General features: G+C 33.6%; 1 protein-coding gene across 4 annotated transcripts; it reads left to right on the top strand.

Moving 5' to 3' along the window:
* The first annotated feature begins 33753 nt into the window (after positions 1 to 33753).
* Positions 33754 to 37279, top strand: LOC127150769 (uncharacterized). 4 transcript variants are annotated; one of them, XM_051089405.1, is made up of 5 exons: positions 33754 to 34564; positions 35451 to 35514; positions 36608 to 36676; positions 36803 to 36919; positions 37146 to 37279. In XM_051089405.1, exons 1-4 carry the CDS (start codon positions 34437 to 34439, stop codon positions 36884 to 36886), a joined length of 345 nt encoding a protein of 114 aa, XP_050945362.1. In that variant the 5' UTR covers positions 33754 to 34436; the 3' UTR covers positions 36887 to 36919; positions 37146 to 37279. The 4 variants fall into 4 exon arrangements, with proteins under 4 accessions (XP_050945362.1, XP_050945363.1, XP_050945361.1 ...); XM_051089406.1 differs by lacking the exon at positions 37146 to 37279 and having other exon boundaries at positions 33754 to 33983; positions 34369 to 34564; positions 36803 to 37119; XM_051089404.1 differs by lacking the exon at positions 37146 to 37279 and having other exon boundaries at positions 33754 to 33994; positions 34369 to 34564; positions 36803 to 37119.
* Positions 37280 to 72089: the final 34810 nt, after the last annotated feature.

Below are 72089 nucleotides of genomic sequence, written 5' to 3'. Positions count from 1 at the left end.
CAATAATATTCTTTTATTCTTCGACTTCGTTTTGTAAATGTTCCATGTGTTGGTTAGTCCATGATGAAGTTATCTTAACCTCTATGACTTCATTGAACAATTATTATATACATTGGTCGATCGTTGTTGTCGACGCTCGTGTCGCCATGCATGTATATTTGTCCTCACTTAGCGATCCTCACCTAGGTTGATCGACATTGTTAGTTCCTAGTGGATCATGTATGAACTTCTTCTCATTGTTAGGTCCATTTACACCTGCAACTTCATCAAAACAATTAGCAAGAGGATTATGATGGTATCACAACCTTCCTCGACGAGTACTAGGTCGTTGTAGAGATTGCACGTGCAATCATCTATCTTATATTCAGATAGATGCATATGGACGCTTCTAAGATTTTCAGAGCCATGTTCACAACAGTCTGTACAAAATTTCATGATAAGTGTGAATGAGTATCGGTATGAAAAATGTGAAAAATATGTGTAATTTATGAAGACATACGAATTAAGAATGAATAAATTTCTTTTGCATTATAATTAACGGAGCTGATCGCACATAACTCCAATTCAACATTTTAGGTATTTCAGTTCCATTTAATTTTGTTACACCTGATAACTTGTTGAAATACAAGTTATTATAGCCTTTTAGGTAGAACAATGGAACAAAAACATACGATAATGTATCAAAATAGCCAAGAAAATTCATAATTATAAGAGAATACATCTTGCATAAGACCTCATGCTTGTTTTACCCTGTTTTCTAGTGTTTTATTGCAGGATTATAAAAAAAAAAAATCTGGTCTTACAAAATAAGCTTCCCACCAAAAGTAACCTATATAAAGCCTCCACCTCAACCAAGGAAAAAAAGGCCAAACGTCTGAATGGACTGGACAAAATCTGGTCTAAATGAACAAGAACCTAGAGAGCTCTATTAGAGTTGATAGAAAGGACTAGCCGCTCAACTTCTATAAAAGTTCTTCCCTATTCTTCAGTCACTTGTAAATACGAGATTAAAGAAAACTAGAGAGAGATTTATCATCTTCTTTTCCCTTAACTTGTAAAATAGCCAAGGAATGCTTAGGCATTCTGTGGCTTGCCCCATTTTTTGTATTTTGATTTTCCACTTTCACTGTAATGTAAATGTTCTTATTATATATGGTCGAGAACTCTACATTCTTCAATAAATTGCACATAAGACTTTTTTAAGTAGTTTAGGTTTGTGATAAGTTCTTGATAAGAAACCTAATTTATAAAATTATCGCGTTAGCTGAGCTATTGTAAACACAATTTCCATTCTCCTTTTATATTAATATTTCCTTAGTTGTGAAAAACAAGTTAAATTTAATTGCCAAGTAATTAAAGTTGATTTGTTTTAATAAGAAAATTGAAACAATTTTAGTTTTGGGAGAAAACTTAGAACGGGGTGTGACAATTTTGGTATCAGAGCATGGTTTTGGGAAACCTAAGGGTTATGAGCAAGAGTTTGGAAAATCAAGAGCCTTTACATTAGAGACTTAGCAAGAGTTTGAATCGCATAAGCAAGTTGCATTGAAATATACACAACTGTGGCATACGATCTAGGCAACCTACTAAGGAAACTCGTGATGCTCTTGATAGTTTAGACATGGAGTTGAGGAAGTTAAAGCGACACTAGTTACCCTTGTAACGCCCCAAAAATTAAGATAATTTATTGGGCGTTATTTTGAATCCATTTAATGAGAATTATTTGTTTTAGGTGGGAATTGAAATTAATTAAATATTTCTTGGATGAATATTTAATTAATTAGAGGTTTTGGCACGTGGTGTTTGTTAAGTTTTTGTTTAAATGGTAGGTTAAGAGAATTAAGTAAAGTTGTGGATTTTTAGTGTTGTTGAAGTTGAATTTAATTAAATAATTATGGATGTTATTTAATTAAATTGTGGGGTGGAAAGTTTGTTGGAGATTGAATAATTATATGTATATGTGGAAATATATATATAATTATTATGTTAAAGGAAAAGATAATTATATTTGTTGAAATATAATTATTTAAGGAAAAGATAGTTGTTTTTTGGGGAAAGGATATTTATTAAAGGAGAAAAAGTAAAATAATTATATTTTGGGAAAATATAATTATTTGTAAAAGGATAATTACTTTGGAGAAAGATAAACAATAATTAATTATTGTGGAAGATAATTAATTATTTTGGAAGAAAGGTAAACAATAATTAACTATTGTGGAAGATAATTAATTACTTTGAAGAAAGATAAACAATAATTAATTATTGTGGAAGATAATTAATTATTTTGGAGAAAGATAAATAATAATTAATTATTGTAGAAGATAATTAATTATTTTGGAGAAAGATAAATAATAATTAATTATTGTGGGAAATAATTAATTATTCTGCAGAAAGATAAATCTTGATTATGGAGTGGAGTTGCTATGGTTGGGTTAAGATAATTCATGTTGGAAGTTATAAGTGATTTATTGGAAAAGATTTGATTGATTAAATTAATTGAGGATTTAAGTTAATTTGAGATTTTGGAGGGAAAAGTTAGTTTTGGTGGAATTGTAATTAATTGAGTATATATATGTGGATATATATATTTAATTAATAATATGGAAAAGTGAAGTTAATTATATGATGGAATATAATTATATTTGTTTGAAAAAGAAGATAATCCATGAGGAGAGAGATGGTTGATTTGATTGGACGAAAAAGATATATATATATATATATATTTATAAGAGAGATTAATGGTTTAAATAAATATATATTTATTGTAGATTTTGGTGAGAGAAAAATAATAATAATAAATAAGTATTATTATTATTAATAATGGTTATAAATGCCTAAGATTAAGGCATTTATTTAGGAAAGATAATGAGAATAAAGATATATTTATATTTTTGGTATTATATATATATATATATCCTAAAAGGAAAAGGAAAAGGAAATAATAATAATAATTATTATTGTTATTATGTGAGTCTATAAATAGCATTGGAATGCTTAAGATGGAATTAAAGGAAAAAGAAAAAGGTTCTTTATCTTCTTCTCTAAGATAACCCTTTGCTGTCGCCGCCTCAGTTGAAGTTAAGATTGGGCTCTTTGGAAGCTTGAGGATTTAAAGTGATGAATTTTTCCATCAAGGATAAGAGAATTTTTCAACCTTCATTTGAGTAACCTTGGTAAGCCAAAGAAATTAAATTAATATTTTATTAATTTATTTTGGATCTATTTTGGGTTTCTGTAAAGGTTCAATTGGCTAAACTTTTAAGATCTAAATCTTGGATTTTTCCCAATCAAGGTTGAATTGGTTTCAACCCCAATTTTTAGAAAGTTAATTAATTTGGGAGAATTTTTGGGTGTTAGCCAATTGCCAATTTCATTAATTAAGATACTAAGTGTTCCTTTTATGATTAGGATCAAGTTAATTGGAGAATTTTACTGTCAACTAGGGAGTACCTTGTTTGGCTAAAATCTCCAGGTAAGAGATTCTCCTACTAGACCTTCGAACTGAATTTAAGAGACCGCATGTAATTATGATTATGCATTGATGGTAGCTAAAATGCATAACTTGATGCTACTGATAATGACTGTCATTGTATTGATGTTGATGATGATGACTGAGATTATTATGTTGATGATTGATGATGACTGATGTTATGTTAATGACCGGTAGTATGTTGTTGATGACTGTTGATGATTGTTAATGCATGATATATTAATCACATGATTAAGGACGTTAAGATTAATACTCATGCCATGTTATGATGTTATGTTATGCTACATGCTATGGATAGGGTGTTCTGTTAACTTTGTCTATTAGAGTCGTACCTGCATGGGTGTCCTTCGGGATCACCACCTATTTAGGACTGTGTGGTTCGACGGGACGCCAGTCTAGCATGGATATAGATATGATTCGAGTGATTCGACAGGGTCCTCGCATCCCGATTGTCTTAGTGTTACCTCCGGGTTTACTACAGACCAGCATGTCCTAGGTGCTCCCTCGGGACACCGAAGACCAGATTTTCGTTCCTACGGGAGCGCATGTTGCACGTGTTCGGGAACGTGCCAAAGATTGGGTACCATTTTCAGGACTCTAATGGGAAGTTAACAGACACCTAGCGGGACTAGTAGTAGGTCCCTTACTGAGTATATGTTTATACTCACTCTTTCTATGTTTAACATTTCAGGCGAAGGTAAGGGTAGAGGAAAGCTGGCGAGCGACAGAGAAGGATCCGTGACATGCCATATGGGGACTCAGTTTTGCTTCCGCGTTTATGTTTCAGTGTTTTAATATTCCGTTTTTAATGAAAATTTATTCTTCCCTCGTTTCAAAAAGTGTCTCTTGTCATTGTTCCGTTTTAGTAACGACCTCAGCTTAGTATAAAGAGTTGGGTCGTTACAACCCTTAGGCGGAAAAAGAATTTTGGTGAGCTAATGATGTCTCATTTGACTCAAAATATCAGTTGGTAGGAGAATTTTATGAGCCGATCCTAAAAAAAAAAATTGAGGATTTGAACTTTTAAAAGCTCTAGGAACAACAACATTTGATATAAGATAGGCAAGTGGGATTTGCCATTCTCTTGTTATAGAAAAGGGCAAAGTATTGATGGCGTTATACTAAGTTATGCCTTAGCAGCATGCTAGTTTGTTGGAAAGAACATGGAAGAGTTATTCAAGATAACTTATCTGAAGTCATCCCGAGATGTGAAACAAAAGGAATTTCTGAAGCTTGTATGAGAAGTTATGTTTGGGGTAGGATATTAAAAAGTATTACAAATGATTGTAGGTATGTCATCCTAGTGCCCCAAGATGAGGTAATCAATTGCACAAGAATCAAGGATAGTTTAAGTGGAGAAATTTATACCCATGATACTCCTAGTGCTGAATGAACTTCATTCCTAAACTTGTTGCTATTACTAAACAAGTTGAGAGAGCTCCTATTGGATCTGAAGGCTTAGAAATAAATCTTACAGGGTGCTCAAATAGCCACCTTCTGCGCTTACCATCTGAAAGGTCTAATGGCTGGTTTAACCTTGGAGTTTGATGAGGTTATCAGATTAGATTTGTTGTCAACATATCACACCACTATAGATTTATATCATAAAAGATCAAGTGTTTAAGTAACAAGGTGATGTTGAAATGAGTTCAAGGGCAATGGAAAGATTTTTCGCGTATGTCATTTTGTGGTAAGAGCGAGGTAGTCTAACAAAGGATTGTAATGCCTACCTGGCTTATGTAATAAATACCCAAGTCAAGAACTAAAACTTGAAGACATTCCTATGATACAAAGGTTTTCAAAATGTATTTCCAAATGGAATTCAAGGATTTTTATTAGAGAAATTGAGCTCTTTATGAATTCAATATTGGTATAACACCAATCCCTTCGCACCATACAAAAGAACTCTAACGAAACTAAGAAAGTTGAAGGCTCATTGTAGAAATTTGTGAGTAAAGGTTTTTTGTAGCCTAGTATTTCTCTTTGGATGCACTAGTTTTGAGTTGATAAGAAGAAGATGACATCCTAATGGTAAGTATTAATAAGTGATAGCTGGACAAGGTAATAGTCCTTAATAAGCATCTTTTGCCACGTATTGACAATTTGTTTGATTAGTTAAAGGATGCCTTAGTGTTCTTTAAAATAGTTGAGGCTAGGATGTTTTCAATTAAAGTGTAAGGAGCCAAGTGTAACAAAGATGATGTTTAGAATGAGATATGACCTTTATGAGTTTCTTGTAATGTTGTTGATTTGACTAATGCACCAACTGCCTTTAAAGCCGTATAGAACCTAGTATTTCAAGCTAGAACAAATTTTCATTGTGCTCATGGTAGATGTATTGCTTATTCTAAAAGGAAAGAAAATATGGTGATATATCTTAGAATATTGTCATTGACGTTACAAGACAATAAAGAGTACGTTAAGTTTAGTGTATGTGAATTCTAGCATAGAGAAGTGACACTCCTTGGTCATGTTGCTACAACCGAAGGTGTCCTAGTGGATCTTCGGGAAGCTAAAGTAATATATAAGTGGAAGCAACCCATAACAATTACTAAAGTATTTGGTTTTCTTGGTTTAATTGGGCGTTACCAACATTCTATAGAAAGATTTTCAAAGTTGGCTCTATCATTAATTAGTTGACCAGGAAGAACTTAGAAACTATGTGGATGAATATTGCGAACAAGTTTTCAGAAAAAAAAAAAAAAGAAAGAAAAAGACTTGTTGCAGCACCTGGTTTAACAATTTGGATGTTTGGTTGGTACTCTAAATTTATAATGATGCATCTCGTTAGGGTTTAGGTTGTTTTCTCAAAGAGAGAAGTAAGGTACTATACTACCAGGCAGTTGAAGATTGAGTTTAATTATCCTACTCATGATTTGACTTTATCTATAGTATAGTGTTGACGTTAATTTTATGGTAACATTGTTTATGTGTAGAAAAGTGTCGTATCTTGAAGATCACAAGAGTTTAAAGTACCTTTAGATCAAAAGGATTCAAGTATAAGACAATGGAGATAGTTAAGTTTATCGAAGATTATGGACTGCGCACTTGATTACCATCGGGAAAATATTGTAGTAACATATGCTTTAAGTTGAAAGGTAGTTCATTGCAAGCTTCTTTGAATGTCATTGACTTTTTATTGCGTGAAATAAATAATATAATGTGTTGTTGAGTGTGGACTCTTAGGGAGTTTTCTTGCATAGTTTTCGATAAGGCTTACTCTTGTTGGCAAAACTATTGAAGGTAAACAAAAGATGAAGGTTTAAAGTTGAGAGTACCAATAAAGCAAGGCTTTCAAGAAAACTATGATCTAAAAGGTGATGGAGTAGTAACAAGATACAATCAATTGTGCATTCTGAACATTTTGGAGTTAAAAGAATGAAATGATATAGGAAGTTGAAGTCACACTTTATACTATGACTTCAAGAAGTACCAAGGTGTATCGAACTTTGAAACAACATTATTGGTGGCCCCAAAAGAAGCGAAAAATAGTTGAGTGTGCATCGAGATGTTTGATTTACCAACAGGATGAACTGTTTAGACAAAAGCAACATAACTATTGAATCCAATTCAACTACTAAAGTGGAACTAGAAACACTTTATGATGAAGTTTCTTTTGGACTTCCTTGAGCATGGAGAAAACACAGTGGTGTTTGGGTGATAGTCAACAGACTGACAATGATAACATGATTTTGTTTTTACCTTTACATGCTGCTAAGTACTTGGATGAATTTGGCTAAGCCTATAGCAAGCTTTAGGTACTAAACTAAGGTTAGTACAACCCTTTTATCCTTAAACTAATGGAAAGTCAAAGAGAACCACTTCGACATTATAGGATATGTTACAAACCTATGTTCCCCAGTTTAAGGGTAACTGGGACTCACATCTCTCATTGATGGAATTTGTTGTAGTGATAGTTACAATTCCAACGTTGAAATGGCTTCCTTTGAAATTGCTTGTAACAAAATTTTTATGGGATGAAGTGAGGTTGAGGAAGTGACTTGGCCAAGTGGTATAAGTCATCCATGAGACAATAAAGATTATTAGAGACATACTAAACACAACCCATTATTGCCAGAGGAGTTATTTATATAAACTTGAAGTCGGTGTTAAAGTTTTCTCTTAATCTTCTTTGGGAAGTTTTGCTTGGTAGAAAAAGGTCTTGGATCTTGTGAGGTATTGGAATGTGTTGGACCATTCACATAGTGTTTAGCACTGCTTATGGAACTTTCAAGGATCCATGATGTGTTTCATGGTCAATGTGGCGTAAGTACGTTCCTAATCCATGTTATATTCTTGAGGCACAACTGGTCTAATTAAAAAAGAACTTGTCCTACGAAGATGAATCAATAGAAATTCTCGACAAGAAAGAACAGGTGCTAACGAACAAGGTCATACCATTAGTCAAAGTTCTTTGGAGGAACCATACTTCTAAAGAAGCAACATGGGAGGCTGAGCAGGTAATGAAAGCTCAATACCCACACCTTTTCACATCATCACTTTGATCGAATTTCGAGGACGAAATTCTTTAAAAGGAGGTAGTAATTTGTAAACACCATTTCCATTCTCCTTTTATATTAATATTTCCTTAGTTGTGAAAAACAAGTTAAATTTAATTGCCAAGTAATTAAAGTTGATTTGTTTTAATAAGAAAATTGAAACAATTTTAGTTTTGGGAGAAAACTTAGAACGGGGTGTGACAGCTATACTCCATTACTTGGCCAACATTTATCTCTAACTTCTCGAGAGAATAAGTAGCAAGAACGTACCTAACTTGCGCAAGAAGAAGTTTCAAGACAAACCGCATCTTGGCTATTTAACCTCCATCATTTGTGTCCTGAAAAGAGAATAAGTGTGGTAATTAGGCGTCAAGAGGTTGCCAACTTTAAAAGAGAGGTAATGTAAGTCTTATAAGTAACCACTTCTAGATAGCTATTGCTTAACTAAGCTTTATCATTTCCATCCCGAGAGGTGAGCAAGTATGACGTGTAAAGCACCAAGAGGTGTTAGCCTTAATTAGAAGATAGTTAACTAATTCTATTGCATTAGGTGCTGCCGCATGACTTAATCACCTAACAGCACGGAGACAATCCTTTACAATTTCTTAGTACAAGTTAGTTCATTCTCTATCTTTTCATAATTCTATGCCACCTTTTATACAATCCTTACTGTAGATATTAGAATTAACACATAGATATACTTTAGCATTATACTGTATAGTTATTGTATACCGCCTCGATGAAAAGTAAACATTATAACTAATGATTTGATAGAAGTTCTCTGTATTCGACCTTGGACTTCCTAGGAAACCTATCGTTTCGCTTACACTTGGGCAAGTGATAGGAAAACTTGTACTACATGTTTATTATCAGAAAATTAGCAACACCCAGGTAGAAAGCACCTTTTAAAGCATATTCCTATTCTAGTCGCCTACTAAGTTAATAAAATAAACAAGCAAGTTTTTGGCACCGTTGCTAGGAAATTTCTTTTTCCAAAATTGGAGATGAAGTTTTTACTTTGGTTTTAGGCAAACACTTGATTGTGGTGAATCACACATTCAGCTAAAGATTGTGTGAACAAGTCTGTGGTACCAGAGAAATCTGTGACATATGAATTTGACCTAGAGATTGAGTGCATCTTTTGGTAGTAATAAGAGGAATCTTAGTCGATATGATTAAAAACAAATGAAATTGAGTACCTCAAAAGCTTAGAGTCAGATCATCTAACCTCTTTCATATAGAAATTTTGTTTATTAAGGTGTCAAAGAAAGCGTCCAAGCGATAAGCTTAGTAAAATTCTTTGTCTTAACTGACTACGCGATGAAAGGACTAAAAGATCAATTGCAACATTGCGATGAGCGATTGTAGCAAGGACTTATTTCGATGAACAATCGTATTGCAGAGAGTCATGTAGCAGATGATCAAACTCATTTAGCAAGAGACATCACGATTATGTGCAACACTGATCGCAATGAGACCAAGTTTTCTACAATCGAGAATCTGAACGCCTGAATGTTTTTTTAACATACAACAATTTTGTATATATTATTTATGTGTATAGCTCTCTTTCTTGTAATTATTTATTTTGCCACTTTTCTTTAGTGCTTTGCAGTTTAGAAATTTTTGACAAGTTAGAAAAGTTGCGAGTTCTATCGCATAACAATTAGGCAATAAGATTAAGGTCTTCACGATAAAACCATTATGCGAGCTAGGTCTAATTTCCAAATGCATTATGCGATAAGAGTTCCTTGCTATGTTTATCGCGTGAAACGAAAAACAATTGCTGATTAGGGTTTTAAAGGAGGTGAAATGTCAATTTCAAATTCAAATCAAAAGGAATGATTACGTGTCGCCTAGGAAAACCAAACGACGGTGTTAGAACGCCAATTCGCATTTAAAGCGCATAACACTAACCACAGTGGCAACCAAACCCTAATCATGGTTAAGCTAATATTTGAGAACTCGTTTAAAACTCTAAATCCAACTTTCTCGCCGCTTACACTATCTGAAGCTCTGAAGCTCTCACGATTACTCTGATCATCCTTTCTTACAAGTTCAAAGTATTATTTCCTTTCCCAATATTTTATATTTCGTCCATATACTTTCTCTTTGATACAAATGGCTAAAAAGAGAATCTTGGCCCAAGATCTTAAGAAGAAATATATGTCGTCCAAGCAAAGTAAATCCCAAAAGGATACAGAGGAAGTTCATTTCGATGGACTTGTGTCGGAGTAAGCTGAAATCGACCCCATGACAAAGGAATCTGAATGAACTAGTAGCATATTAACACAAGGGGTTGAGGAGGAGAGGGAAGAAAAGGAAACCTTGAAGCCATTGATAATCAATAGAGTTGAGGTAAGACTGCATGAAGACAAGCCAATTACTCTGTTAGCAATGGTTTAAGTGATGCATATAAAAAGGGAAAAGAAAGAGAAAGAAAGGAAGAAAAAGGAAGAGGTAAGAAGAGAGAAAGAAGAAGAAGAAGAAAATAAGGAGGATGAAGAATAGTAAGGCAAGGAGGAAGCCAGGGAACTAGGAGAACAAGATGAAGGGACTCCCTCCTTGCTAATTTCTCCTATAGAATTTGAGAGGACTGCAAAGAAAGCCCAAGAGAAATAAGAGAAAGTCAAATTTGGGCTATTGAAAATCAAATTAAAGGTGCAAAGCGTTAAAGCCCTGGTGGAAGAATGGAGAGAGATAAAATTGAGGAAGCAGGAAGAGTTCCTTAATAAATTTGAGAAGGTTGCCCTCTCCTTGAAGAAGGGTAAGGCAGGAAAAACCAACGAAGAATATCGCGAGGAATTAGAAAAAGAGCTAGATGAAGAAAGTCCACTTGAAGAGGAAGTGGTGACACCTTCAAAGAAAAGGAAGGTCATAATGAAAAAGGAGGTTTTAGGGGAACAATTCGCTAAAAAGTGTGAAGAAAAAGGAACCAAGAAAAGTTTGATTGGCGAAATGGACCTAAATGTAGATGAGGATGTGGGATTAGGCGATGAGAATGTGATCCTCTCCATCAAGCATATAAACATAAACTTTAAAATCGAGAAGGGACTCTTGCCCTTTAAAGGTGGATTACTAAGTTTCTTGAGGGACCAAATTCGTGCATTCAAAAGGGAAAAAGTGTTTCGAAGGAGTATTTGAAATTAAGGAAGGTATAGTTAATATGTTCTATAAAGGTTTTATAAATGACGAAGAAAACAACGTAGTGGTCAAACAAGTGAGAGTATATTTTAGGGCAGAACACATTCATGCATTCTTCGGCTTGGATGGAAACGAGGTTGAGCAAGTTATTTTGAAGAACCCAACACTAGAGGATATGCAAGATGCATTAAAAACTACTTCATGGGAAGGCACAAATTGGGACAAGACGACAACCAGAAAGCATCAACTCTTCCTACATAATCTCAATATAGAAGTCAGTGTTTGGCTGTTTTTTATGAAGAAGAAGCTGATGTGAATGTGACATAACAGTATGATCTCTTGGAACAAAGCAATGTTGCTCTACTGCATAATACAAGAGAACCCAATAAACATAGGCAAAGTTATTTGCGAACACATTCATGCATGGACGAAGCATCCACGCGGTGCCAGACCGTTCCCCTATTTGATAGAACAATTGTGTTTGTGAGTAGTCCCTGCATTGAAAAGATCTACTAAGACAAGGGGGAATGATGGGACTTGCACAATGATATGCCTCAACCGCATTCTCAACGTCCACAAAACAAGGAGGAAGAAAAGCGCCTTAAGACTTGAAATAAGGAAATCGAAGGAATGAGGGTTGAGGATGAAACAAAAGAAAAAGTTGAGGAACAAAGTTCCTTTATTCACAAAAGGAAAGGTGAGGGCGAGGCTTTTAAATTAAAGCCGAGAAAGAAAAGACCTAAGGGTAAGGACACTAGGGACCCTCTTCATCTTGCCGCGACCACCCCGTCTGGTAGTCAAAATACTTTAACCACCACCTTCACTACAATCATCACTTTGCCATCGTCTGATAAGACACTCGAAAAAACCATCACCTCTAATGCAGAAAAACCAATTCCTTCCCCAAGAATCCAAAAGAAAAATATTGATGAATCGAAAACACCTAGTCCTTCACATAATATCCAAAACACCAACACTTCCTTTCCATGGCAAGAGAACGCTCCTTAAACTCTTGTCGTAGCTTAACTTGATCCAATTATCACCGAAAAATCGAACCTTAATGAACCCCAAGTGATCAAGGAGATGAGCCCCTCCAAGACTCCCTATCTGACCCGTTAGTCATCATTGGTAATGCGTTTAAGGGAGTAGAAGACGCGACACTGACTCCTGTGGTGACACCTAGCAAAAAAACCTTGGAGAAGGTGGTTGATAACCAACTCCTCAATGAAAATCAAATGCCTTTTGAGGATGCTGGTGAGACACACAAACCCTCGTCACCTAAGCAAACAAATCAAGCCTCAACGGGAATCACTAAACATAAAGAGCCTATAGGGATGATGACGATGAAGATGACTTATATTTTAAATTCGTCAATGAGAATGTTTTTCAGCCAATACAAGATGGGTTCGAAGAAATGTTTCAATGCCAAGCCACATTGCAAGAACTACAACTGAGAAGTCAGAAGCAACAACAGAATTGAAATTGAAGGCGGACATACAAGCGCTTAAAACGAAGAACCATAAGATAACAAGATTGATCAAGCAACTCGCGAGGCGAAATGACAATCTATACAGGTCTATGTTGCGATACACCCATGCGACAATCATCAGTCATATACCAATACCTAGCATTCGGCTCCAATTAGAACACTCCCTCTTTGTAATTGATTCTGAAGAACGTACTGCCGGAGAACCCTCACAACCACGTCAACCATAAATTTAAGGGTGTATCTGTTTTGATAATTTCTTCTATTATAATTTTCATTTATACTTGTTTAATTCTTATTCTATTTTAATTATGACATTTACAATATAAGTACCAATTCTGATGCAATTATCACGCGTTTAGTTTTCCTTGTCGCAAGTTTAATTCCCTGCATTTAAGTTTTTCTTCATGCCTTAATGATTACTTTAATGATATAATAGTGTAAGCTAAGTTTCATTTGTTACTTAACCATTTAACTTGTAAAGAAAACTTCTTTAGAAAATATTTCTCAATAGCTCACTAGGCGAGCAAGCTTTGCCTTAAACCTTTTTTGTAAGATTTTTTTACGATAAATCTTACCATTCATTTTTCAGCAATTAGGACCTTGTTGCGTTCTAAATTTGGGGGTGTGTGCGAGGTCTGAGCTAAAAATTTTTAAACTTTGGAAAATACTATAAGGCGTTTAAAAGAAGACGTTTTAATATAAGTTAAAACAAAGTCAAAAATGTGAAAATTTAAAAAATTATTTAATTCTTTTATTCCTTTGAAATAAAAACTTCAATGTTGCCCCCTCTCACCAAAAATAAAGAAACAAAGCTTCAAAGCAAAAGTTTGAGAGTTTAGTAAATAAGTGGAGATAAGAGCTATAGTTGAGGAGAGGAACAGACTCATAGAATGCTTATAATTTCCCACTCATGCCAAATACTAAACTACTAAATAAATTTCTTTTCCAAAAGGATCCAAAAATTATTTGAAAATTTTAGTCATTCCTAAAAAATTGAAAGTAAGATTTTCTAGGGAATGAACAAAGGTGTTTTAAGTATTAAGTTTGCCGCGTTATGAACCTGGAAATATTTTTACAGTAGGGAATGCGCAATGAGAGTAAACCCTAATGATGAATAAGACTTGCTCGCATTATGAGAAGTTTAGGAATGTGAAGAAGAAGGTAAGTCTTGGAGGTGGAATTTTGCCTGGAGACAAGTAGTGATACTTGAGAACAAGAATTGTTCAAAATTTGGGGGTGTGATAACTTGTAGAAATACATGTTATTACGACTTTTTTGGTAGAACAATGGAACCAAAGCATCTAATAATGTGTCAAAACATGTAGCTTCTATTGCAAATTCATAAATTCCCATGCCTGTTTTACCATGTTTTCCAGTGTTTGATCGCATGATTATAAAGAAAAAATAGATAATGAATTGTAGAGGAGCTTGTGGAAAGACTATGTGATAGGAACCCTGTCTAACAATTAAAATCTCAAGGTGAGGAACCACATCATCACCTAATGAAGATTCACTAGTAAACAAGAATGGTAGTTGAAGCTTATATGACTTGACAAGGTTGCCAACAACGCTAACAATTGGTGCCGACATAACCAAAAGAATGATGAGAAGGCTACAATTGTCGCTTACATAATCAAAAGAACGATGAGAAGGTTGCAATCGACATTGACATGCACAGAAAGAATAGAAGTTTCCCGTTGAAAGTAGCCTATATAAAGCCTCACTTTAACCAAGGAAAAAAGGTCAGAGGTCTAAATGGACCGACCAAAATCTTGTTTGAATGGACCAGAACCTAGAGAGCGCTATTGGAGCTGATGGAAAGGACTAGCGTCTCAACCTTCTGTAAAAGTTCTTCCCTCTTCTTCGATCACCTGTAAATGAGAGTTTAGAGAAAACTAGAGAGAGATCCATCATCTTCTTTCCCTCCTCTCCTAACTTGTAGAAGATTGAAGTAGTGCTTAGGCATTCTTTAACTCGGTTCATCTTTTTGTCTTTCCATTTTACACTTTCACTGTAATGTAAATGTTCTTATTATATATGGTTGAGAGGCCTACACTCTTCAATACATTGCACATATGGCTTTTTAATCCATCACATCTTCACTATTCATCTGTCAAAGTGTTATAAATAGTTTGGACTTGAGATAAATTCTTGATAAGAAGCCTAACTTATAAGATGTATTGAGTTCGTTGAGCTATGCTCCATCACTTTACCAGCGTTAGTCACCAACTAGTTGACAGAGTAAGTAGCAAAGACATAGCTAACACGTGGAAAAAGAAGTTTGGAGACAAACTCCATCTTGGAGATTTAACAAATGTGGTAATTTGATATCGAGAAGTTGCCAGCCTTAAAAGAAAGGTAATATGAGTCTTATAAGTAACCATTTCTAGATAGTTATCACTTAACTAAGCATTATCATTTCTATCCTGTGAGAATAACAAATGTGGTGTATAAGGCACCGAGAGGTGTTCGCATTAATTAGAAGATAATTAACTGATTCTATCGCATTAGGTGTTGTCGTATGGCTTAATCCCGTAGAAACATAGAGACATTCCTTCAAAATTTCTTAATACAAGTTAGTTCGTTCTCTATGTTTCTACAATTCTATGCCACCTTTTATAAAATCTATAGTGTAGATATTAGTGTTAGCACAAAGATATACTTTAGAATTATACTGTATAGTTATTGTATACTGCCTAAATGAAAAGTAAGCTTTATAACTAATGATTTGATAGAAATTTCCTGTGTTCGACTCTGGACTTTCCAGAAAACCTATCGTTTTGCTTACACTTGGGCAAGCGATAGAAAAACTTGTACTCCATGTTTATTATCTGGAAATCAGTAATGCCTGAGTAGGAAGCACCTTTTATTGCATATTCCTATCCTAGTTGCCTGCTAAGTTAATAAAATAAACAAGCAACAACAACACCATCGATGGTGGACAATGTCTCGTACAATCAAATCTTAAAGATTTTAATCAACTAAATCAATAATAGTCAAACAAACAACAAACCATTAGTGTTCTTAGTTCAACTTCTTTACCTAAAACACAAGTGACCCCTAATCCATAATGGGAGACTAAACTTTATGAGGTACGATGGGGTGGTTGCGTCAACCTTTCTGTATATCCTAAGCTTCCCAATGCATGTCCGTTGCAAACCACCTGTAAACCCCATATCTATTCTTCCTTTTGAATTTATAAGTTAAGTAGAAGAATAAAAGTTGGGTGTTTTTGTTGTTGTTTTTTTTGTTAAGGAAATTTGTCTATATAAACCTTAGACCAAAGAACCCTTGATTTTTAAGAGCTTAGGTGGATAAGTTGAGGTTGAAGTTGTGTTTAAAATATGGAAGGAAAGTATAGAAGAAAATTAGTTAAAATAATGTTAGGTGATTGATGGCATTACTTAAGTGCCATGTTAGGTGTGTGCGGCATAATGCTTTGAGCCATGTAAGTAGGCTAAGTGGGCTAAGTTGAAGGCTATATATTTTGGTAATAGATGCCATGTGACCAAGAAATCTCTAAGAGTTCTGGTAGTGCTCAGTGGAGTGGATTCTAGATGTTTGGCCATGTAGGACAAAGGAAAAATGGCAAGCATGAGGTGTCTTATAATTGCCATGCAAGGGTCAGTATATAAGGGGAACTTTGAGGAGGAAGTTCTCACAAACCACTCGTGTCTTATAATTTCCATGCAAGGGTTAGTATATATAAGGTTACAGTTTGAATTGTGCCTATTTAAGAGAGTTATGCCCATGACAGTGAGGTGTATTTGACAACCAGTTTTAGTTATAGACGAGTTATAAAGTAATGTACAGTAAAGCTTTATGAAATGATATTTACTTGCATATTTTAAAGCTAAGAATTAAACATATCTATTTAGCAAAAGCATGTGTTATAAAATAGTCATTCACTAAGTTTTTCAACTCATTCTTTCAAAATGTTTTTTCACTTTCCAAGTGGAGATCGTTGTGCCAGAGCTTGCCTTATAGCTACTTACCTACTATTAGTATTCTGATGTCATTCTTCTTATAGTTATGACATGTTTATGCATTTAGCATGAGTTAGAATTCTTAGGCCTAGATGGCAAGGTTGTATAGTAAGTTTATGTTTCTTTTGAGTGTTTATTGTAGTTGCATTAAAAGTTTGTTTAGGCTTGATAAACATTTAACTGGTTGTTTATGTCTTACGTAACTAGTATGGATTGATAAAATTGAGTTACCTGAGTTAGTTGGTTAGTAGGTGTTGTCAAAGTATGAAATGTTTCTAGCTCTCACACTCACTTTGAGGCTAGAGAAGAGGTTTCAGGAGGATGTGGGACACTGCCCAAGTCCTTTCCAACAACAGTGACCCCTAATCCATGTTTTTGCGAAGTAGTAAACATTATTAGTAGCCTGAAACAAATAAGAATAAACACAAGTGTGCTCTTTTCCTTTATTGTAAGCTTTTTGTAGTATACTTATGAAACTTCACAGCATCTTCGTCGTTTGCGAACTCACATGCTGGATACTATTTGTCCATGTTGAAAAGTGTCATCCATTCATGTTTGAAATATGTATATCTAGCAAACGATAACCAATAAAATTTGTTTGCTCAGTAGCGAGGTTAAGAGACCACAATGCCAACACCAATACAAAATTTGGTTTTGTGAGGCCCTAGTTACGATCTACACTATGCAATGAGATTATACGCGACAAGAATTGACAGTGTCATGAGATTTTTTTGAGATGGAAGTTAGTGATTTGAGAGATTACAAGGTAAATTGCATTTTTCATTCTAGCTATGTGATGACAAAGGTAATACAATAAACTGTTATGTGATATGAGCTTCCTTCACCTAGAAGCAGTTGACATCATCCTTATGTAAGAACGCTGATGAGCTAATTTGACATTGCTGCCCAATTGGATTCAAGATAAGGAAGTGACAGTAACACATGGTGCTATGACATGGTTGAGTCGCACTATCGGGTAGCGATAATCATTCTGACATGAGAATTTCCACCGAAGAGACGTATAAATAGGTGAAGTCCGATCATTTTTAGAGTTGTTTTACCTTGTGTTCACTCAAGAAAGAATTGAGAGAATTTCAAGGAATTGCAAGGAAATTCTTGGCTAAGAAGTTAGGGGAGGAAGTTGATTGATTGTGAGTGGTTTCTTCCTAAAAATGTTCTCAAAATTAAAAAGGATTTCTAGTGTATTTAAGACCTTATATGTATTTCTATTAAAACCCTAAGTTACATGATTTCTCTTATCATCTCCAACTTAATGCATTTGATTTATAAATGAGTTAGATTTGTGAAAAACAGTAAAGAATAATCAAGGACCCTTCAGTTAAGACTGCAACTAATAATGTTGGTAATAACTTGTGAGACAATAGAGAAGATTAACACATGAGACTTTGATAACCCAGTTCGGCCAAAATTGTCTACTTATGGGGAGCTGCACACAGCTCAAATGAGTAATTTTATTAATATTCACCATAGACACCAAAACATCAATACAGCTAATGTGTACTTCTCAAGACTCTAACTATATGATATGTGTATTAACATCAGACTTCAGGCTCCCCCTGGAATAAGGATGACTCTCGTCAACAGCGTCTGACTTCAGGCTCCCCCTGAACGTAAGGGTGAATCAAGTATGAATCAAACTCACCACAGGTTCATTCTGTATATTACTCATCTGCAAACTCAACTTTAGGTAATCATGTTGCTTTAGAAATCATAAGATGAAGCTACCTTTTGTTACAGCAGCTTCAATGAAAAACCAAATGTTACTTCTTGCTTCAAGAATGAAACTTTTTTCTCTTTTTTCTGTGAACCCAGCACGTCTTCAAAACTCATATATATACATATGTGTTCTCATATGTATAAATCTTTTATCTTTAATAAGATCCCTAAAGAGTAGGAAATTATTTTATTCTTAAAGATAATTAGAAAGATTCCAAAAATATAAGAGAGTCAATTACTCATTGAATATCTTTTCTTTTAAACAAATCATATGATTAAAAGATATTCTTTTAGACAAAAACACTTCAACAATTTGAAATGAACTAAAATGAATGATGTGATCTGGGATAAGATGGCTTATCCTTGTTGAGTGATCAAGAATAAAATGCCCTATTATTTTTATGTAATCTAGAATAAGATTCCTCATACTTGCTCTTTGGTCTAGTATAGGATGTCCTTTTCTTGTTTTGTGATATGTCATTGGAAGACACATTATGCATGATGGAATTAATAGTGAATTGTTGTAAACGCATTATGACATTGGAAGATGCATTAAGATCCCTTCACCTAGCTGCAACCCAACAAAAGAGTGTGGTAAACGTTTGAGTTGAGGACAGGGTACAAAGATGTAATTGAACACACAGAGCAATTCTATGATATGAGTTAAATGATGCAATATGCGAGATGAATGCTTATGAGATATGAGTTGTAAAACTTCAACTAAATCTGAGAGTAAAGTAAATAAGTGGCAATAATAGTTATAGTAGAGGAGAGGAATGGACTCATAGAGTACGTATTATTTTGCACGAAAAGAGAATAACCAAAAAATTTCGTAAAAAATGAAAATAAGATTTTTTGGAAATGAACAATGGAATTTTGAGACTTAAGCTTATCGCGTTTAGAATCTAGAAATATTTTCAAGTCTAGAGTAGGTGAGAAAAGAATGAAATGTCAGAATGCAAGATGAATTAGAAACACAATCTGAGAAGTTTAGTGAAGCTTGCGGAAGGGATGAATTCTTAGGATTCTAGGATGATTCTTATGGAAGGGATTAGAAACCCAAGCATTATTTTAAATTTAGGAGTGTGATAACTTGTAAAAATACAAGTTATTGTAGCCTTTTATGTAAAATAATGAAGCCTTATCCCATAAGATTGATAGAAAACACATGAAAAGTAGCAGAATTGATTAACTTGTGTATCACAAACTACAAAGAACTTTATCTCTATTTTATTGTGTTTTATGTCTCTTATTGCAAGATATTAGACAAAAAAAAGTAGAGCTTGGCGATAAAACATGAGGCGAAGAGACACGTTTAACCAACAAGGTGACGATCACAACGAGCTAGGCGATCTGAAGCACTAGCAGACAAATTTTGTTGGCGCGAATGTCAGGAAAAGGATAAAAGGATGTCTGTGTGGCTTTGATATAGCTTTGTCAGAAGTATTAATGAGGCATGCAATGTCTTGTTAACATCACTCCTTGCCTATAAATAGAGGCATCTACTATAGAACAAAGTGTGCAAAATTGGATTTCAGAGAGCAAGCTCACTCTTCATTTCATCCTTTTTGTCTTACGTTTTAGGTGAGAGCTTAGAACAAAAGGGAGAGTGTTCTTCCCCTACCATTTCACCTCATCACACACAGGCAAAAATCAGAGTCGAAAAGTGTGAGAAATCACACTCTGAGGCTCGATTCATTTCTATGTATTCCTTTTTGTATTTTTATTGTATTAAGTTGTAATATGCTTCATGCCAAGAGACTTAAAGTTATGTTTATAATATTAATGCATTTCTTCTACCATTCTTCCATTCTCCCATTTCTCTCTTCTTATCCATTTTCAATGCGTTTAATTAGTTTCTGAACAATGTAATGTGTTCTTCATATTAGAGAATTTTGATGTATGTCTTGTAAATCTTGTTTAGCTAAACATGGAATTCAAGCCTTGTTTCTTCAAGATAAAAGACAATCGCATTAATAGTAATCACCTGACAAGTGAGAACTCGTATTTAACTGAGCGAGCGACAAAGAGATTGTAGCAATACAATCTCATGTCGAATTCGCCCTTCACATAAGTTATAGAAATTTGAATCTGTGCGGTGAGAGAACCAAAAGGATGCTCACCTTAAATTAGGATAAATTACTTGTAATGCATACAAACTGATTAGATACAAATCATAGCTTAACTTTAAGTATTTAGATCCCGAGAGGCAAGTAAGTATAGCAAAGACGACGAGAAGGTGCTCACCTTAATTCTTAAGTTAACAGATGCTTTGTATCGCATCGAAATGTTAATGCACAATACATTGCGATTACTTAATTAAATATTCTTTCATGCCATGCTTGCTATATGAGTTCACATTTCTATACATTCCATCGCCATGTTCATCTTGAACCCTAATTGCACCTTAGTGTATATAATTAGGAAAAAAATATTATGCATATTCATACTGTACAGAGTACACCACATAGCACCCCTCACCCCAAATAAGCACCCCTCACCCCAAGTAGCGAAGGATAACCCACATTTGACTTGTCGTATTAATCATCGTCGTGCCATAAACAAGTCCCATCATTTTGGTAGTGGTCACTATCGGCTTGCATCACATGTAGAGTTAGGCGAGCAGAAAGAAATGTTATTTTGCGAATTGTACATTTTGTCTTGTAAAACTCTCTTGTACCTAAGTGTTACTTTTTCATCACTACAAAAAATTCATGATTTAGTGACAAATTTTTAGTGCGCAAGTAATTTTTGCTAGTAAAAGATCATTTATAGCAACGAAAAAAAAATCACAAAATATTACTATTAGCAACACATTTTTATGTCGGGCCACTAAAAGAATTAGTAACACAGCAATAATGTCACTAAACATTAAATAGTTTTAGAACAAACATGTATGTTGCTAAAACATTACCAAACTCCTAAATTTCTCCCTTTTACTTTTAATTTCCCTCAAACCCATTTTCATTAAATAATTAATAAATAAAAAATCACTCACTACCCGACTTTCTCTCCATCTCCATGAACAAACCATCTCCACCCTAAACCTCTTTCGCAACGGCCTTCGTTGATTCGTCCCACCTCCATCCCTTCGTCTCTGCTTCTGCTGGCATTTGATGTGCGGGTTGGACATTCACCTTTCGCTTTGTCGTCCCACCCTTTGCTACATGTCGAGACGATCAGAGAGAAGAATAATTGCTTGGTTTGGGAGTAAGACCTTTAACATGTCAGTGTTTGACGTCATTGCACTATGCTTCAAGACTCCCTCAGCCATCGACATTGGTTATGCATTGGTGGGCGAAACCAAATCTAATAGGTAATATCAATTTTCTATATGCATTTTATTTCTCTTTTTCATTTTCTTCAATTCTTCAAAATGGAACTCACAAATCATTTTTTGTATGCTAAGATGAAAGCTTTTTGGTATGCTAGGAAGAAAGCTTTTTGCTATGCTAGGAAGAAAGATTTTTGCTATGCTAAAGAAGAAATATTTTTGCTATGCTAAAGAAGAAAGATTTTTTATTTACGGCCATCTTCCTAATGTGATACTACATTTCTTCATGGATGGCTATGTGATGAAGCATTTTAGTAGCTTACAATGTGTTTGATGAAATGCCTCAATGAAGCATTTGGTTGATTTTTAATTGATTTTTGTTTGTTTGAATTAGTTAATCAATTCCAAGGGAGATTCCATGATTATGGGAGGAAAAGCTTTGAGAAAAAAAGAATGAAAAATGAATGGTGAGATTTTTAACTTTGATGATGTGTAGGGTCTTTAAGCATTTTCTAGAGTTTAGTTGTTACGTTCATACATATTTAATGTTAGGTTTTATTACTTTGACAAATGCTATAGTTGTTTCTTAAGTTTTTTTTGTTTTTGTTTTTTTATAATTAAAGATTGATGTACTTAAACACTTTTTGGAAACTTTGTGGGTATTGTTTTTTAGGTTTTGTTGGAGAGTGGAAGTATCACTATATTTCATACATATTGAGTTTATTTAATTTTAATAAGTTGAGTTGTTTGCATTTAATTATTATAAGGTCTTTTTGTTTATGTCTATGCATTTGCCAAGTAAATTTGAGTTTTTGTTTTTATCTTTTCTATTCATCTTTTGTTTATGGTTTCTATTTAGTTGTATCGTAATTGCATGATAGTCAAAGCATAAACAAACTAAATATGTAAACTTGAAACTTTAGTTTGTTCTAAAGTGTTGAATTCAATTGCATTAGTCTTTTATATTCACTTTGATAAGCTTTAGTTGTTTGGGTTGATAAGTAATTTTTGTTGATTAGTATTGAACATATGTTGTGTTTCCTAATGCAGTAGTTTAACTATTATTAAACTTCATTTGGATACACAATTTGTTTATGCTCCATTTTTATTTTTTTCCATAGGTTTTTCTTTTGTTAGGTTCAAGTTTGATATGTAATGTTAAATTTTGATTTCTAGGGATTTAGAAAGAAAATAAGAAGATTGCATTGCACATGTTTTGCTAAGTTTAAGAAAGTAAACAAGGGGCGAGTGATCACTTGTAGAAATACTAGTTATTATAGGCTTTTAAGTAAATTAATGAACTCTTATCGCATTAAAATAAAGAAAAAAGAGGAAAAAGTAGGCGATTTGATTATTATGCGAAATGCATGATACAACAAAAACTTATCTTTGTTTTACTATAGGATTTTAGTGCTCTTACTATAGGATTTTAGGCAAAATGAAGTGAAGCTCGATATCTAAAGCACTAGATAACAATAGTGGTTGGCGGGAAATTCAGAAAAAAGGACAAAAGGATGTCTTTGTAGTGCCGTTGCAGCTTTTCAAAGTCTTAATGGTGCGTCGTGTCCTATCAACATCAACTTTTACCTTTAAATAGAGCCTCTCACTTCAGAACAAAGTGTGCACATTTGGCTTGAGTTGTAGGTGAGAGATTAGAACAAAAGAGAGAGAATCATTCCCTCCATTTTTTCCCTCAACAACAGGCAAAAACCAGAGTCAAAGAGTATAGAGATAAGATTCTGCAGCGTAACATTCTATACTGTATTTCAGTTTGTATTTTTGTTGTGTTATTTTGTAAGATGAACACCATGATCGAGAGGCATAAAGTTATTTTCATTAAAGCAATGCATTTCTTTTTCCATTCTCCCATATTTCTTATTCTTTCCGTGTTCGATCTATTTGGATAGCTAACTAGTAATAAGTTGTGTTTTGATACTTAGAGAATTAGAATGGATGTACTATGAGTGTTTCTAAGTTAAACACGAATATTTTAACATTGTGCATTCGAGAGAAGAGCAATGATATAGATTGTAATCGCCTGTCAAGTGAGAACCGGATTTAGCTAAGCGAGTGGCGAGAAGATTATTGTAGCAATGTAATCTTATCACCAAACTCATCCTTTGCATATAGTACCAAGAGGATACTGTGTGTGGCAAAAGCACCAAAAGGTTGCTCGCCTTAATTAAGGACAAGTTACTAATAAAACATCTAAGATGATCAAATACAAATCATAGCTTAACTTTGAGTATTTGCATCCGGAAAGGCGAGCAAATATGGCACAAGCGTAGAGAGGTTGCTCGACCTAATTCTTAGTTAATACATGCTTTGTATCCCCTTGAAGTATTAAAGCACAAATTATTTCATTTAGACAATTAAATTTTTCCTTCCTTGCCATGCTTATAATGAGTTCATATTCCACTGTTCCATCTTGCCATGCTCACCTTGCACCACCAAGCATAGTAGAGTAAATAGTTAGGATAATTGGTATACTGTTCATAATTGTACTATCTAGCTTATACCGCATGATTTAGTGCACGATAGGATAAATTAGGAGCTTAAATTCCCTGTGTTCGACACTTGACTTACCAGGAAACCTCTCTTTGCTTATACTTGGGTGATAGAGAGGAAAACTTCTACGATACTGTTTATCTTTATCAATCTAGCAACACATGAATATGAGTGCACCTTTTATCGCATCACCCTATTTAGTCACCTAATAGTTGCTCATTTAAAGCCCCTCATGTGAAATCTACGAGCATAATACTTGTAAAAATGTAATGCATAAACGAATTCTCAAACCAGTGAGATGCACTAAACACAAATGGACTTCATAACAACATTAATAACAATGTTATGAGTCTATGACTATTTGCAGTTATGGTAGTTATAGCTTAATTGTTTAAGGTTTCCATTTACCGGTTTGTGGTTTTGATATCTTTGGTTTTTAGTTTCAAAGTCACAGTTGACTAGTGTTAACTTGTTTTGAGAGTTAAATATTACTTAGACACTTTTTAACTTGTTTTTATTGTTTCATAACCTAGACACTACTTGGAATGAAGATTCGTTCAAAATAGAGGTACCACCCATTTGTAAACTATCTTGATAGATTTTGAGAGTTTTCTAGCCTATATAGATTTATATACCAAATTAGAAATTTTCAACATCAACTTCTCTTTGATAAAGTGGTTTCCCCTTGTCATCTCTTTCTCTTCGACAGAGTAGTTTTCCTTTGTCATCTCTTTTTAGATTTTAAGAAATATGAGATAATGAGTAAAAGTTTTCGCATTAATTATTTATATTTAACCTATCGTTCAATGTTATGAATGATAGTATACCTTTTTATGTTAATTTGTTTATGGTGTATGGGATTGTTATAGAGATTGTGATGATGAAGGAAAAAATTTCAAATGGTTGCTTGTTGAAGACATGTCAGGCTATGGACATGGGGTTTGTATATCTAATGTCATTACAATCTTCATGCAGTTACCTTTGTAGCTTTTGAACATAAAATTATCTAATGTTAAAGTTTTGTTCTACTTTGGTAAACAATCTCTTTGCAATGCTTGTATAGAATTCTTGTTCTTTTATTTTTTTCTGCCTTTGGGTTTTTAGATTTCAGTGGAATTTTCCCTTCAACTTTTATCCTGAGATTGAGGCTTTTGTTTGCATTTTCCCTCTCAATACCATCCATCAGCTAACTTGTGTTCTTTTCAATATTCATATTTATGGTTTGAAACATGTTTTGTGCTTACCACAAGTATCAACAATGCATATATACTAGGGTCATTTGCAAAAATAACAAAAAAGTTTATGGTAATAGGGCCCATGTCACTACATTTTCTAAAATTCAAAAGTAGCGAATTTAAAAGCTATAGTCCTCTGATGGCACTTTAATAGGTCTTTGATAGCCCTCTGATGGTCTTCTGATATATCTAATAACTTGTCATATTTGTCATATTTACAATATGCAGAAAAGAGGTGTTATGGGCTGCTTTTTTCTAAATTATTTTGTCATCTCATGCGATTTCCCTATATACTGGGATACTCAGGTACTATAACGGTTCCTCTTGGTTGGATTGGTGCAGTCATTGGTTTGATTGCAACTTGTAATGACCCAACTCTTTATACTAAGCTGAGGTCATTACTAAAAAGAAACAATCACAAACACTACTTTTTTTGAAAGGAGGGAAGACTAAATTTTCATTAAAAACGGAATATTAAAACACTGAAACATAAACGCGGAAGCAAAACTGAGTCCCCATATGGCATGTCACGGATCCTTCTTTGTCGCTCGCCAGCTTTCCTCTACCTTTACCTTCGCCTGAAATATTAAACAAAGAAGGAGTGAGTTACATATACTCAGTAAGGGACCTACTACTAGTCCCGCTAGGTGTCTGTTAACTTCCCATTAGAGTCCTGAAAAGTGGTATCCAAGAACTGGCACGTTCCCGAACACGTGCAACATGTGCTCCCGTAGGAACGAAATCTGGTCTTCGGCGTCTCGAGGAAGCACCTAGGACATACTGGTCTGTAGTGAACCCGGAGGAAACACTAAGACAATCGGGCTGCGAGGATCCCGTCGAATCACTCGAATCATATCTATATCCATGCTAGATTGGCGGTCCCGTCGGACTACGTAGTCCTAAATAGGTGGTGATCCCGAAGGACACCCATGCAAGTATGACTCTAATAGACAAAGTTAACAGAACAACCTATCCATAGCATGTAGCACAACATAACATGGCATGAATATTAATCTTAACGTCCTTGATCATGTGATTAATATATTATGCATTAACAATCATCAACATCAATCTACAGTCATTAACATAACATCAGTCATCATCATCAATCAATAACATAATAATCTCAGTCATCATCATCAACATCAATACAATAACAGTCATTATCAGTAGCATCAAGTTATGCATTTTAGCTACCATCAATGCATAATCATAATTACATGCGGTCTCTTAAATTCAGTTTGAAGATCTAGTAGGAGAATCTCTTACCTGGAGATTTTAGCCAAACAAGGTACTCCCTAGTTGACAGTAAAAATTCTCCAATTAACTTGATCGTAATCATAAAAGAAAAACTTAGTATCTTAATTAATGAAATTAGCAATTGGCTAACATCCAAAAAAATTCTCCCAAATTAATTAACTTCTCAAACAAAAAGGGTTGAAACCAATTCAACCTTGATTGGGAAAAATCCAAGATTTAAATCTTAAAAAGTTTAGCCAATTGAACCTTTAAAGAAATCCAAAATAGATCCAAAATTAAATTAATAAAATATTAATTTAATTCCATTAGCTTACCAAGGTTACTCAGATGGAGGTTGAAAAATCCTCTTATCCTTGATGAAAAAATTAATCACTTTAAATCCTCAAGCTTCCAAAGAGACCAATGAGACCAATCTTAACTTCAACTGATGAGGCGGTGACAACAAAGGGTTATCTTAGAGAAGAAGATAAATAACCTTTTTCTTTTTCCTTTACTTTCTAACTTAAGCATTCCAATGCTATTTATAGACCCAAATAATAACAATAATAATTATTATTATTTCCTTTTCCCTTTCTTTTTAGGATATATATATATATATATATATATATATATATATAATACCAAAAAATATACATATATCTCTATTCCCATTATCTTTTCTAAATAAATGCCTTAATCTTAGGCATTTATAACCATTAATAATAATAATAATACTTCTTTATTATTATTATTTTTCTCTCACCAAAATCTACAATAAATATATATTTATTTAAACCATTATTCTCTCTTATAAATATATATCTTTTTCGTCCAATCAAATCAACCATCTCTCTTCTAATGGATTATCTTCTTTTCCAAACAAATATAATTAACTTCACTTTTCCAAATTAATAATTAAATATATATATATCCATATATATATACTCAATTAAATCCAATTTCACCAAAACCAACTTTTCCCTCCAAAATCTCAAATTAACTTAAATCCTCAATTATTTTAATCAATCAAATCTTTTCCAATAAATCACTTATAACTTCCAACATGAATTATCTTAACCCAACCATATCAACTTCACTCTAGAATCAATATTTATCTGCAGAATAATTAATTATCTTCCACAATAATTAATTATTATTTACCTTTCTTCCAAAATAATTAATTATCTTCCACAATAATTAATTATTATTTATCTTTCTCCAAAAATAATTAATTATCTTCCACAATGATTAATTATTATTTATCTTTCTCCAAAAATAATTATCTTTTCCTTAAATAATTATATTTCAACAAATATAATTATCTTTCCCTTTCACATAATAATTATATATATATTTCCACGTATGCATATAATTATCAAATCTCCAACAAACTTTCCACCCTACGGTTTAATTAAATAACGTCCATAATTATTTAATTAAATTCAACTTCAACAACACTAAAAATTCACAACTTTACTTAATCCTCTTAACCTACCATTTAATCAAAAACTCAACAAACACCACATGCCAAAACCTTTAATTAATTAAATATTCATCCAAGAAATATTTAATTAATTTCAATTCCCACACAAATCCAATAATTCTCATTAAATGAATTCAAAAATAACGCCCAATAAATTAAATCTAATTAAACAAAATTAAGATAACTAACTCCAAAATTATCTTAATTTTTGGGGCGTTACACAACTATCCCCATTTCATTATATGCAAATTCTTTTATTGCCAAGCTCCATGAATGATTGCCAAGCTCCATGAATGTGTGGTGGGAAGAGGCATATGATAATCCCTAAAAATTGGTCTTGGCTAGTGTTTGAGATTGGAAATGAATGTGCTTTGCATTTGGGAATGTGTTTTTCATAGTTAAAGCAGTTTAGTTGAACTTTGACCCTTGGAAACTTCATGTTGTAGGTCTGGACTTGCTCCATCAAAGATACAAGCTCTTTTATGTGAGAATTAGTTGATAAAGTCACTTTTCAAATAAAGTGTTAAAGTTGTTTTGAGTAAAAATTATCTAAAAGTTCTTTCAATTTTGAGTAAAGATTCTAAATTGATACATTTATATTGCGTGTAAATTGGATATTATTTTTATTTAATAAAATAATTTTACTACCACTTTCAATAACGTAGCAAAAACATTGGTTTTATAAATTAAAAAAAACTGAAGGAATTTTTAGTGGCACTAAATATTAATTTTAATACGTTGTAAAAGATGTTTGTAATGGTCACAAATTAACCTTTAGCACCAACATTACCTGCCACTAGAATATCACCTTTAGAGATGAGTGTACTATGTCACTGAAAAAAATAAATTAGGAAAAAACATTTGTTACTAAAAGTAAGCATTTAGTAACGCACAAATATCGCTAAAAGTCGATAGTATGCGGCGTGCATTTGTTGCATTGCTGAAACTTTTAGCTACGTGCAGATACTACTGCGACAGTCCTAGCGACAAAAGGCATGACATCGCTAAATACTTTAGTGGCATTTTTTGTTGGAATTTGTGTCCTAAAACTCGTACTTTGTTATTTGATTCAATAAATTTTATTATTGAATGCTATAATCTTAAAACCAATAAATTAAGGTCCCAAGGCTATTTTACTTAGTTTGTCAAATACACTTGAACTTTGTGTAGAGACATAAACATGGATTAAGTTCAAGTTAATAGCCCAAATAGTCTATAGTGTATGAATAAAGTTGGGCGCCTTATTCTGGATAAACACTATGGATGCGGCTCGCTCCGTAGTTAGTACAAACGATGTAATCCTGAATCGTTCATATAGAGACATGGGAGTGGGGGCATCCTATGTAAATGGTTTGCATAAGACTAAAACCAAGAAATAGTCACTTTTTGTTATAACACCATAAACTATAAACTTGATCTTAATCCTGAGCTAACTATGAACTTTTGTTCATTCGGTAGTATTCTTAGATCTGCATAGGTGAGGGCAGCTCATCATCGCTGACCCAATAAGCCTCCAATTTTAGGGATAAGACCGAGTGGATAACTAGGGACATAGAGTGCAAGACGGAATTCGCTCCTACCCATTTTTGGAATAGTAGATAGGTTGTTCCCTTAAGGACTGAATCCAAGTCTAGAACAAGGGGCCCTACCTCCTCATTGGTCGAAGAAAGATTCAGGTTTATAGGTTGGACCTTAACCAATTGTTCAATAGTGGATCAGTGGGCCATAAGGAGCAAGATGTAATCTCGGAGGTAAAACAGTATTTTGACCTACCCACGATTACGAACAATTTGTGAAGGATCAACTTACTCATCATGGTTATATCAGGTCGAAAAAAATATATCTATAGTGAGGGGAGTGCAACTAAGAGTCTTTAGTGGAATGACTCTTTAGTTACCGAATATTGATTAAGCTTGGTCTCAAAGAGTTTAGCCAGTTAATCTCGAATTATTGGAGCCCATGATCTATAGGTCCATTAGGTTCCCCTACTAGTTCATATGGATTCAACTAAGAACAAGTATGTTGAAGTAATTCGAATTGTTCGAATAAAGATAAGAGAGAGAAACCGACAAATATATAAGATATAAGTCGATAGAAACAAACTTTAAGTTTCGTGTTTAAATATGATTTAAATAAATATGAATAAAAAAGTTGACTTTTGACTAAGAAAAGTCAAAGTTTGACTTTGACTTAATTGGTCAAATGACCAAAATGCCCCTTTAACTAATTACTTTATTAATTAACCATTAATGGAAAATGTGGCAGATTATTGTGAATTTGAAGCCACTAATTTTATTAAAATGTTAATGAATTGATTAGGTGTTGATAATATATGAAATAATTTACATGCAATTTGCATGTAAATTTCATATAAAACTTATCATTAAAGAATGAGAAGAGAATGACGTTTTCTTTGGAAAAGAACACCTAAACGATACATCACTTCCCACCTCTCTCTAATTTTTACTTCATATAATCGAGTTCCACAACTCCGTTCTTGGTCCTGAGCATAATAGGTCAACTTGGTGGTTGTCCTTGCTCGTGATTTTCAGGCGTAGAAGAAGGTTTGGATTGAAGAAAAAGCCCAAAACTATAAAAGGTTTGTTCTTTGTTTACCTTTTTGGCTCTTCGCTTAGCATGTGCATGTTAGTTTCTAAATCGCTTAGATGCATATAGAGTAAAGTATGATCTATATCTTCCACTGCAGCATGTCTCTTATTGCTTTTCCATCATTTTTTTTCGTTTTAGTAACATTTTTTTGCAGCACTAAAATCTCAATTTCTTGTAGTGTATTAAGTATCAGTGAAGTTTTTGTGATTTCAAATGAGTTTTCATCTCGCATTAAATTTGTTGGTTGTGTTTATTCTGCTTACTAGGCGTTCTGTGTGATATTTCGTGGAAAGGTTCACGTTGAATGTCTAAGCGGTCACATCGCCACTTGGTCGCATAAAGTGACTTTTGAAGCGGGGTGCAACAGGTTTCCCAAATGTCACTATTGTCCCCATAATATTAAACGACATATTGTCTTCCTTGTCATTGTCAGTCTCCCATAACAAGGTCTCATGGATGGGAGCATTACAAGAAATTATGTTCAAATCAACGAATCAATCAAAAAGTTCTCCCAAACATATCTAATTGTGTCAAACTCGACTTCCTCTTAACAATAGTGTTTGCGTCTTGATATAGGATAAACTAATGTACTAAGCACGATACTACTTAGCATCAAGAATCTTGTACTGAATGTGAGCAATGTTATACATACAATACACAAATTACAAATTAGTTCCTTGCCGACCCATCTTGTTACCGATTGTGTTACAATTGGCCAATGCCAATCTTGAACTATAATCGTGTATGCAGACGAAAAAGGTAGCGCAATTGGTAACCCAATCGATAATGAAATTGGTACCGGTATCGATAAAGTAATTAGTAATGTTATCGGTAAACAATAGGTAGTGAAAACGGTAAGTAACAATGACGCATTATCGCAAACGATATCAAACTGATGTTGAAGTCGAACGAACAGAAAATGCAATGGTTATAAATTTCATGATTTCTCAAACTATGTACATGGTCATGGAAATAAAATAAAATAAATGGAAATTGGATTAGATGACAAAAAAATTTAGAAAAAGTAGCCTATTTTTTTGCATATTGCAAATACGACAAATATGACAAATAATTAGATGTATCAGACAATTATCAAAGGGCTATCGGTTTTTAAATTTGCTACTTTTACAATTTAGAAAATATAATAACATGGATTTTATTATCATAATTGTTTTTACTATTTTTGAAAAAACCCCTAAAATAAAATAACAAAAGCAACAATTTCTATCAACCCTAGTGGAGAAGTTTCATATAAAAATCTGGCGTCTTCATGGTGAAACAAAAAAATGGATCATATTAACCTAGAACGAAGTACTTACTAATGGTCAAACGACCAGTTGGTAACCCTGCAGACGTGAAGAAGGAGAAGAGACAACGAGGTCCAATTGGGTTTTTTAAAAAATAATGCGATGATGGGAGAACCTCCCCTTCCACAAAAATTTGAACTATGATAGAGGGTATTCCGTTATATTGCTTTCTCATCTCAGTTACAAATCATGCATATAAACCGTCCATGAGTATTAAATTAACTTTGTAATCTGCATAGGTAAAACTCAATCAACTACACTAAATAAAACCATTACAATTGAGGTTCATTTTCATTACGTCATCAATTAAAATTACAATTACACCCAATATGTTCATTATCCTTCCATAAACATGACCCCAAATTCCCAAAATTACTTCTCATTCATTCTTCAATTCAACTTACAAATATGTTCACTACGGTGTACTCAGACTTGTTTACATCCTCATGTCTAAGATGGGTTTTTTAATCATACACACCCCTATATATTTCCAAACGGAGCTTTAGTGATTGTTGTCGATTTCAGTTCATAACCTAGTCAATTTTGCCATAAGTCTAAATATAATTAGTTAGCCTATTCTTTGTTATGTTCTTCTGAGAAACGAACGACTTTTTCTGTTCAATTAAATTTCTTATCCTCTAAAAGCACATTTAATAACTATTTCATTTTTTAATGAAAATTAAGCATATTTTTGGACATTTTTAAATATAGTAAAATAAAGCGAAGCTTGTGTAAATGTAACAAAACACCAAACTATTTACGGCTCGTATAATAAAGCCCATAAAATTAGTCATTTTTTAAATATTTCAGGTTTGCCCTTCCATCTTTTTTTCTTCCTCGCGATTCGTCTTTCTTCTTTCCTTTTTTTTTCTGCGATTTATTTTCATCATCTTTCTTATTTTTCAATTCTTTATTTACGTCGTTTAATCTTTCTATCGTTTTTCTTCTTTTACTCTTTTTTTTCACTTCGATTTCTTTTCATCGTCGTTCTTTTTTTTTTCCTTTTTTTTTACGTCGTTTACATTTGGGTAACCAAATTTAAACAACTATGTACAAGATTGTGTACAAAAAAATAGCAAAATCTAAAAGATCGTGTATAAAGAATCTTGAAAAGAAATTATTTAGATTGGAGTAGCCAAATGTAAACGATCGTTTAAAAAACATAAACGATTGTAAAAAAAAAACTATAGTATATAAAAAATCTTGAGAAAAAAATCATTTGATTAGAGTAGTCAAATGTAAACGATTGTGTAAAAAAAAAATAAACGAATTGTGTAAAAAAAGTAAACAATGGTTTAAAAAATTCTAAACGATCGTGTAACAAAATTAAACGATGGAATTGAAAAGATAAATTGTACCCATATCTAAACGATCACGTAGAAATTGTAGCCATATCTAACCGATTGCGTATAAATTGTAGCCATATCTAAACGATCGCGTATAAATTGTCACTAGAAGAAATTTGACCTTTAATGTCGGGTGGAAAAAATAAAAACGGAGCTTTAATGTCAGTTTTCAAAAGGCGGATGTTTAATGTCGGTTTTAAATTGACATTAAAGAGTGAGCTTTAATGTCAGTTTAAAACCGACATTAAACATCCTCTTCTTGAAAAGCGACATTAAAGCTCATTTTTATTTTTTTTATTTTTTTTATTTTTTTTTATTTTTTAATTTTGTAAAAAGTTAATGGTTTCTCTCTCTTACTTTACTCTTTTCTCTCCAAGCCACACAATCCTTCTCAATTTCTTTCCTTCTCCTCAATCTCATCTCACTTTCTTCCCTCTCTTCTCCAAATAGCCACTGCCGCCACCACCACCACTAGAAGAAACCTCTTGTATCCAACCCATGCCCAATCGTCGTATAACCCACCACCGTCGTCCCTCGTGCCCAGTCGGTACCTTGTCGTCGTCGAACAATCCGTCGACCTTCGTTGTGCTCACCACCACCGTTGAACATAAATGGCGAGTCAAGGTTTTTTGAGTGTTGGTAAATATAATGTACTTACAAGGCACTCAACTTTCTTTTTTATCTTTTCTTTTTTTTTTTTTTAGTCAGAAGTTTCCTTAACTTTGTTTCTTGTTGCTTGTAATGGAAGGATTGTTGTTTTTTTTTTGTATATTCTCTTGGATTCTATATCTATTCATTTTTGGCCTTATTCTTGATGGTTGTTTGAAATGAAAAACTGAAGATATCATTTCTCATATCATTTAGTTTTTTGTTGCAAGGAATGATGAAAGGAGAAATTTGTTTAACCAAGTCAAATTCCCTAAAATGTTTACTCTTGTTTTATCCCTGTGCTTTTTTAGTCTTGTGAACTAAAGAAGCAATGAATTTATGTTGTTTTGCATTATGTTTATCGGTAAATTTGCAGCCCAAAAAATCCAACACTTTTAGGGTTAAATGTGGGACGTGGAATTCGTGTGAAGTTAAAGGCTTCAAATGCCAAATAGGGATGGAGATTCCTTCCATTCAATCAAGTTTTTGATACAATGTCACACGAGTTTTGCCATAATCTTCATGGTCCTCACAATGCCAATCTCTACAAGCTTTGGGACGAGCTTTGAAAGGTGTATCATTTATGTTTGTTTTGTTTTCCTAGTCCAATATGATTTTGTAATAAATATCTGAAAAAGTTTGATATTCATGTGTTGTCATAGGATCATTGTTAACTTATTTGCAACCTTTCATTTATTAGCCTTTGATAAGTGATGATGCATTTGATTGATTAAACTCTTCGCCATGGTTTGCCATCTGAAAAATTTGTTTAGTAATTTATTGTATTGCTTGGTAGATATGATAGTTCATTGTTATAAATCCCAAATCTCTAATTCAACTGATTAGCATTAGGAATTGTCTAATTTTATTAGATTGTTGTTCTTTATACAGTAAGCTTATGAGAATTGAATGTGGCATCATGCCATTAATTTCAGCAGTCACACACAAATGCAGAGTGAATTAATATAATTCTCTGCACATTGTTTGTTCTTCATTTAACCCCTAAAATGATTGAATGTTCCATGCAATGTCTTATTTATGTTATATATGTGTTAATTCATAAGTTTTCTTTTGTGTATAGTTTTGCTCTTCACGTGAAGTTTTAGACTTCAAGCTTCTGCTAATGGAGATGGTTATTCATAGATTTTAACAAACCTAGCCATTTTGCACCAAGCTAAATAAGCAAGCCATTTCAATAAATTTTTAACTTTTTTGTTGCACCAGTAAGAAGAAATCTTTCAATTTTTTGAGTCTACATTGTATATGTAGATTCTTTTGAGTGTTGAAGTGGTGCTGATTTTCATTTTTTGTGAGTATTTTCTTTACTCATTTGGAGATCTAATGCTTTAATTGTTGTAGGAATATGAAACTCTAATTTGTGCACTTTTCATTTTCCATTTTGATTAGCATTCTAGTTTTTCTTTCTGTATTTTCACTTTTTTGTTTTTTGTGTGAAAGAGCTTTCCAACAAATTCTTCCTTCAGGCCTTACTTCAGTTTCAAAACCTCGATGGAACAACAAGGTTGGTTGGTTCAATTTTCCTCTTTGAATATAATCTTCTAGCACTTACTCGAATGTTAATCTAATATGTGATTTTCAACGAGTTGTAAATTCCAAAAGAGATGGATAGTTTTATTTTCTTTATTGCATTGTTCTTATTTCTTGATCCAAGAGTTTTCTTATTTGCTTGTAATTTAGTTTATCTGCAATATATCACAAGATTGGGGTGGTTATTCCCCTGTTTTCGAATATTTGTTGGGTTTTTCTGTTTGCAGGGATTAAAAAAAAACCCTAACTGAGTACTCTCATAAAGAGTCAGAAAAAAAAGTCATCTATATATATAACTAAAACATCAAACGATTAAAGCAAATTAAACTAAGTAATATACATCTAACACAGACCTAGCTTGATTGATAAAGTATTTATTTCATGAAACTATATGAAATCAATATTTTTCTTAGGGAATGACAGTTTACTGGTCCGCTTGATACTAACTACCAATTTTGTTTTTATTTTTCTTTTCTGAAAAGAAAAAACAAAAACCAAGCTACAAAAGCATTAGCTAACAACTCTTATATCAAATGTCAGTTTATGGTAGGTATTTCAACCAAATTTGTTCTTATAAACAATTTTTTTCATGGTGTGTAACGAAATTTGATGTGATAACAATGATTAGCATTCATCCATCAACTTGCATTAAACATCTTACATTATCCTCTTTCTTGAAAGGAAAAGAACTATCCATCCATGTAGTACATATCTAAAGTTATGTAAAGTTTTAAAAGTCATCCATTTAATATCTTGGTTTCATAAGAGTTACAGATAGAGGAATGAAACTCAAATGACTTGTTTTGAGTTGATTCCAACCAACCTCCATTTTTACATTTGGCACAAAAGTTTTGTTTCACCTTGATATCACTAAAGAAAACCTCTCACCTTTTTCTAACCAAAAGACATTTTCCCTATGAAGTACTTTTATAAAGAAGGATGTCATTTTGCTTTTTGAACGTTTTTTTTTTTTTTAGAGACATATGTAGTAAAAATGTTCGATTTTCCAACTTCTTCACTATCAGGAGTTAGCTTTATTTATCTCTTTTACTATGCTGAAAATGTAGATTCAAGTGCTGGCTAATTTTAATCTGAAAGAAACTCCTCAACTTGTGGAACTGGTGGATGATAGCAAGGTGATTTTTTTTGTTTAATGTCTTCATGATAAGAGTTGATTTGCTCGACTGTAACCTTTTTGAAGATATTATCATAGGATGATTTATTTGAAACAATTCTTACAAATATTATCAATAACTTGGTAGGAAGTGAAAGAACTCATAGGGCTAGCACTAGAGAAAGTCTTACTCAAATGGATGAATTTTCATTTGGAAAAAGCTGGCTATTAGAAACAAGTTACAAGCTTTTCATCATATGTGAAGGTTAGCCCACTAATTGTATATATTGCACATAATACTTTATAACTCATTCATGCACATAATACTTTCCAAGCATCAGATGTGTAAGATTTATTATCGTGAACATAGGGAAGGTTAGCTCTAACCATTGAAATATTTAGTGCATTGAAGTTGCTAAGATTTCACGTTTTTTTCAGAAGTTGCCTTAGAGTTCTAAAGATTAAATAGTTTATTTTGATATTGCTTATAGAGTGATTAAAGTCGTATCAGATTGTAAGCTAAGCGATTGTGTAGATAGCCTGACGATTGTTGAAGGTTGAAGACTAAGAAGACGTTTAGGATTGCTTATAGTCTTGTATTAGGATCTTGTTTCATGCATGTACTGCCTATGTAGAATGTATATATAAATAAAAAATTAAGATTGTATTTTGTGTATACAAATGTAAAAGAAAAATATTATGGTTTCTAAAATAATATTAATTTTATTGATTTGTTAGACTGAGAAAAAATTATTTATCTACATGGACTCAATGTCGGTTTATAAAAAATGGACAATAATACAACAATTAAATAAAAATAAATTTATAAAAATGAATCAAAAAACAAGGATTTAATGTCGGTTTTAAACTTATTGTTGGCCTCTTTAATGTCGGTTTTAAAATGAGATCAAAGCCCAACCGACATTAAAGGGCTCCAATAACACCACCAAAGATGTCGGTTTATAACCGACTTTGAAGGTCTTTAATGTCGATTTATAAACGACATTAAAGACTTCTTTAATGTCGGTTATAAATCGATATTAAACCCAACCGACATTAAAGGCCTTTAATAACGCTTGCAAAGATGTCGGTTGCCATGTGACATTAAAGGCCTTTAATGTTAATTTTAAACTGACATTAAAAGCCAAATTTCTTCTAGTGTGTAGTCATATCTAAACGATCGTGTTTTTTTCATATCTAAACGACCGCGTATCAAACAATAACCAAATCTAAACGATCACAAATATATTAGGCGTACGTTATTGACGAGGTGGTTGACGAGACATTTTTGATATTTTACACGGTGGGTGTAACGACCCAACTTTCCGGACTAAGCTGAGGTCACTACCAAATACCAAGACTCGACCATTTAACATAAAATTTAAAACGGACCAGTCACGATTCATTAAAACATTAGAAACCTTACAAAAGACAGTTTCGGGCCCTATTTTAAATAAATCAAAAAAAGTCACAAAATAAAAATATTAAGTCACCAGTTCAAAATCACCAGTCAAAATATTCTGACAAAATACATAGCGGAAGCGATAATAAAACCAGACGCGTCCATATGGCCTTCACGCATCCTTCCTGCCTCTCGTCGGTCTGCCCCTCGCTGAACCCCTACCTGAAAAGTTAAAGAAGAAAAAGGGTGAGTATAAACATACCCAGTAAGGGACCCACTACTGGGCCCGTTAGGGAACAACAGTTAACTTCCTATTCGGGGGGTACCCTACATAACAGTCCAGTGGTTCCGTAGAACGCACATATCAGTCTAGTGCTCCCGAAGGATACACATGTCAGTCTAGTGCTCCCGAAGGATGCACATATCAGTCTAGTGCTCCCGAAGGATGCACATATCAGTCTAGTGCTCCCGAAGGATGCACATATCAGTCTAGTGCTCCCGAAGGATGCACATATCAGTCTAGTGCTCCCGAAGGATGCACATATCAGTCTAGTGCTCCCGAAGGATGCACATATCTGTACGGCACACTACTCCATAGATGAAGCTAACCATTACCCCTCAGTTCATATTAAACCGTCTACATCAGTCTACCCCAACGGCGATCATATTACAGTTCTGCCATAAGCCTTATCAGTCAGATGATATAAGTTTTAACAACTACACCCTCGGTTACTATACGCATCACCAATTCCTCATCCTTAGGGAAAACCCTAGATCAAATCAATTAACCAACCAAAACCGGACTCACTGTCCTTCCCCGTCCAAACTCCCTGATCAACATCCAGACCAGTGATTACTACATATTGAACCGAAACTTCAAGGTCCATCAACATAAAATTTCAATCTACAACTAGCAGTCACAGTATCTTTACATCAGACAAATTATAATAACAGTGCTTACAGCCAACATGCATACAGTTATTCAGTACAGTCACTAACGTGTAATCCCCTGTGGATTACTACGTTTTTGGCCTCGATCCGAGGTCCAGTAGTAGGAAAACCCTTACCTGATACTCGGTTAAGCCCCTAGATCGAATCAACGCTCAACAGATCCACCTAAACGAAACACGAAGGTTTTAGTAGCTGACTTTAGTAGAAGCCGTTTTAAAAGGTCAGAAGCGATATCCGTTGACTTACCCAAGGAAAGGAAGCTATCTCCAACCAGGCCTGCCGCGGAACCCGAGAACTTAAGCGTCAACTCTGTACTACCTTCAAGGGAGAAAAGTAGGGCCATATCTTATTCCAATATTCAAACTCTAATCGGATGTAGCAACATTAGGGAATTCATCGAAAACAATCCTTACCGAAGACTCACCGTGACCCGGAGCGGAGGAAGGAAGGCTTAGGTGGCTTGGTGAAACAAGGAGCTCGGCTCGGCTCGGCTCGGCTCCACCTCGGCTCGGCTCGGCTTGGTCTCGGCTCGGCTCGGCTCCACCTCGGCTCGGCTTGGCTTGGTCACGGCTCGGCTCGGCTTGTGGCTCGGCTCGGCTCGGCTCGCGGCTCGGCTCACTCGGCTCGCGGCTCGGCTCACTCGGCTCGCGGCTCGGCTCACTCGGCTCGCCCGGATTTGTGTGGCTCGGACCGGAAACGGGTTCGGGTCAGCTTGGAACCGGGTCGGGTTGGACGAAACGGGCAGCACGGTTTTGAGGGCTTTCTCTCTTCCGGCGACGGCGGCGGTGGCGAAACGACGCTGGGAGGCGTTCGACGACGGGGACGGAGAAGAAGAGAGGGATGGTGGCGGAGACGAAGGCGGAAGAGAAACGGAGTGGTGCGGCGGCGTCGGGCGATTGAAGCCGAGAGGAGATCCGAAACGATGGGGAGCCGCGGCGGACGACGGTGGCCGAGGCAGACGACGACCACACGGACGGAGATGGAGGAACCGGCGGCGATGCAGAAACGAGGAAGAAAGCGATGGAGGAAGAAGAGGAAATGGATGGGGCTCGTGGCTGTGGCGCGGCGTGAGGAAGAAGACAGCGAAAACGAAAAGAAAAGGGGGGGGGGGCGCGCGAGGGTTTCCTTTTTTTTTTTTTTTTTTTTTTTTAAAAAAAAAAAAAAAAAAATATATATATATATATATATATATATATATATATATATATATTAAAACATAATAAATATAATTAATATTAAAATATTAATATTAAATAATTTTAAAAATAATAATATATATTAAATAAAATAATAATAATAATAATAATTTATAATAAAACATTAATACTAATTAGTTATAATAATATTAGATAATAATATTAATATTTATATTAAGTAAATAGTAAAAGGATAATGTAAATATTAATATTAAAATTGAAATGACAATAATACCCAAATACTAATAATATAATTACTATTATATTATTAAAATTCACTTAAAATGCGAAAATTTTTACCTCGAGCTTCGGGGCGTTACAGTGGGTCTCTAGGCTTTTTCCATTTTGAAATTGTTCTATAGGGTGTAAATATTTTGCTGTGTTTTTATATTTTTGAAAAGACCCCTAAAATAAATGGATCTTTTAAAAAATATAATAAAGTGGTAAAATATTTACATTATACAGAATAATTTCGAAAACGAAAAAAGCCCATAGGCATATAATGAAAAATACAAAAAAATGCCCCGTCAATAATGTGCGTAATATATTTGGTAGATAATTGTTTAGATTGACTGTTGTTTGGTACACGATCGTTTAGATTTGACTATTGTTTGGTACACGATCATTTAGATTTAGGCGTTTAGATTTTGATAGCCAAATCTAAACGATTTATTTTTTCAATTCTTTGTACACGATCGTTTAATTTAGTTACAGAATCCTTTAGATTTAGTTACACGATCGTTTAGATTTAGTTACACGATCATTTAGATTTGACCCAAATCAAAATGATTTTTTTAAAGATTGTTTTGGTACACGATCATTTAGATTTGTCTACCCTATCTTTTAATTTTTTTTGTACAGGATCATTTTTCTAGGATTTTTTGTACACGATCGTTTAGATTTGGCTACCCAAATCTAAACAACAGTTTTTTCAAGTCTTTTATGTTTATATTTAGTACACGATCTTGAACAACCAAATAAAAGTTCGAAAATAAATAGATCTTTTATATTTGATACACGATCTTGAACCGAATAACAGTTTGGAAAAAAAATAAAAGAGGTAAAAAAGAAAAACGATGAAAAGAAATATGATAAAATTCGCAGACGAAGAAGAGAAGAAAGATGGGGAAGAATGACGATAAAAGGGAAGGACAAACCTGAAATATTTAAAAAATGACTAACTATATGAACTTTGTTATATGGGCCGTAAATATTTTACCCGTTTGTTATATTTATGAAAATTTTCCTGAAATAAACAAAAATATTTACAAACTATAGCCAAATTTTGGATTCTATCAGTGATAGAAACTGATAACCTTCTATCATTATCTATCTATGCCACTTATTAGAAGCATATCAGTATCTATCAATATTTATTATTAATAAAATCTGAAATTTTGATATATAATGTAAATATTTTGTCAAATTTATTACTTTTTAGAATTCCCCTATTTTGTTTTCTTATATGCTTACGATTCTATACGCACATCATTCTTAAACATAAAAGTTGAAATATAAGCCAAAATCCACAAACAAAAATTAAGTTTTTTAAAAAGAATTCCTTTTTTGTTTTCAAAATTTGACTTAATTTTTAAAAAATAAGTTAAAAGTATATTATAAAAAAAATGTTGAAAGGTAAATTTAAATAAATATAACAAAAGCGGTAAATATTTATGGCCCATATAACAATTTAAAAAAAAAAAACCCATGAACCATGATTATTTTTTCAAAACTTCCATATATGTCGTTATTGGTTTATAACGATTTTTCAATTCTCTCTTCTTCTTTCCACTTTCTTTCACTTTCTTTTCAAGTTATTCATGTGCTCTTTTAGATATTTTTCCTCTTGAACATTCTTTCTCTTCTTCCTCATCTTTGACAATCAAGATCGTTTATATTTCTCTGTCAAGATCGTTGCAGTGAGTTTGTTTTCCCTAAGAATTCTAAATATCATTTTTGTCTGGATTGTTTAGACAATTATAAAATTTTGTTAAGAATTTTATATTTCATTATGAATATTGTAAACCCGAGATTCTCTTTGGATTATATTTTTTTATAAAAGAAAGAAAAAGAGAGAAGAAAAAAGAAAGCAAAAAGAAAATAGAAATTAATTATATATTATTTTGATATATTTAAGTGTTTTTTTTTTAAAAAAAAAAAAGATAACGGAAAAGGAAAATGTATAGAGGTGAATTAAGAAGAAGTGATGAGAAAAAGGAAATAGAAAAAAAAAAACACAACATTCGGTGCTTTTTTTCTCCACACCAAAGCTAATTCTTTACCATCCTCATCCAAACATTCATAGAGTTTTTTTTTTTTTTTTTAGAAAGGAACTGGAGAGAACCTGAGGAAGAAGAAGTTTTTTGGCTTCTGAGGTTGAAGAAGAAGGAAAAAACTCAATAGAAGTTGCATCCATGGTAGATATTAACACACACTGCACACTTCTCGTTTTTAATTTAGTGCGATCTATTCAAGAAGAACTAAGAGGTGAGTTTGAATTTTTTGAAAGAAAATTCATGTTTTAAAAAATTTTCATTTAGGAACCTTGAGTCAATTCAGTTGTGAATTGGGTGATATTTGACAGAGAAGACAGAGTAGGTTCTTTCCACGCGAAATCAGACACCCTCTAGTGTTTTTTAGTGCTCCTGTGTGTACACATTGAGTTAGAATCTATATTTAATATGGTTGGAAAGCTTATTCACTTTCCTATAACTGTTATGAAGATGTTAAGAGCCAATTATGAGTAGGAATGTGTTAAATTACAGAGACAAGTTGAAGGGTGAAGAGTGCGCAATTTTAGAGTGGTTCTATTTCGAGGTGTTTCTGAGATTATCGACTAGGAATTTGGTTTACATGTCTTCAGGTAAATTATAGTAGACATCAAAATGAAGAGTTTGAGATAAGGAACCCACATTTTGATTAAATATCGAGGGAGTTATGGTCATTTGAAATTTGTACAAAAAATCTGAAAAAAATGAAGAGAGTTGTGTGGAATAGGGTTTTATTTATTAAGCTTTGAATTCGTGAGCGTCATCTTTAGTGCGACATCTTAAATCTATCTTTAGAAAATAAAAATATTTAGGGTTCTAATACTCGGTTTGGTTGTTGACAGGTCGAGAAGAATTAAATCAAGCTTACAAACCAGAATCTAGCTCAATACAGTAAGTGACAAAACCAGTTTTGAAAAAAATTTCCATAACTGTTATGAAAATTATTTGAATTCTATTACTATTTTCAAGTATGAGTTTTAAGACTAGATTTCTTAATGAAAATTTATGATAGCACCTGAATATTGAATCTCCAAAAAGTATTTGAACCCCAGTGTTTCAAGCAAAGCATGAGCTAGTAAGTTTTGTTTTAAGAATTACAGTTTTTCACGAACAAACTGAGTAAAATTTGAACTTGTGCAGGATAAAGATAAGCATACATGTTTTAATATTATTAGATGATTTATGAAATTTTCATTAACTACATGAAAGAGATCTTAAGCATGAGACTAGAGGATACCGTGTGCACATAAGTTATTTTTCGTTGTTGATGTTGAGTATAATCCATGACAATAAAGTTGTCGTGAGTGCTGGGCGAGCCCCACTACGACAAAGACGATAGGCTTATTAACTCACCTTTAAAATATTTTCTCACTTTTCAGGTAGAGGTTGAGCTCTCGACGCCTAAAACTCTGCTATAGTCTGCTACTAGTTTCACATTTACTTCCAATATGTGGGCGGAGTTGTATATTTTGTCTACATAGCTATATATATGTCAGAAGTTGTCAAACTTTAAGTTAGGCATACACATTAGTTTACTTTGTACATTTGTATGTTTTAAGTTTTAAATATTTTATCCAGGTAAATGTTTCAAGTGGGTGAGTCAGCGTATCAATACACGCGTGTGCTTGTGGGTCTATTATTGTTCCTTGTGTTTTCTGCATAAATGGCATTTCATGTATGAAAATAGCAAGTCTACCACGTTTAATAGTTTAGCAAGGTCAACAGGTATCGTTAGAGGATAACGATGTCTATTAACTTCACATCATCTTTCAAGCTAAGCTAGCAGGTAGTTCAGGAGAGGGTGTGACAAATATCTTTCTTCTTCTTTTTTTTTTTTTTTTTTTTTGTGCGTGTGTGGTAGTAATTCTAAATTTTATGTAGTTTCAAATGTTTAGAAGATTTAAGTATCACTGTAAGAATTCCTTATTTCATTGTAAAGATCGTTAGTTTTAAGTTGTTCATGATCATTTACATTGAACTTAGAATTCTATATTTCATTATGAAGATCGTTTTTGTTTTTGTTTGTGGTAAGAATTCTAAATTTTGTTTTCGTTCAGAATGCAAATTTGCAAGTTTCCGTCTTGGCTAAGTCCTTCAGATGTTTAGAAGATTTAAATATTACTGTAATAATTCTATATTTCATTATGAAGATCGATAGTTTGAAGTTTTCCACGATCATTTATATTGAACTACTCGATCATCTCCAAATATCAAAATGATTGTTTACCAATATCAACACAGTTGTTTAGAATATTCAATACGATTGCCACGGTCAAACGATCATGTACCTAAGTTAACACGATCATTTACTTCATTCAATACGATTATTTATTGTGGCCAAACGATCGTTTATCATGGTCAATATTATCATTTAATGTATATTATTTCACTGCATGATCGTCTATTTATTCTTGCATTGTGTTTATTATTATCGTTTTGTATATTTTATTCTTTTATTCTGTGATAGATGTATATCTATGTCTATCTATTTCTTTCTATCACTATGAAATACTTAAATTGTAGATATATATATATATATATATATATATATATATATATATATATATATATATATATATATATATATATATATATATACTTAAATGCCTATTCCCATCGTTGTTTTTTATGGAGGTTAATGGAATGGGTGCAATTTCTATGTGAATTACTCAGTTACTGGAATTTTGGTAGATGTCTGAAACAACTTTAATTCTTTTGTTGGTTTAATATACAAAGAGATTCCATTGGATGGATCGGTAGAATTATCTATTTGACTTGATTTGGGCAAAAGCACTGTTAACTTTGGTGCCAATAAAGAAAAACCATGATGTTGCTTGGTATTTAGCTTTCGCTAAATATGCAACTAGTAGACATCCATTAGTTGTTCATGTATGCGTTAATTCTTTGGAAAGGTCTTCTTCTAGTAGTATATAGAAGAATGTTAAGATGTTATTGAATATAAGTTCTTCTTCTTTTGTTTCAAATTATGAAGTTTTAAGAGAAATTTCTTACCAATGTGATTTGAAGAAAAAAAAGTTTATTTGAAAGTAAAGAAGTACTTTTAAAGTGTTTTTGTACAATAGCAATGAAGAACAACTTTCAATTTAGAACTACAATATCAAATTTCAGGTCTCTTGAATTTAAATGTTTGCAAGAAGAGTGCAAATGGTATGTTAGGGCATCTCATTATAAGAAGAGTGAATTGTAGATAATATGAAAATACATTTTTGGCCAAGACTATTGACTGAATGCTACCCGAAGTTGTCACATTCAAGCTTCTTCAACAGTAATTGGCAGTTGCTTGATAAATGATTTTAGGTTCATGTCTACTTATTGTTCCATTCGAAAAGCGATTTTGTACAATGCTCGTACAAATCTTGGTGCTAATATAAGTTACCAAAAAGTTTGGAGGGCAAGAGAACACATATTAAAGATATTAAAAGGTGACGTAGTTGAAGCGAACACGTTGATTCCAAGCTACTATGATAAATTGGTTGAATCTAATTCTGGTATGATTAACTTCCTAAATAAAATTTACATTCATTTTCAAATAGATAAGGATAGACAAATATCACAATCTATCTAGATAGACAAACATTAGCATCTATAAAAATCTATTTGTTCTCTTGTGTTGATGCTGATAGAAATGTTTTGTAATTTTTATAGGTACATGCACTACTTTAGTGATGGATGACAGTAGTCATTTCAAGTTTTGCTTTATGGCTTTTGGTGCATCAATTGAGGTGTGGAAATATTCTACACCTATCATTTTTGTTGATGGCACATTTTTTAAGTGTAAATTTGGTGGCATCCTATTGACAACGTCATCACAGGATGATAACAATCAAATCTTCCTTCTTGCTTTTGCTATTGTAGATTCTGAAAATGATGCATCATGGACATGGTTTTTTGAGAAGATACGAGGTAGTTTTTCAGAGCAAAATAATTTAGTCATTGTTTCTTATAGGCATCTTAGCATCCCTAAAGGAGTTTTAAGAGTGTTTCCTGATGTTGAGTATTACGTGTGCAGAAAACATCTCTTAAGTAACTTGAAACTTTATTTTAAAGATCTACTACTTGATAAATATTTCTTTAGTTGTACTTATGCCTACATCATTGATGAATTTGTGTACCACATAAGATGTATGGAGTCAGTTTGTTCAAATATATTAGAGATTATCTTAGTAATGTTGGTTTAGAGAAGTGGTCTCGAACATATTCACGAAGACAAAGGTATAGAATGATGACATCAAATGGTGTAGAAAGTGGAAATTCAATGTTTAAAGATCTCAGAGAACTACCTGTGGCTACCATGCTTTGTTCAATTAGAGATGAATTGCACAAGTGATTTTATGAATGAAGTAAAGCTACTTATGTAATGAAGAGTCATAGACTTATTAGGTTGAGAAAGTGTTGCGTTTAGAACGTGAAAAGTCAAGAAGTTTATTCGTAAGAATTTTTTTTATGTTTGTATCTCGAATAGGCAAAGATAGATTGCTATCTGTTTCTATTTGATATACACAGAGATTGAAATCTATTTGTGCCATTCTCAGATGGATACATATAGATTGCTAATTTTGTGTATTTGTACCTATCTGTACCTATTTGTGCATATTTTCTCTTTTTTTTTTTTTAATTTTCTTTTTTCTTTTTGTCTTATGCATTAGGTTGATCCAATTAGTATCACTAAATAAAAAGTAATGGATGGAAATCAACAATTCATTCTGAAGTTAAACATGGGATCTTGTAGCTGTCGAGTATGGGATGTTGAGGAAATTCCATGCATGTGCACATACGCTCAATGTTCTACGAAGGATTAATTTAGATACATATTCTTATGTATCTGAGTTTATTATATATATACGCTATAAAAAACATAAAGTGGTTGTATTCAACCTATTGGAACTCATTTGGATTGGAGAATTTAATAGTTCATCAAGATGTTCCAATTGTAATCGTAATAGACACAATAGTAGGACTTGCAAGGAAAGTATGAACAATTAAAGAAAATATGTGATTTTTTTTCTTTCATTTTAAATGACATTAGGGTTGATGAATGACTAAAAGATCATGTAGATTTAATAACAAGATCCTTTAGATTTAGTTAAGAGATTGTTTACTTGTAATAACAAGATCGTTTAGAGTTGATCACAACATAACCATGTGAAGTGCACCACAAGATCGTTCAGGATTGATGACTCAATCATTTAGATTTAAGACCGTGATCATTTAGTAGTTACATAATCGTTTTGACTCGACTACGTGGTAGTCCATGATATCTTATAAGATCGTTTTGCTTTGTTAACACGATCAAATATATTTATTTGCATAATCATTTATATTGTGTAACACGATCATGATGATTTATTTTGAGAATACACGATTGTTTAGATATAAAGTCAATTGTTTTGACTGATATACACGATCTTTCTTATAAATATACACGATGGTTTTCCAAAAGTATTTAAACAAATACAAACACTCAGTCGAAAGCTAAGTAAAATTAAATAATAAAAATTGTACAAGCATATCTGAAAATAAATAAACGCTTTATTTACCAAAACAATTTATCTGCCCAAAATTTTGCCGCATACTATTGTTTAAAAATTTCATGTTTTTTACATTTAGACAATTACAATTTGCATCTGTTACAAGGCATTTAATAAACATAGCCCAAAAAATCATGCAATCCAATGACTTCCCTTGTTGCAATGTCTCTTTTGATCTAACTATTGACCATGGGTTGAATTTGAATTTTGGTATTGTTATGTGCAGTCAAACGACAATTAACAGTGTGGGGTTGCATCGTGCGGATATTGTAAGAGCTTCGTCAACAAGTGCTTGCTCAACATGGTTGGGCATAGAGTCAAACACAAGGAACTTGTAGTTCTTCATGTAAGCTGCAATGGCCATCCAATGGTCTCTAATATTGATGAAGCTAATCATGTAGTCGACGCTGCCCACCCTATTTTATCTTCTATTAGATCAAACGCATAATTAAAATAGTAATTTAATGTTGGTTCCGCCCATGTAGCCATATGTGCAGTTTGGTTTGTCCATTCAACCGTGTCATCCTTTTCTGTTAGCACAAGATCATCAAAAAGTCGTTTTTGAAGCACTGTTTATGTGTTTATGCTAGACTTAAAGAATAAAAAAAAAATCTACCAAAATATGATTATGCAATTTGATTTGTATATAAAAAAATATAAAGAAAAGTAGCTAACCAGAAATGATGAATCTATTATTGTAAATTCAAACTTGTAAAGATTCTTTCTTCATAACTTCTTCTTCTGCCGGTGCAACAATAATATATCCATTGTATACAAAAAGTAAGAAGTAAAAAGATTGAATTTTGGAATCACTATGCAAAAAATAATAATAACAGTGTACGATTGTCTAAGATAAGGTAACAGATTGTGGACGCCATTTACACAATCACTTACCATTATGATCATAATAATACCAAGCAATTGTTTTTCATAGATATACAATCACTTATCAAATACAAGCGATCATGTATAATATTCTTTTCAAAACTAAGCGAACACGTTTAATTACGAAATAATGTTGTACAAACCATCGTGTAGTTGTTGAACATATAAATTGAAATTTGGAAAGAGTACTTACGTCTTCCATTACCCATGTGTTTTGTTCAAGCATTTTCAAAAACTTCTTTTTTTTGAACAAGCAGACTACAGTCCTCTCTTCATCTTTCGCTTTTGGAGTTTTCCTCCACGTAAGTACGCCTTCCACAATTTTTGATCCATTGGCCACATGGGATCATATCGATCTATATCTCTCAGTACGATGTCTGGGACAGGCACTATAGGCTTTGATACGACTCAAGTAGGTGGTTTGGGTGAATTAACATGTGGAACATGCACTACTTCATCTATTTTTTAAGACTCAATCAGTTTCTTAGGCAATACATTTTTTTTTTTTTTCAACCAATTTTTAAGCCCTACTTGATTTTTTTTATGCTCAACCAGTTTCTCAGTTACTAGTTAATCTTTCTTTTAAACCTCAACTGGTCTCTTAGTCATTGCTTGATCTTTTTTTAATCTCAACTGGTTTCCCAATTACTACCTGATCTTTGTTTTAAACCTCAACCAGTTTCTCAGTCACTGCTTAATCTTTTTTTAATCTCAACCGGTTTCTCACCAACAGAAGCTTTCTTTTGCTTTTTCTCCTCAATTGTTGATAGTTTATGCAGCTTCCTTCTCTTGATGGGTTTTGTTGTTTGGAGATTTCCTACAATGCATAATATTAGATAACAAACAAAGAATAAATACAAAGGACTACACAATTCTCATATACATACCGGTTGATATTTTTCATTTAAAAGCGAAATTGATGGTTGCACTTTGTGAACTGGCAAAGTTTGTTCCTCGCATATAAATACCAATGGAGTGATGCGAGGTCTTTGATTTTAGTTAATGGTAGCATCTCACAAAGTGGAAGTGGTTGGTATACCAATGGAAGATTTTTAAGCATTACCAACAGTTCCTTTACTATTTGAGTATCAAATGCCAGATTGTCAAAAACATCACCTACACTGAAGAGCAAGTGTGCATCTCTGTCATCTATACTAATATCACTGCTTGATTTCTCTTGATGTTAAGGTGATGTTCTTTCTTCTTCTCTAAGCAAGAAAAAAAGAGAAAAAGAAAAAACACAATTGTTGTTTATTTAGAATTTAAGCAATTTTAAACAAAATGAAGCAGTAAATAATGAACGAAATGTTAACTGTTAAGTTTCTAAAGTAGGGTCTTGAGGATGTGACCCTTGAACAGATTGATCTTTATCGATGATCACATGTTCATTATTGTAACGGTCATCAATTTTGTTTAAATTGTGATGATCAGAATCATCATTAAGATCATTGTGCATGTGATGATTATCATCATTCCTTTGATTTTGACTTTGATTTTGATTCTGATAAATGTAAGAAAAAGGAAAACAAAATTAAAAAATGGTAGTAAATGATCGTGTATATGTAAGCAAACGATCGTGTACATTAGCTAAACAATCGTGGGCTAAGGGTAAGCGATCATTTAAATGGGATAAGCAATCGTGTAAGAGATTCTAAACAATCGGTTATTTCACATACACAATCGTTTATCTAAACAATTAACAAACAAAATACTTTTTGAAATCAGACTTTAGCATGACTAAACTCTCAAGCATCTACTTCATTTCAGATAGGTCCAATTCCTGCTTTCTAATTACATCATCCATCTTACAGACTATGGAAGTTAATGTTGATAAGTCCTTACGAACTTCTTTAATCTCATTATTCAGTCTTTTGTAAGATTTTGAATGACTTTGTTCTGATTTGGCATTGGATCTGGAATGTTTGTTGTTGGTGGTTGGTATGGTTTCATGCTTGTCAACCACTATTTGTTCTTTTGTCCTTTGTTGTGAAGCTTGCATAACAGAGTAACCCAAGCAACATTTAGATTGGACTGAAGTAATGGAGATGAGGATGATTCCAAATTATTTAAGTCATCGTGATCAAATGACTAATTATTCGTACCATCAGTAGGAGTACTGGTGTCACTGCTATTATAATCTGGCATTGACTGATCCTGCTCAATATCCATGTTATCATCCCCTCAAATTTGACTCTCCTTAAAAGTTTTATCTTGGAGTGATAGCTTCAATTTAGATAGAATAACAATCTGCAATGGTATATTTAAGTAGTTTGTTAATACATTATTTATGAAAGCTAGTCTTAAATTAAAGCTTAAAAAAAGAACACTTAAGGTAAACGATTATTTAACACAAGATACAGGATCGTGTACACCAAAGTACATGATCTTGCATTAAGGTATACAACCGTGCAACTTTTAAAAATGATCGCTCATAATTTACACTTAATTTTTGTTCTGGAATATATTGTTGTCCAACATTTTGTGGATGGAGCTTATGTACAACTCCACTTCAATATTCTAAGCATTGCTCCTTTTTTTTTTTTTTTTTTTTGTGGTTAAGTGCTCACTTGCAGTTGAGAGTGTTTCATAAGCTCACACCTTAGCAGCTAAACAAATATGTTAATGTTAATGTTTAATTTGCATTTAAATAAAATATATAAATAAATAAAAATCACATGAAAAGCAAACACGTAGCCCTTGATGTTATAATCTAGCTGCTTTGGAATTTTGTGCCCTTTTCAACTCGTATGCTTCCTTTTTTTCCCTGTAGAATTGTTTTCAAATCGTTAAGCAAACGAATGTAGAAGAAAGTTGGCCAATAAAAAAATTTAAAAACCTCTTGGTCATCAACTCTTCAAAAAATATCCATATCAAACTATATTTTCTTATCCTTCCCCACTATCACAATTTCCATATAGAGGGCCAAGGCAACCTTTTCGACATTTTCATCGTTTGTAAAAAAAACCATTTGAAGGCTTTCTTAACTTCCACGCATGTTATTTTCTTTTCCTTTTAGATGTTCTTATTCTCTAGCCCAAATAGGAGGTTTCGTAGCCGCTTTCACTAATATTCTTTATCCAATGTTACATCGATTAGCCACAAACCGGTTATGATGTTGAACTCTTTTTGGGTGAACCAGACTTTTTTCCCCCAAAATAGAAAAATAGATTTCATTTGCCTCGACTTTTTTAGGTATCTGCTTAAGTATGAAATGATTGATCAACTGGCCATTAAAGACCATGTTTACATCCAACAATGGACCAAATTTGTTTTCTGGAACATTTGCAACTGTTCCTTTGGTCAGTTATCCTTAATTAGAATGTCAATCTTGTGAACTGACATGATACAGTGGCAGGAAAGTATTTGTCCCCAAGAACAACCATCCTGAAAACAATGATCATAGAGTATTTTAGTTATATGCACAATCATTTAGAAAATACTATACCCTAAAAGTAAACTGTAAACCCCTAAACATCATTAAGAATATATGCAAAATCCTAGAGAAGTCCAAATGATCATTTAGTCTAGGTTAAGATATTATTTACGTGGCCCAACATATCGTTTAATCCAAATAATACCATAGTCATAACATAATTAATTAACAAAAATTAGTGTTACACAAACATATTTTTTATGTTGAAGACATAAATAGATATATTTAACAATTTGAGAATAAAAGTTTAAGGGAATTGGAAACATTTGAGCGGAAAAGCTAAACAAGAGTATGAGTTTGAAATGTAAGACCCGTAGCTAAGATAAGAAGTATAAATTCGACGAAGTGTTCTAAAGCAGGCATTTTGAGTAGTTTACGCTTTAAGAGATTGGTGTTTTTTATAGTTCGCGAGAAAGGTTATGTGACAAGAATATTGAAATTTGTGTTTTTATGTGATTAAGGTGTTTTACAAAATGAAGGACTAGGCAAGAAGGAGTAAAGAAACTTCCATTAAGCTTACACATGCACCACTAAAAGTATGAGTTGGCAAGATAATAAGAGATTAAAGGTGACTAAGCTTGTTTATGGAGTAGTATGAATAGAAGTCTTCAGCCAGATTAATGAGGATTGTTAGTAAAAAAATTTGGAAAGAAAAGGCTTAGTGTTGTAGTGCTGCCAATGTGTCTACATGAGAAGAGAAAGAAAAGAAGTAATTCGGGTTTAAGTATTCAAGTAGAGTGAGTATTTCTTCAAAATGATTTACATGATTTCAGGCTTCTTTTATAAAGTGTGTACGAATTTGAAATAATGATTTCAATATGTAGAAAGCATGTTTAATGTGATTTCAATGATCGAGGAAATGGTGTTCAAACAATTAATCTATTTCCTATCAATGAGCTAACTGCTATATGCACAAAAGGAGTAAAGGCAGTCATGTAAAAAAGAACTGCATGGTGGAGTGAAGCTGGCTAATGTAGAGAAGGACTACATTGTGTTTAGCGACCTGAGCAACAAGATCGAATTAGAATATTCTCAGATGTTATTGTTATAGTAGTCCAAATGCAAAGTAATGAGACTTGGTGCAGAGAATGATTCGAGATTCTTGGCAAAGGAATATTTGTTGACTAGTGTGTGTTTATGCGAAATTATGTATTTATATGAAAAGATGAATTTATGTGATTAGATGTTGATGAAATGATGTTTACAAAAGATATTTCACGAAAAGGATTTCGTAAAACCTCAATAAGTTTGTTGACTTATGTTTTAAAGTTTTACTTCTTGGTGATCAAACGTTAAGGCCAAGTAAGGAAGGGTGAAAGGCTTGCTAGGCGAGAAGAGCTGCTAGGCGTTGAGATCTTAAGTTTAAGTATTGATTATGTATTTTTTGGCTAATTGTTGTAAAGTATTGTAATCACAAGATTTAAGTAGTAAAGACCAAGTTTGGTTTACTTCTTGTGTTAAGTGTTTATATGGCCTAAAGAGTAATATTTATGTTAAGTTCAAGAGGTTAGGCATTTAAGCAAGGCTTAGGAACCTTAAGACTGAGTGTCTTTAGCATTTAGCACGTCAAGGACACTCAAGTCATATCATGTCTCACATGGCAAGCAAGGGCGTGTGCAAGACGGGGTATGACATGAATATAAAAAACACGAAGCATAACATGATAAGTAAATCAGTCATAATATAGTTAATCAGCAAAAAATCAGAGTTAGCACAAACCTACCTTTAATATTAAAGAGAAAAATGGTAACGTTCGAGAGGAGAGGTTTAAGGAAATCGAAAACGTTTGAGCGAAAAGCGAAATGATAGTACGAATTTGAAGTAAAGTGAGTGAAAATGAAGAAAATGGTAAGAATTTGGGTCTTTTATACCAGAGGGACAAAATCATCAATTCACGGGTTTTTAAATTGTCGAACCTCATTAATTAACATGTCAACACATTTTTGTAAATTATAAGTCTAAACGATCGTTTAATGTTCAAATGATCATGTAATGATCTACACAATCTTGTTAAACGATTGTGTAGTTAAGTCAAAACGATCTTTGAGAACATCCAAACGATCTTGTCATTACATGTAAATGTAAACTCTAAACTGTCAAGTTCTTGTCATTACATGTAATTGATTTCCTAATAACATCTAAAAGACCATGTTCCTAAAACTAAACGATTGTTTAGGTGAATAAATGATATAGGAATTAGATCTAAATGATCTACTAATAACATTGGTCAAAAGGGTTATGAATTTATTAATAAAATATAGAAAAATGCCTCAATCTTCCTACGATGGACTGTGATATTTTGTTGATGGTCTTTGATACTTTGCTCTATTTGTAAATATTTTCAAAACTTTTGCTATTTAGTTAAGTAAACGATATAGGAATTAGATCTAAACGATCTCCAAATAATATCAAAATGATCATGTTAATTATTCTAACGATCGTTTAGTTAAGTCAAAACGATCTTTGATTACATCTAAGCATCCTTGCCATTATATATAAATGCTAAACTTTAACCCCTAAGCCGCAAACGATCTTATCATTACATGTAAATGGTCTTCAATAACATCTAAAGGATCGTGTTGTTGAATGTAAATGATCATTTATGTAAGTAAACAAAATTATGTAAGTAAACAATATAGTAATTAGATCCTAAACGATTTCATAATAACATCAAAACAATCCTGTTAACTATTCTAAACGATCACTTTATTATATCTAATTGATGTTGTTATAGAAGTTAAACGATTGTGAGTTAATTCAAAACGATCAGATTTCGATGTGACAGATAACAAAAAGATATTTATACCATTTTAATCTAACCTAAAACTATAGTTTGCAAGCACAAAGATCATACTTAATAAGGAACTTGTAAACTAGAGTATAAAGAAACTCACAAGTTACTGAAGTATAAAACAAAATGTTCAAAAGTTATAATATATTTATTGTAAATGTTATTACATATAAATGTTATAGAATATGTAAATGTAAATGTTTACATATAAATATTATCCGCCTTCTATCTGGAAGCTTCAAAATCACAGAACTTGATAAGATCAGCTTACCATAGTCTTTTATAGACATATTCGGAATCACCATCACTGTTTCTAACCAACTAAAGATGATTGTGAAGCAAAATTACGGGTGTTTATGCTTGAAGTGTGTGTATAATTTTTGTGCAAAACCACCTTCCATTCCCTTCCATCTGGATCTGGAAGCTTGAAACACACCTTCCATCCTTTTCCAACTAGAGTCGGAAGAGGCTTCAGAATCAAGGAACTTGATAAGAGCTTATCATAGTCTTCTACAAACTTCTTCGGAATCACCATCACATTTGCGATAAAGAGGACCAAGCAAACCTTCCATCCCTTTCCATCAGGAGACGAAAGAGGCTTCAGAATCAAGGAACTTGATAAGAGCTTACCATAGTTTTTTACAAACCTCTTTGAAACCACCATCATAGTTTCGATAAAAAGGACCAAGCCAACCTTCACAACATCTTTACTATGACAACATCTTGCACATTTTTTCCTTCTCCTTCTGGATCTTGTTGTTCTTGGTCCAAATAGCAGCACCTTGATTCTTATTTTGTCATAATTGCGTGCCTCTTTACTCTTCTAAGTGTTTGAGAGCAAAAGTTTGTGTAACGCCCCGAATTTTCGAGGCAAACTTTTATCGTTTTGCGTAAATTCTTCGGAAATTTTAAATTTTGGAGTAATTTCTGAAATTCTTAAATTTATATTTGTAAATTTATATAATAATAATATAATATTAATTATATTATTATTATTATTATTAATTATTATAATCTTTACATATAATTTAATAGCAATATTATCTTTTATTATTATTATTATTAGTAATATGATTATTATTTATTATTTATAATTATTATAAGTTAATATATATATATATATAATAATATTTTTTTTTAAAAAAAGGAGAAACCCTAAGGCGCGCGCGAGATACCCCCCCTCATCCGTTTTCGTTTTCTTCTTCCTCGCGCCGCCGCAGCCCACTTTCTTTCCTTTTCGTTTCAGCGCCGCCGCCCACCATCTCTCTTTCGCACACGCCGTCGCCTCCGTCCCCATCTCCTTTGTCACGTTCCGTCTCCATTTCCGTCTCCAGCGTCGGCAACGTCTTCAACTTCATCGTTTTCGTCCGCCGCGGCTCCCTACCATTTCGGGTCTCCTCTCGGTTTCAAACACTCGGACGCCGTCGTGCGTCCTTCATCCGACCGTGTCCGTCGTCAAACCGTCGCCCTCCGTCGCGTTGAAGCAGAGCCAGTCGTCGGATTCCACCCAGCCGCGACGCATCTCCGTCGTCGAACGCCCGAAGGTTTGTCATTGTGGTTGCCCGATTTCAAGTCGACCCGACCCGAAAACCCGCTTCCAGTCCGACCCGTGTTTCAAGCTGCGAGCCGCAAGCCGAGCCGCGAGCCGAGTTGATCCAAGCCGCAAGCCGAGTTGAGCCGAGCCGCGAGCCGAGTTGAGCCGAGCCACAAGCCGAGCTGTGAGCCGAGGCCAAGCCGAGCCGAGCTGAGGGTGAGCCGAGCCGAGCTGTGAGCCGAGCCGAGGCCAAGCCGAGCCGAGCTGAGCCGAACACCTCCAAGCCAAGCCGAGCTCCCTGTTCACCGAGCCACCTAAGCCTTCCTTCCTCCACTTCGGGTCACGGTGAGTCTTCGGTAAGGATTATTTTGATGAAATTCCTAATGTTCTGCGTTCGATTCGAATTTGAATATTGAAATAAGATTTGGTCCTACCATTCCTCCCTTGAAGGTATTAAGGAGTTGACGTTTAAGTTCTCGGGTTCCGCGGCAGGCTTGTTCGGAGATAGCTCTCCTTTTCCTTGGGTAAGTCAACGGATGTTGCTTAGGACCATTTAAAATGACTTCTACTAGTATCATCGATTAAAACCTTCGTCGTTTAGGTGGATCCATTAAGTGTGGACTCGACCGAGGGGCATAACCGAGTATCAGGTAAGGGTTTTCCTACTACTGGACCTCGGATCGAGGCTGGAAACGTAGTAGTCCGTAGGGGATTACACGTTAGTAACTGTACCGAATGAATATATGTGTGTTTTGACTTTCAAGCATTATTACTACACTCTTGTCTGATGTAAAGGTAACGCGACCGCTAGTTGTAGCTTGTGTGCTATCGGGTATAAGGAGTTACTTCCTAGTAGACCCCGATGCTGGATGTTCGGTATAGTGTGGTTATGTTAATGGGCTACGTTGTAGATTGGAATTGTATGTCGATGGACCTTGAAGTTACGGTTAGGTACGTGGTAGTCATTGGTCTGGACATTTATCATGGAGTTTGGACGAGGAAGGACAGTGAGTCCGATTTTGATTGATTAGTTGATTAGGTCTAGGGGTTACCATAATGGTGTGCGAATTGGAAATGCGTATAGCAACTGAGGGTGTAGTTGTTTAAGCCTATACTATATGACCGGCAAAGCCTATGGCGAAGATGTAATATGAGTGTTAATGAGGTATGACTGTGGTAGACGGTTTAGTATGGACTGAGGGGTAACGGTTAGCTTCGTCTATGGGGTAGTGTACCTTACGGATTGTGCATCCTGCGGGAGCACTAGACTGATATGTGCATCCTTCGAGAGCACTAGACTGATATGTGCATCCTTCGAGAGCACTAGACTGATATGAGCATCCTTCGGGAGCACTAGACTGATATGTGCATCCTTCGGGAGCACTAGACTGATATGTGCATCCTTCGGGAGCATGGACTGATATGTGCGTTCTACGGAACCACTAAACTGTTATGTAGGGTTCCCCTGAATAGGAAGTTAACTGTTGTTCCCTAACGAGCCCAGTAGTGGGTCCCTTACTGGGTATGTTTATACTCACCCTTTTCTCTTCTTAAACTTTTCAGGTAAGGGCACAGCGAGGGGCAGACCGACGAGAGGCAGGAAGGACACGTGAAGGCCATATGGACGCGTCTGGTTTTCTTATTGCTTCCGCTGATGTATTTTGTTAGAATATTTGGTTTGTGATTTTGAACTGATGACCTGAGTTTTTATTTGAAACTTTTGTGACTGTGATTTAAAATAGGGCCCGAAACTGTTTTTGTAATATTTCTAACGTTTTAAGAAATCGTAACCGGTCCGTTATAAATTTTGTGTTGTGTGGTCGAGTCTTAGTACTGAGTAGTGACCTCAGCTTAGTCCGGAAAGTTGGGTCGTTACAATTTGAAAACTCTACACCTAATTGTTTGAGAGTACGGGTTTTAAACGAAGATGAAGGGACTAAAGTGAACAGTTTTTCTTGGTTACTCGCTGACAGGTTAATAAATGCAAATTGATTATTTACAACACGCAAATTGACCATTTTTCCCCATAAACCCTAGACTCTTCACATGGCCTTAATCATTTAATCCTATATCTATATCACTAGCCTAAACTCATAAGTCATTTTTATTAACGTGTTAGCGCACTTTCGTACACGATAGGTGTAAAAATGATCGTTTAATAACCTAAAGATCATGTAAAAATCTACACGATATTGTAATCTATTGTAAACTAAATGATCTTGTCATTACATGTAAACGATCTTCTAATAACATCTCAACGATTGTGTAGTTAATTGAACAAGATCTTGTAGTTAAATTTAACCAACAACCTTCTTCAAATTTAAAACGATAATGCTACTAAATCTAAATGATTTTGTTATACATTTTACACGGTCGTGTAGGATATCAAGGAATAGTAAATGATAGTATTATATCTCTCTCTAGACAGATATAGTATTCTATCACTGTATATCTAAGACTTGGTGATCGTATCATGTACGCAACGTATGCGACTTAATAGGCAAATGGGAAAAGAGTACGCTACAAAAGGTGCTCTCCTATCTATGCATTATTGATTTTCAAATGATAAACATGAAGTACAAGTTTTCTCATCGCTTGTCCAAGTGTAAATAAAATGATAGGTTTCCTAGAAAGTCTAATATCACACCCCACCCCGAGTACATCCTTGCTTAGCATGAGATGTGGCATGAAGTCAACTGACATTGTTCCTCTTCTGAACAAGACGAGTTGTAATGCTAAATAATTCAATTAAACTTACACAGCTGAATAAGACGATAAACTTACATTAACAAACTTTATTACACAACTCAAAAGAAATCAAGGCGAGATGTCGTTGATTACAAACTTTTCTTTTAGACCAAACATGAGCTTAAACAACTAAAACTAACCCTAATTATGTACAACGCCAAAGCAAACCTAAGTATTAACCAACAGTAGCAAAACTTTCTACAACTTTGCACATAAGACTTGGAGACAATGGTCAGGCTCTCATATCACGATCTCTACCTAGAAAGTAAGAACATTTGGAAAGAGTGAGCTAAAAAGTCCAATAAGTGACGATTTTAATAAACATTCATTTAAAACAATTTAACTCTAAACTTTATCCTTTGCTTAAATAAATCATGGAACATAACATCAAATCATAATATCTTTAAAACCTCTTTCTTAACAAACTCATTCTATCTTTCAATTGCTATACCACATGAATCACAAGGATGGAATCGTAAACACTCTGGTGGGCTCTCATCCTGTGATATGATATTTACGAGATGGAATCCAGGCATCAGTAGTGCCCTCGCTCATTATAGCTAGAATGAGATGGAGACTAGATGTTCATACAGACCCTCATCTCTTAAGATGGAACTAAGCATCTGTAGTACCCTGATCTCATTAATTTATCTCAATGATAGGATACTAGATATCTATTGAATATCATTATCAAAGGAACCTTTGTGTACGAGCAATATCCCCCAAAGGGTTGCTATATATATCGAACGGTACAGTCTAAGACCTTATAAAATCATTGCTTTGTAAATCTCATAAGTAAATTCATTAGGAAGTATATGCTTGTCAAATATTTCTATACTCATGCTTTGGAAATACTTTATAAATCTATGTACTCAAATATACATACATCAAAACGATAGTCCAAACCCTCAGCCTGTAAATTTGTCCGACCTCTTCTTGGCTTAAAATAATATATGGGAAATAATTCAATTAAATTTTGTTTTATCATATGGCTGGGTTGGTGCACAAGGGGTGAGTGGCAGGGCTTGCACATGCACACATGGCCTAGGTAGGCCAGCCACGTGTTAACCTCGCAAGGGGCCTTTCCCATGTGTGCCTCACGCTCTTCACACAACCATCTCGCACATTCAGGGTTTACCGTGTGCTTGCTTTACTGATCACCCATGCTTAGGCTTGTCGTGCGCACAAGCTGTGCATCCAACACATGCCCAATATGCCTAAGCTAACCTCACTTACCCCAAAAGGAAATTTACCTTGTTCGGATTCTCTTCTAAAATGACCTTGTTGCCTTCTCTTGGCCAAAATGCCTAGCTTCTCATCTCCAATTTTAATAGCAGCCTTTTCTAAAGAACTAGACTCAATTACTGAACTTTCAAAAGTGGTTTAAGAAAAATTGCACAAGTAACTTGTGAGAAATCCTTATGTGAAGTTGCTTACTTATAGGAAGCCTTGTATGAAAATTATTTGACACCTAAACCTTGCTTAATCTACCTTTAATTCTCCTTAAGACACCTTCTACTTCTAATCCAGCTCCAATTTGGCTGTAAAATATATGTGATTATCTTAAGATGTTTGGATTAACTTTAAACCAATTATCATAAGCTTGCCACGTAGTTGTCCAAAACTCCTAGATAACCTTTAAAGTCCTTCTTGCATAGCCTTGGCCACCCAACCAAAACACCCATGTCATCTCATATCCCCTCTTAGTCCATCATCTAACCTAATCAAAAAGCCAAAGTGTTAAGCATCAAGCAAAATGCCTTGCTAACCTCTCTTGTCATGGCCGTATGCTCCCAGATGCATGTTTAAGCCAAACTAACCTCTAAGGAAGCCTTCTCACCAAGCCAAAACACCCCAAAGAATGTCTAATGGCCTCCTTCTCACCTAGCCCACAACCAACACGCCAAGCTCACTTTAGAGGTTATTTAAGCCTTCTCATCCACACATCACAACACTAACTTGTCGCTAAGCCTATGTCTTAAATACCAAGATAACCTCTTTAAAGGTTATTTTCTCCTCTCTTGGCATCCCGCCAAGCCCAAAACACCTAAGGTGTGGGCTTGGTCAATTTTTCTCACTTTTCCAAACTAACCTCCTTAACTCTTAAACCATGACTACTTAGCTTTTCTTTTTTCCACCTACCATGACACACTTATAATGTCACTTCTCAAGCCAACTTTCCCATCTTTACTTCATTGAAAATCATTCTCTTAAACTCTTTCAAAACTCCAAGTTCCTTAGGGTTTGAGGTTTACATCTAGGGTCAACACAGGGAATTTCTATCAAATCTTATTTATAAGATTTACTTCTCATCTAGGTTGTATACATTTTTATACAGTAAAAAGTAAATGCATGTATGTGCAGTAAAACTACTATCTGCACTAGAGATTCTGTAAGGATGAGAAGAAGTGGTGAGGAAAGTGGAAAGTGAACTAACTTATATTAAGAAATTGCGAAGGAAAGTCTCAGTGTGTAAGCAATTAAGTCATCCAGTAGTCCTCAACGCAATAGAGATCAAGTAACTATCTTCTAATTAAGGTGAACACCTCTCAGTGCCTAAACACCACACTTACTCACCTCTTGGGATACAAATGATAAAGATGAATTAAAAAATAGCTATCTAGATTTCATCACTTATAAGAGTCATATTACCTCCTTTTTAAGGGTAACAACCACCTAACGCCAAGTTACCACACTTATTCTCCTTTTTGAAAGCAAATGATAAAGGTTTAATAGCCAAGATAGAGTTTATTTCCAAACTTCTTCTTTTGCATGTTTAGCTATGTCTTTGTTACTTATCCTCTAGAGCAATTGGCGATAAATACTGGCTAAGCGATGGAGTAAAGCTTAGCTAAACGTGATGTACCTTATAAGCTAGATCTCTTATCAAGAACTTATCACAAAGTTAGACTACTTATAATAGACTACTTATAACATTTCAACATGGGAACAGTAAAGAAATGATAGATTGAGAGGTGGTAAAGATGCAATGTAATAAAGAATGTAGGCCTTCGGCCATGTTCAACAAGAAACTCATACATTACAATGAAAGTAATAAAAATGGAAAGCAAGAAATGGGAGCCAAGCCATAAAATGTCTAAGCATTCCTTGGCACTTTTACAAGTTAAAGGGAAAGAAGATGATGGTTTCTCTCTCTAATATTTCTCTAAGCTCTCAATTACAAGGTTGACTAAAGAAGGGATAGAATGTCTTTTACAAAAGGCTAAAAGGCTAGTCCTTTCCACCAGCTCTCATGGAGCTCTCTAGGTTTTTGTCCATTTAGATCATACTCGTTTTACATGGTAAGAAGCCCTTTTTAAAGACTACTTTAGGCGGAAAGTTTCTATTCTTCTGTTCATGTCAGCGTTGATTAAGATCATGTCAAGTCACATCAACTCCAACTACCACTCTCATCTGCTAGTTAATCTTCAACATATGATGATGTGGTTCCTCATCTAGGGATATTTAATCTCCCGACAAGAGTTCTATCGCATAACATGTGCACGCACTTCTCTTGCGACTAATTGTCTTCTTTTCTTCATAATTTTGTGATAAACATTGAAAAACAGGGTGAAACAGACATGGAGACTTATGCAAATTGTATTCGCTTATATTTGTGAGTTTGCGATAGAAGCTACGCATTTTGACATATTATCATGCATTATGGCTCATTGTTCTATCTTAAAGGCCATAATAACTTGTATTTTTACAAGTTATCAGACCCTAAATTTAAATTGGGAAATAGTTTAAAAGCACAAAGATCAAATTTAATAAAAAACTTACAAACTAGAGTAGAAAGAAATTTACAAATTACTAAAGTATAAAACAAAGAAATATTCAAACGTTAAGATTTACAGATTTGAAGCTTTCAAACACTATAAATTATTTCTAAAATATTGAGAAATGTGTAGGTCAAAGGATAAAGCATAATCAAAGTATTCTTGAGTTGAAATTCTTCTTTCTTTCTTCTTGTTGGTTTCTTCTTGTTTTGAGATTGGTTGTCTCCATAGCATGTATGAAACCTTTGGCTCTTTTCGGTTCCTACAATTTTTTTTCTTTTTCTTTTTCTTAATTTTTTTGTTTCTTTTTGTTTCCATTTCTGCCAATCTCTTCTTCAATTTCATTATCATCAACATCAATAACTTGTTTTCCCTTTTGTGTTCTTTTTGTTGTAAATAGAAATCTCTCACCATCACTATTTGTATCTTTTTTATTATGCTCCCCTTCGACTTTCTCATCCTTTTTTCTATTTTCTTTTCTTCAATAACTTGTTGTAAGAAATTGTTAGAGTTAATAACAAGAACAATAAATGGTACGCAATGATAGTTATTTATTCTTCTTAGATAGACATTAATAGTGGAATATCACAATATTTACCAATTGCTTTTGGCATTGTTTTGTTTTGTTTTGTTTTCACTACTCTTATTTTCTTCTTCATCACTTTCATCTAATGTTTCATTGTCTTCATCTTCAACTACTTCTTCTTCTCCAACTTTATCTTCATCTGTCTAAATGTAACAAAACAAATGTTTTGTCAAAATGATTATGTAAGAAATGTGAACGGTCGTGCAATAAAAAGTAAACGATCACGTAGAAACATAAACGACTTCATAAACATCTATAGATGATCATGTAACATATATAAATGATCGTGTAACATATATAAACGATTGTACAACCAATGGTATACGAAAGAAATCAAAACTTGGGTCAACACTTGGGTTTTAGTCTTTCTAAATTTGTGATCTCAATATTTTCTTCGTCTTATTCATCTATCAGTAAGTATATAGAGTAAGAATGTTAAAAAGTATCATATAGATTTCTAGGATTGTGCCTCTTATATATATATATAGATATTGAGCACTATCTCTAACTATCATAGATAGACAAATTTATTGTTTCAAAAAGAATTAAACCACTGGCAACAGTTGTGTTTTGGTGTTTCTAAATATGTAGTTCCTATTGTTTACAAATCACTTTGTGTTTCATGGACCACAATTACCTACATAGAAAAAAGGAACACAATTGTTGTTTATTTAGAAGTTAAGCAATTTAAAAAGAAAAACAAAGCAGTAGATAATGAACTTAAAAAAAACGCTAATAGAGCAATATGTTGTTGCATAGTCGACCATTGTATTAACTTCTTCATCTTCCTTAAGAAGGCCAAGGCTACAAGTAGGTGGTTTATTTTTTTCCACAACTCATCGATATGCAATTTCTCTCTTTCTGTTGTTGTGCAAGTTTTTTTTATGGTACCTGAAGATTCAAGCTTCTAACAACCAGTGTCAACATACTTTTTATTTCTTTTAAGCCTTGTCTAACAAAATTTGTTTTGCTTCTATTTTTTTAATTTCTTTGATTTCACTTATTTCATTAAAGATTTTGTTTGTTTGTATTATTTCTATATTTCTTTCCATTTCTTTCTCTCTTTTTTTCTGTTTCTCTACCTCTTCTTTTTTATCCTATTCTTCAATATCTTTGAAATATTTCAAAATTGTTTGAGACTCTTGTTCTGTTGTTTCTAGTGATGTCACAGAGAATTATAAGTAAAATGATGTTAGATTATTAGTGAAAAAGGAGCAACTGTATTGATAAACAATGATAGTTTTTATCATTGTTTATTCTAAATAGACATGGATAGAAATCTATCATTGTTTATCTAGATAGACATATATAGAACATGCTCTAAATTTACTTACATTCTCAAATCAGAAAATGTTCATGTTTAGAGTCATTCAGTCACTTGACTCCAAACATTCCCATGTCACAATTGTTGGCCCTTAAATTCCAAGCTTTCTTCCAAGCCCAACATCTAAATTGGAAAGTCTTGGTATTGTCTCAAAAGCCCAATAGACTAACGCTATGGAAAATCCTTGATGGTATGCATCCTTATCGTTCTATGATGCTTTCTTGAAGAATTGATATGTTAGGATGTAGGAAAATCTTCCCCATGGATAGTCTTTGAAGGTTTCTTCATGATCCAATATGTCTAGATGTTGGAGATTGATGTGCTTGTGTTGTTGCTTGAGAATTAAAAAGGCTTCTAAGATATAGAGATAAACTAATTTTTCATTTAATGAGTCCTCCTCATTGCGTAGTGCTTTGAAAGTTCTCTCTATATCTCTTTATGAAATTGTCATGAGGAAACAAGGAATTTTTCAAACCATTATCTTTTCTTTCTCCTATATTTAACTTTGGATGCCCTTTAACAAAATTCTTTTAGCCTAAATTCTACTATATGTCCATTGAAGTTGAAAGCAAGAACATTGACCTATTTTGTATGACATTGTTTCCTCATGACAAGAAAAGGGACATATTATGACAGTTCATAGCATTCCAAATTGGAAGGAGGAAAGAAAAAAGTCATAAAATGTCAAAATGTGCATTTTTTGCAGGAAAAAAAACGGTATTTTCGAATTTCACTTATCCATGAAAATTATTTGTTGTCATAAAAGGTAAAAGCATTAAAACTTTTATTATAATATTTTTTATTCAAATTTATTAAAACAAAAGTTATTTTAAATTAATTAAAATTCATTTTAATAAAATAAGAAGAAACCTCTTCATCTCCCTTACCTTGAAACGCAAACGCAAAAACCTAAAAACCCTTTCCTTCGAATGCCATCTACTCCCTGAACGCCATCACTTCCTTCGAACACCACCAGTCGATCACTGTTTGCTCCCTGAAACCCTTTGAACGTCGTCACTTCCTAAACGCTGCCATTTTCTTCGAACTTTGATCTTCATTTGCTCCTTAAACCCTCACAAAAAACCTCACGCAAAGCCTCTCCACTTTCTTCAAACACCATTGGTCGATCCCCATTTTCTCCCTGAAACCCTCACGAAAAGCCTCTCCACTTCCTTTGAACACCATCCGCCATCGCACGCAAAAACTTCGACCATCTCCATTTCGTCATGTTAGGCTCTTCTTCATTTTCTAGTTCTTCAGATTATCTATGTATGTTTTATTTATTGATTCTTCAATTTATAGATCGAATTAGCTAGAAAATGATCGAATCGATCTATGTATGTTCTGTATATATCAATATAATCATAACAACTTGTCCTTGGAATGCATAATCTAATTTTTGTATTCCAATATCTTCCTTAAAGATTATATTGTATAAGGAAAAGATATACCTATAGGACTAATAATTAAAAAAAAAAAATAGAAGGTAAAAAAGGCAACTTTTAGAAGAATATAAAATTGAGATAAAAATGCATAGATAGAGTTTCTTTTTTCAAAGATATTAAGTTAAAATGTGGGTGGGAGAATTAAGTATTATATTTAGATTATAAGTTTTGGGGAGATTTGAGCATTATAAGCATCACAAAATATTAAGGGAGGACATTTGTACATTTGATCCTACCATAGTTGTATAATGCTTTAGTCGTATGAGTTAAGTTAGCGAGTTTAGTTTAACAGTATTTAGCATGGCTTTTCTTCTTAGAGGGTTTGCTTTGGTTGTTTGCATTAGTTGTAGTTATTATATCTTCTTGTTTTTTCTCTAATTCTTTTGATATTATATTGTGCCTTCGACCCAAAAGGAGAGTTGTGATTAATGTTATTGTTATTATTGATCTATAACTTTCTTTCTTATTGTTGTGATCATTTAAAAATAATATTATATTTTTAATGAACTTTATTTTGAGGCAATATGTTCAATTGGGTTTAAACAAAAAGAACTTGAAATTTCTTATAATTTTAAAAATTAGACTTTAATATGTCAGCTCTCTTTGTACATATTAAACTTTCTTTTAAATACTACTACAACTTACAAGTATCAGGGTATGGTGAGAGTAGGTGGTAAAGATGAACCAACCTAGTTAAAACATCCTGTTGCAATATGTAGTTGTATTGAAGATATACTAATTAGTTTACCTAATGATCCATATGAACCCAAGTACTTTATCTTCTGCGTGTTCTTCTAGTTTCTAGTGGGTTCTATATGAAATATATACATCATAGGATGTAGTTACTGATTGATTTCCTTCAGTTGCCATCAATCTCCTTTGTAACCAAGTTTGTTTAGAGGGAAATTATAGAAGATTTAAGTTTGTGACAACTACACAATGGACCAATGATGGATGATGGAAAACAGGATGTCTAGAGAATATGATTTAGGAGTCGAAAGATTTATTCAATTTGGTTTGTGTCATGCCAAAATTTCTAACTCAATAAGATGTCCATGTTTGAAATGTGGGAATCGTTTACTTAAGGATGTCTCAATAGTTCGATATCATTTGTACACCAATGGAATTGATCAAAGTTACAAGGTATGGTTCTAGCATGGTGAAGATTTAAACTCAAAGAATCTTACCAGTAGAATGAAAAATATAGTGGATGAAAACTATGAACACAAAGATTTGTTTAATACAGTGAATATGGTTCAATCCGTTCATGACCAGTCTTATAATACATCCAATACCTTTGATACTATGTTTGATGGCGCAAAGAAACCCTTATACCCAGGAAGTAAGAAATTCACGAAATTGTCAGCTCTCGTAAGATTATACAACTTAAAGGTTAGATATGGTTCGAGTAACACAAGCTTCTCTAAATTTTTGTCCATAATAAGTATCTCCTACCTATAAACAACGAAATACCTAGTTCCTTATACGAAGCGAAAAAAACACTAGGTACCTTAGGACTGAGTTACCAAAAAATTGATGCATTTCCTAATGATTGTTGTTTTTTATAGAAAATAGTATGCAAACATGACAAAGTGTCCTAAGTTTGGTTTGTCAAGATAGAAGATCGCTAAAAACTCAACAAGTGAAAAAAGTGGAGTGGCTGCTAAGCAGATATGGTATTTTCTAATAGTTTCAAGATTTATAAGAATGTTTAAGAGTTTTGAGAATGCCAAGAACTTGTATTGACATGCAATCGATAGAAAGTCAATGGTATTATGAGATACCAAGCTGACACTCCATCATAGAGGTTGATAGATCACATGTGGCCAACCTTTGGGTACAAACCAAGAAATCTCCATTTGGGTTTGTCCACTAATGGAATTAATCCATTTAGAGATTTATCGATGAACTACAGTTGTTGGCCAGTTATTACTACAATATACAACCTTCCACCATGGTTGTGTATGAGAAGGAAACATTTGATGTTGAAAAATTTAATTAGGTTCGAAGCAACCGGAATATGATATCAATACCTATTTAGCACCCTTAATTTATGACCTAAAAATTTTGTGAGAAGATGGGGTTCAATATTTTAATGCATATAAAGAAGAATATTTCACTTTGCGAGCTGTCTTATTATGGACTATCAATGATTTTCCTGCATATGGTAATTTATGTAGTTGTAGTGTTAAAGGTTTTAAGGCTTGTCTAATATGTGGAGAAGAGACTACTTCAATCAGACTACAATATGGAAAAAAATTCAGAAATGGGACACATAAAATATTTCCAAGACATCATCCATATAGAATACAGAAAAAGAATTTTAATGGTAAACAAGAGCATGGAAATCCTTCACAACCCTTGTCAGAGGAGGTCATCTACTTTAAACTTAAAGAAATGTGGCAAGACATTGAATAAAGAAGGTGGCAAAGACTATTGGAAAAGAAGACCAGACTTCTTTGAACTACAATATTGGAAGAATTTGCATACACGATATTGTCTAGACGTAATGCATATTGAAAGAATGTATGCATGAATATAGTAGGAACGTTGCATGATATACCAGGAAAAAGTAAAGATGGGATGAATACTAGACTTCATCTAGTGGAGATGAATATTAGACCAAAATTGGCACGAATGGTTATAGGTAATAGAACTTATATACCTGTAGCATGCTATACATTGTCAAGAAAAGAGAAGTATTGGTTTTGTAAGACTGTCTGGAATTAAAGTTCCAGAAGGACATTCATCAAATATTAGAAGTTTTATCTCTTTGGATGACTTAAAACTTACTGGCCTTAAATCGCATGACTGTCACATTTTAATGCAACAATTGCTTCCAATTGCAATAAGATAAATTCTATTGACGAATGTGAGATACATTATAAGTAGACTGCATTTTTCTTCAATGTGATTTGCACTAAAAGTTTCTCATATTAGAGCTTGATGCATTGCAAGAAGATATAGTTCTGACTTTATGCAATCTTGAGAAGTATTTTCTACCCTTGTTTTTTACAATTATGGTTTATCTCGTCGTTCATCTTGTGAGAGAAGTAAAGTTGTGTGGTCCTGTATATTTGTGGTGGATGTACCCATTTGAACAATACATGAAAGTTTTTGAAATTTATGTTCGTAATAGAAAACGACTTGAAGGATGCATTGCAGAAGCACAAATATGTGAGGAGGTTGTTAAACTCTATTCAGAGTTCCTTTCTAGATTAGATCCAATTGGTCTTGTGTCACTCAATTCAAGGGAAGACAGACAAAGCAATAGATCGCTATCAGCGGGAACATATGTATGGCCGAAGATACAACAATTGAAGCAAGCACATCTTCACATTTTATAGAACACTGAAAAGGTACATCCGTATATAGGGTAAGCATTCCTATGATTATACACCACCATCATTAACTTACCCTTCACAACATAAAATTTTTATTTGTGACCTATTTTGTAGACGACATATAAACCATTTGAAAATGGAAAATCCAAGAAGAGAAAAAAATGAACAATGGCTACAAGTTGAACATAGTCGATCATTCGGTGCATGGATACAAGATCAAGTCAATGACTACTTCAAATTGCTTGTTGCTTTCTTCTTATTGGTTACCAATCCCAACGATTGACTATTGTTTTTAATAGGTGATGAGTGAATTACACGAAGGAAAGATCATCTCAAACACAATAGTGTAATGACGTATAAGGGGTACATGATTAACGGATCTTGTTACCACACAAAGTCCCGTGATGACCTCCAAACTGTTAAAAATAGTGGGATTATATTAGTGGCAACGACAATACGAGCTTCTAGTACGAAGGACAAAAATCCAGTCATTGGTGACATGTCCTTCTATTGGATGATTCGAGAGATTTGGGAAGTTAGTTACAATACGTTTAATATTGTTCTTTTGAAATGCAATTGAGTTGAAAATAAGATTGGTGTTCGAACAAACGATCCTCATTTCACGTTGGTTGACCTTAGCCGAATTGGACATTCTTCAGATTCCTTCATTATTTTCACACACAGGAAACAAGTTTTTTATGTCTTAGATCATATTGATAGAAGATAGTCAGTTGTTGTAATGCCACCACAGAAAAACTTTCCATATGGATGTGCTAATGATGACCTTGGAGATATGTTGTCCCACTATCCCTTTGTCTCTAAATGGACTACAATAGATGACATTGATAAAAGTAGGGATGCACACACTAAACATGACTATGAAGGCACATGGGTTACCACTTGATTTTCATAAGCATGTAAAGTAAGACTCCGACTATGTCTTTCTTTTGTTTTGTTTAATGTTCATGATCATTGTTGTTTCTTTGCAAGACAATGTCATTTTCAGATATGACTACTTCAGAAACTAATGTTATCAAGCGATAATATTTCATGTTCAAGAGTTTTATATAACTTCGAATATTATTATGTCTTTCTTTTGCAATATTGAAAGTACTATGTATTCTATTATAGTTAGTATGAATTTTTCCCCAGTAACTGTATAAGAACAATTTCGTTATTTATTTTAGAGCCAACATTTAAGACAATTTTTACTATAAACTTCCTGTTGCCGTCCTGAAACCATCTTTTTTTTTCTTACTACTAGATCAGTACTGTTACTAACCGTCTCTTGTTTTAAGTATGAAACCAAAATTGTAGTTATGGTTGAATCACAGGATGTTGCTACACTTGATGCAAGAGGGGAAAGCAGTGCACAGAAGAGAAAACGTGGTCCTACAGAAATAATGGAAATAACTCGTGTTAAAAGTGAGGGTCGAAGATTGGTGATTGAGTATAACAAGTTTGGTCAACCAATAGGTCAAAATGCAACGAAGCTGAAGAGTTTTTTAGGAACGATTGTACGGTTCCATGCTCTGATTACATACTCCGATTGGCCTATGGTGCCGAAAGAGATAGAAGATAAAATTTATAAACTAATCAGGTAAAATCACCATCAACATTTCAAGTTTTGTAAAATATCCATTTTCATTAATATGTATAGGATGTTATGTAAATATTATGTAGGCCAATTTTGTAGTTTACCCGAGATCAAAGAAAAGTTTCATTCAGAATGCTGACGTTTCGTCAATTCAAGTACAGATTGATGACAACATATGTGCCGCCATTTAAGGACAGTATAGAAAAATTAAAATTTCGGCCAAATGAGTGTTCATAGAACAAGAACACTGGAATGGATTTGTTGCATCTCGGTTGAAGGAAGACTTCAAAGTAAGTATAACAATTTCGACCCTTTTTAAAACTTGATTTTCAATTTTTAAGCTCGATATGCTAATTGAATTGATTGGTATAATCAAATGTAAAGAAAAAGAGTCTACAAGAAAAAGAGAAGTGGAAGCAACACAAGTGCAATCAATAAACGTCTAGAAAGGGGTATGTGAATCTTGTGGAAGAGTTGGTAAGTCACGATTTGTTATATTTAATTATACAAGCTTTTACATTAATTCTTTTTTAATTTTTTTCATGTATGAACTTTAAATAGAAAGCATCATCACCAGATCCAATTAATCGATCCATAGTAT

This window comes from Cucumis melo, chromosome 8, assembly GCF_025177605.1.
Source record: "Cucumis melo cultivar AY chromosome 8, USDA_Cmelo_AY_1.0, whole genome shotgun sequence".
NCBI classification, from domain to species: Eukaryota; Viridiplantae; Streptophyta; class Magnoliopsida; order Cucurbitales; family Cucurbitaceae; genus Cucumis; species Cucumis melo.
Note: the sequence above shows the minus strand (reverse complement) of the source record. Positions and strands in the feature narration are given on the sequence as shown.

Bases quoted from the DNA above. Each gene is read 5' to 3' on its own strand.
- LOC127150769 (XM_051089405.1), top strand. From the start codon at position 34,437: ATGCCAAATAGGGATGGAGATTCCTTCCATTCAATCAAGTTTTTGATA. The intron at 34,565-35,450 runs GTGTATCATTTA...TTTGTGTGAAAG, and splicing joins TTTGGGACGAGCTTTGAAAG to AGCTTTCCAACAAATTCTTC. The intron at 35,515-36,607 runs GTTGGTTGGTTC...CTGAAAATGTAG, and splicing joins AACCTCGATGGAACAACAAG to ATTCAAGTGCTGGCTAATTT.